This window comes from Paramormyrops kingsleyae, chromosome 8 (assembly GCF_048594095.1).
Source record: "Paramormyrops kingsleyae isolate MSU_618 chromosome 8, PKINGS_0.4, whole genome shotgun sequence".
NCBI lineage: Eukaryota > Metazoa > Chordata > Actinopteri > Osteoglossiformes > Mormyridae > Paramormyrops > Paramormyrops kingsleyae.
This window is the reverse complement of record NC_132804.1, coordinates 16,081,125-16,142,072: the sequence shown is the minus strand read 5'-3', so window position 1 is coordinate 16,142,072 and position 60,948 is coordinate 16,081,125. Positions and strand designations below refer to the sequence as shown.

General features: G+C 41.3%; 2 protein-coding genes across 5 annotated transcripts; both read left to right on the top strand.

Annotated features, from left to right (window-relative positions):
- The first annotated feature begins 2,507 nt into the window (after positions 1-2,507).
- On the top strand, positions 2,508-8,590 carry rpn1 (ribophorin I). Its single transcript, XM_023790668.2, has 10 exons — positions 2,508-3,149; positions 3,633-3,697; positions 4,179-4,485; positions 4,784-4,993; positions 5,099-5,291; positions 6,461-6,560; positions 6,645-6,783; positions 7,110-7,229; positions 7,312-7,557; positions 7,811-8,590. The coding sequence occupies exons 1-10, from the start codon at positions 2,907-2,909 to the stop codon at positions 7,991-7,993; spliced, it is 1,806 nt and encodes a 601-aa protein (XP_023646436.1). The 5' UTR covers positions 2,508-2,906; the 3' UTR covers positions 7,994-8,590.
- A 9,694-nt stretch (positions 8,591-18,284) lies between these two features.
- On the top strand, positions 18,285-34,793 carry LOC111832891 (GATA-binding factor 2-like). Of its 4 annotated transcripts, none has more exons than XM_072715307.1 (6): positions 18,285-18,546; positions 23,867-24,312; positions 25,371-25,946; positions 29,017-29,162; positions 32,436-32,561; positions 33,212-34,790. In XM_072715307.1, the coding sequence occupies exons 2-6, from the start codon at positions 24,087-24,089 to the stop codon at positions 33,464-33,466; spliced, it is 1,329 nt and encodes a 442-aa protein (XP_072571408.1). In that variant the 5' UTR covers positions 18,285-18,546; positions 23,867-24,086; the 3' UTR covers positions 33,467-34,790. The 4 variants fall into 4 exon arrangements, with proteins under 4 accessions (XP_072571408.1, XP_072571409.1, XP_023646413.1 ...); XM_072715308.1 differs by lacking the exon at positions 18,285-18,546 and adding an exon at positions 18,985-19,136; XM_023790645.2 differs by lacking the exon at positions 18,285-18,546 and adding an exon at positions 23,332-23,589.
- Positions 34,794-60,948: the final 26,155 nt, after the last annotated feature.

Genomic DNA, 60,948 nt, shown 5'->3' with positions numbered 1-60,948 from the left:
TCCAGCATGGATATATGTTACATGTGTCCGAAACGCACTAAACATGCTGAATAATTTGTAACATAGGACAGGGAGGCATTTTTATGCACGACTAACGAGTTGGTAAGCAGGGACGCGCTCGGACCGTTAGCTCTACTACAGGCCAGGCTGGGAAGGAGGGTGCGGGAGGACCAGCAGCGCCATCTGCTGTCCCTCACAGGGATTGGACAGGGCAGGCCGGAGCGGATCGTGAGGTTTGCATAAAAAATATCTGAATCACATGTGTTCCGATATGTTCAAAAATCAGCCTACTATTTAGGCTAAATAGTGCGAAGGAGTAAACTAAACACCACCAATGAGTCATGTGAGAAAAATATTTGTTATTGTTATTCAATTATAATTAAAGTCTCTCAACATTGTACCTTAGCTACTCATGTTTGTTAAAAACGCAACCCTAACATCATATAGTCAGCTAAGTAGTACAAACGCTAAAAAAAAACTTAGAAAAATCGTTTTAAATTGTGAAAATATTGCATCTCTAAAATCTAATTGCAGCTTACGGGAAGTCACTGCCCATTTAGGCTATATACTACACCAGTAGATGGTGTATTTCAGTCACAACTAAGGAACGGCTCTCTCATTTAGTAGTCTGCGTCACTCGTTCACCAACTCGTTCACTCCTTCGAGTCGGAGGTGAGAGACTCTCTCGTTCTTTCCCTTGTTCAGCAACCTACCAGTCTCGTTCAGAACTAAACTAGCGGCTCTCGGACGTTCGCTGTAGGCGCGTACGTTTTGTAGCTTGTTGATAGCTACAAAAAGTGTGTGGTCGAGGTGCAATTTGCTAAGGGACATTTAAATAAATATTAGAGAGGGTATATATACGGCAGTATATATATTGTTGCCATGATCATGAACTGTACCGGGCGTTCCTTTGTCTCTTGTTCTCCCCGTTTACCCTGCCTGCTGCGTCTTGTCCTGCCTGCCCTCCACTCCCATCGTCGTCTCGTCCCTCCGTGTAGGACCGACTACACCGGCTGCCGAAACCCCACTCACGTCTCGACCTCGCTTCTGGATCTTCCCCTTGGTTTTGTTTGCTCCCGGCCTTTTGAATAAACACCTGTTCTTCCGCATTACGGGGTCTGCCTCCTCTCTACTCGCAGTGCTGTAGCATGATGATCCTTTTTAGTATCAAATAATATATAATTTTGATGCCAGTGTATAATCACAATGGCCATTTCTATGTGAAATCAAAAATATCGCCAGAGAGCCAGTGGGGTCAGGCCTGTTGGGGATCGGAACTGGTGAGGTGCTGAGGTGTCGCTCGTTGAACAGCAGCAGTCAGGTCCTAATCTGAGGCAGCCCGTCTGGCCAGGCGCCTAAAACATGGTTGACTGTGTTTCTAGGAGGTGTTTCATCTTGTAGGGTACCCTGGATATTAGCTATTGAAATTAGTCGCAGCGGCTGGCCAAAATACCGCGGTGTAATGTATGGACAGTATGACGGGATAAAAATTTTAATAAGATTAACTTTACTGATCCCAGCAGGAAATCAATACCCAATCAGTCTAAATGGAAGGCAACATTTAATGTGTGTTTTAAGGTATTTCATGCACCTAAGCCTATGTCAGCTGTCAAATGTCAATAATTTGATCAATGATGGGCTGTGTTTGTAGTATAACTGTCACTAATAGCTGAATTTCTTCAAATAATGAATCTGTTATATTATAAATATTAGGATTAGGTTAGCTAGGGTGGCAGCTAGGGTGGTGCAGTGCTTAGCACTGCTGCCTCAGCAATAAGGTCCAGGTTTGTTTTTTTTTTTTTTAAAAAAAACCTAAATCCGCAACCTTAAAATAAGAACAAGTCCCAAAAACACAACCCGCACTTATAATAAAATTATAAGTGACTTCAGAAAGAAAAAACCGATTAGGCTATAATAAGCGGACTTTGCAACAACGGATGATACAACAGTGTTAAAGTATTCACGTAATAAATGGCTGTATACCATTTGCCAAACCTGGATCCTTACCAGTTATATAAAGTTAAGACTCATCATAAAATATAGCTGATTACCTTTCATTGTCTACATTGACATTGGCAAAGCCGCTTACAGGAACTGGACATATGTGCTTTTTTGTATTGTAGTGTTTGCACTCTGTGTTTGACTGTAGAACTCACTAGTTTTTAGATAGACATTATTACATGAATATACCATATCTTAAATATTAGTTTATATTTCCATCACGAAACTGCTGCTATGCAGCGACACGGTATTTTGGTGTACTTATAGATTTGATTCACTCTGAACTGAAATATGATCTGGCGTATTTTGCGTTTGTTGCAGCCATACTTATATCAGTCCAAATCAATGGGATCAGAAGAATGTGAAAAAAACATACATTTCTTAAAATTAACCTGATGTCATGAAAAGCAACGGTAACTGAATAATTTTCGTCAGGTACCGTCGTAAAACATGCCGGAAAGTGTTACGCTCTAAGCTCTTTTGACCAGCAGGTGACTCTAGTGAGTATCGGAAGGCTCGCGAAATGAACGGCTTCTTAAATCACCTCTAATGAGTTTCGGTTCCTAGGAAATGTACCGTTAATCACTACAAAGCGCCATATGGCGTCTTGTAAAATCGCTAAGGTGTGCTATATTTAAAAAAAAAAAAATCTGAAGCCTTGAGGCTTGCGAATTTGCAGTTGCGCGGTGCTTCTGGCGAATTTACGACACCTCTCGCTGGTTTGCGCTCCTCTGCGTCAGCAGGAATGAATGAAGCGTCATCGCTCCGGCTGCGTCCGGCACAATTCTACTCAATACGTGCAGTCTTCTCTCAAACTCATTTATAAATAATTAAATATTAACGGATTGCAATCGCTACTGCAGCTTATTCTTTTCAAAACGTCAAGCTTTGTTTGCAGCATCAGAATGTGGGGCTGGTTTAAGGCTTTGTTGCGTCTTCTGTGCTTTTTGTCGCTGTTCTGCTGCACAGTGAGAGCTGAAGTCTCTCTTGTAAACGACGAGGTGAAGCGTACAGTGGACCTGAGCACACACCTAGCTAAGATCAGCACCGAAGTGCTACTGTCCAACCAGGGAGGCTCCGCAGCGCACAGCTTTGTAGTGGCACTTGAGGCCGATCTGGCCCCTCATCTCGCCTACATCGGAGTGTCTGTGAGTACCCTAAAACCGCTGGGCCCGTCAGGCGGAGCCGGTCCATAAAGCGCGCGGCCGAAAGCTAACTGCAGCTGTTAATTAGCGGATAGCCACATCAACCACTGGGTTTTTAGTAAAAGTAATTTTTTTACTACTATTTGTGCAGGATTAGGCACCTCACGGAAGCGTAGCGGTGCAGCTCTTGCACTTCCGTGGAGGAGGTGTGACACGTAAGCGCTGAGGCCGCGCTGTAACGTCGCTCGGAGGCTCTGGTCCATAGGTTTTCACAAAGCCGTTTGATATCAAGCAAAGACCCAAAATGTGTGCCTGATATAAAATAAGCTCAAAAGGCCTTGTTTCGGCGTGTACTTTTTGTTTTATGTGCATTATCCTGCATGAGATGCAGTAGCGTTTTAAGCACGTGCTTCATTGAGGCTAATAGCAGCGTTGCGGATGGTCTTGTATTTGAAATGCATGTGTCATTTGTGATCTTTAACTCAGGTGAACGATGAAGAAGAAAAGGACAGACCTTTGGAGCTTAAGGAGGTCAGAGTCAAAGGCCAGAGGTAAGAGGTCAAATGTCAGTCACTATTCATGTGTAGTGGTTGGACGTATGATGACAGTGAAGTTACTTCACATTTACTTAGCTCGTGCTTTTGTCATAAGCTTCTTGATTCCTCTGGATATTTTACCTAGATTATTTGGCTTAACACCTTTCACCTGCCCCAATGAGACTATATCGCTTGAAGTCCAGATATGTTCCTGGAAAATGATTAGCCACCTGTTGAGTTTTTGTTGGCTTCTGTGCCCGTGATTTGTGTGCTGTGATCAGAAAGTCATTGGTTTATATCCCATAGTTCTTCAGGTAACGTCACTGTTGGGTCCCTGAGCAAGGCCCTTAACTCCAATTTCTTCAGGGATGGCCTGACCTGCTTTCCGTGTTGTACAACGCATTGGAAAAGACGATATGCTACACAGCTGTAAATAAATATAATTCTCTGTCATGCTATGTTGTTTGAATCTAATTTTGGTCTTATTTATTTTCAGTGGAGTGTTTTTTGAGGTGCAGTTGCCATCTCCACTGGCAGGGGGCAGTAAGCTGCAGCTGCAGGTAGAAACAGTGCTGAGCCATGTGCTTCGGCCATTTCCCTTGCACATCAACCAGGCTGAGCGGCAACTGGTGGTGTTCCAGGCCAACCATTACCTGTACTCCCCCTACCCCACCACCACCCAAACCACACGTGTTCGGCTCGCCTCCAAAAACGTGGAAAGCTACACAAAGCTGGGAAACCCCACCAAGAGTGATGAGAATATTGAGTACGGCCCCTTCTACGATGTTCCTCCTTACAGCCAGGTAACCTTCCAGTGACTTGTAATGTTTAAGAGGCGAGAATATATTACGAGGCATGGGCTGCTCTGCTAGATATGTTGTGTGAAAATAGCTGGTGTATGAAATTAAATGTGTCCTTTAGGAGCATAAAGATGGCTGCAGTAGAGCTGAAGGATCTTTTGGGGGCCTTTTATTTAAAGCAATGGGTTTCAAAAATGGTTACTGTTAATTTTTAAGCAAATGTTTTTCAATATATGAATGCAGTGTACTTATCTTTATTTTTTTGTTTTAATTCTCACCCCAAACGCCCACCACTGTTAAGGATGCCATGAAAATCCACTATGAGAACAACTCCCCTTTCCTTACCATCAGTAGCATCACCCGTACCATCGAGGTGTCTCATTGGGGTAATATTGCAGTGGAAGAGACCATTGACTTGCGGCATACAGGGGCTTTCCTAAAGGGACCTTTCTCACGCTATGACTACCAGCGGCAATCTGACAGTGGCATCTCTTCTGTTAAATCCTTCAAGGTATTTTTGCATTAAAGCGTAATGGTCTTGTGTGGAGTCCATTTGGTGTCTTGATCTGTTTCCGCTGTTCTTTCACTGATTCTGGCTGATTCTGTGTTTTCCCAGACCATCCTCCCTGCTTCTGCTCAGGACGTGTACTACCGGGATGAGATAGGCAACATCTCCACCTCCCACCTGTTGGTTCTGGAAGATTCTGTGGAGGTGGAGGTGCGGCCTCGCTTCCCACTTTTTGGTGGCTGGAAGACCCATTACATCATCGGCTACAACTTGCCCAGCTACGAGTATCTCTACACACTGGGTGAGAAGCTAAAATTTAGTTGGTCTTAAGTCACATTGCTTTTTAGCTGGTCATGCCACACTTCTGTCCATTATATATATATATATATATAATTACACACACACACACACACACACACAGTGGTACCTCAGTTCTCGAACCAACCAGTTCGAAAAAAAATTAGCTAGAACTCAATCTGAATCTCAGAAGTCAAACCGTCTCAGCGGAAACAAAGGATAACACTTCAGTCTCAGCCTCGCATTCGCTGTGATAGCATCGTGCATGTTTACACTAGCTGAATACATATATTTAGACAGTAAAAATACATTTAGACAATGATAGACAGTAACAGTAATTATATAATAATACATTTAAAAACATTTATTAATTAATTTAATATTATTAATAAACCATTAATACTTTTAATTATAATAATATTGTCGTGCCCAGCGGGGACGGAACGGAGACAAAGGTGCAGACGTCAGGGTATCGGGGAATACGGGGTTTAATTACAGGTAAGGCAGGCAAAACGCAGACGGACAATACAATGACCGGACTGGGGAAACAAACTGAAACGCAGACAAAATACAGAGGACTAATGACAACAACCAGAAACAGCTGATCACACGGGGTTAACGAGGGGGCGTGGCACACGGATGGAACGGATGATCGAGGCAGGACACATTGTTTTTTTTAACTTTACACATTGTTTGGATACATTTATTTTCTTACTTTACAAATGACTGTTTTGATAAATGTGCTTAGATGTGTTTAGTACAGTATATGCTTTTCTTGTATTATCTGGTTCGTTTTGTGTTTAAATGCTAAAATATTTACATATGTAGGTGTAATTTTTTTGGGCCGCGAACCAATTTATTGGTTTTCCATTATTTCTTATGGGGAAAATTCTATCACAACTCAGACCTTTTAGGATTCGATCCGGAGTTCTGAACGTATTAAATTTGAGTTCTGAGGTGTGTGTGTGTGTATGTGTGTATTTTTTTATATATATATATATATATATATATATATATATATATATATATATATTGTGTGTGTGTGTGTGTATTCATTTACTTGAGCTATAATTACCCTGCATATGTGAAGCTTCTTTTTTTGTGCTCTGTTGGCCACCACCGCATGACTTGATCCTTGCTGAATCCCAGCTTTCTGCTTGCTGCCAATCGTAGGTGATCAGTACGCTCTGAAGATGCGTCTGGTGGACCACGTTTATGATGACCAGGTTATCGACCACCTCACAGTTAAGATCATCCTTCCTGAGGGGGCGAGGTCAGTACGCGTCCCTCTTTCTCTCCAGGTGTCTGTCCCTCTCTTTGTCTCCCTGTGCTGATACACCCCCCCCCCTTCCCTCAGGAACATTCACTTAGACACCCCTTACCCCATTGACCGCATGCCCGACCAGCTGCATTATACTTACCTGGACACCTTTGGCCGTCCTGTGCTGGTGGCCTCCAAGAAAAACCTGGTTGAGCAGCACATCCAGGACGTGGTGGTAAGTAAAGGGAGGAGGTGAGGGCTTCTGTCTGATGGTTTTGCCAGAATCACTGTACCTAAATATGTCTTGTATCGCTGCAGTGCAGTGGCCACATCATATAAACAGTGTAGCTGGTTATATTTTGAACTTTTTATGCATTTACTCAGTATGTGTAGAGCAGCCTGTAGCCATTTTTATTTATATACATGTTTTTTTATTACAGGACTTTTACTTGTGGCAAAGATGCCTCAGGGTTACTGAACAAAACCGCTTTGATGTTTCATTTGTGAGCAGCTGTGGTTTATTTGGAAACTTGATGACCTCTGTCTGTCCTGCACCTTTAGATTCACTACACCTTCAATAAGATCCTGATGCTGCAGGAGCCTCTTCTGGTAGTTGGGGCTTTCTACATCATGTTCTTCACCGTCATCATTTATGTTCGACTAGACTTCTCCATCACCAAGGTAAAGCTTGTGAGCTGCTGCATCGCCCGTCTGGCTCTGCTGCTGTTGCCTCGCCTAATGAGCCCCTGTCATCTTCGCCCAGGATCCTGCTGCTGAGGTCCGCATGAAGGTGGCCTCCATCACGGAGCAGGTGCTCACGCTAGTCAACAAGCGGCTGGGCCTGTACCGTCACCTGGACGAGGCTGTGAACCGCTACAAACAGTCACGTGACACAGGTGCGCTGAATAGCGCCCGCAAGGCCATGGAAGCAGAGCATCGCTCCTTGACCACTGACGTCGGAGCCTTACAGGGACGCCTCAAGGCTGAGGGCTCTGATCTGGCAGAAAAGGTGGGCTTAGAATTAGGGCTGTTTACCTTTTTTGTGTGTGGATTAGTGGCTTCTATGCCGCATTTACTATAACCTTTTTATGCAGTTAGGGTACTGGTAATCTGGGGGACATTACTAGAAGTACAGGCCATAAATCTCAGCACGACCCCAACATGAACAACCATTCACGCCTGTCGTCATTTGAGGATCTGCTACTTGCATAAAACTGGGAACATGCATGAGGTGCAGTCACACTGTAATTCCGTCCCCTCAGGTGGGTGAGGTGCAGAAGCTGGATGGCCAGGTGAAGGAGCTGGTCTGCCGCTCCTGTCAGGAGGCAGAACGTCTGGTGGCCGGTAAAGTGAAGAAGGAGGCCTACATTGAGAGTGAGAAGACCCTGGCCGGCAAGAGGCTGGAGCTGGTCACCCGCATTGACAGCCTGCTGGACGCCCTGTGAACAGGCAGACATGCATACATCTCTACCCCTCTCGCGCACACTTACCAACCTTGATGGTTAATATCCCATGGGCATACATATGTAGTGATCTCGCACAGGCACTTAGCAGGAAGCCTCTCTGTTCACCTGGATCTTCAAGTGTCAGGAAATATTAAATCAATTTGGAGATTTTTTTTTTTCATCACTTTTAGCATCTTTATCTCAGTTCCTGGGTTTACAATGCAGTTGCATCTTTTATGGCCCCTCCCCAGTAAGGGGGAAGATTAACAGGACAAGTGCCGTGTGGGTGAGCTCACTCTCTCCAGATCCCACCGCTTCATGTTAGCCTGCCATCTTTGCTTTAAGCATTTCAGATCTAAGCCTGGACTGCAGTCCATTCCTTCCCAGTATCTGCAGTTTTTTTTTTTTATACACTTTTAATTTCCCTTTGTTTAAATGACATGATTTCTATAGTGTGGGAGTTGTACATGCATGTGGCTAATAACTGATGTTGATGTTTGGGGGTGTTTATAATGGTTAGAAGGAATTGGATTTAATTTCAACCTACAAGTGAAATGGAAAGTGTGAAATTTGAAATAAAAAAAAAATGAAAGATCAGAGTTGTGAAGTCATTTAAAAACTAAGGGCTTTGACCTCTTGTATGTAGGTTTTTTTTTGTTTGGTTTCCTATTAATATTTAAGCTTTCTACTTCAGTCCAAATATAAGCAGTTTTTAGGTGGACTAATGTTTCTGAATTGCCTGTAGTGTGAATGTAGCCTGCCTCATTCACTGTGCATCCCTTGATTGGCATAAGGCCCACTGTGCCTTGTTTGGAGAAGAGGGAGAAAGGGATAGATTCATGCAGAATGTACACTGAAAATGTTTGAGGCATTTTAAATTGAGGTATGAATTTGATTATAAATCTAAAATGTAAATATTTCTTGGGGTATCTTTTTTTCTAGGATGCCATTTGCCATTCTGTAATGCCGTTCATTTCTATCACTGTTCATTTTAATATGTAAGTATCTCGTTCCCTGTGGTGCTGTGTGATTCTATGCCTTCATTTGAATATCCGTTGGTGTGGTAGTGCTGAAAGGTGCAGATCATCTGTTTGAAGTCAAATGTGAAGACTACTGTGTCCTCTAGTGGCTGGAGGAGGAGGACACAGTGAAATTCCACTGCACTTCTTGACTGAGAAAAAGCAGGGTTTGATTTTTGGGTAGAGATTTTAATTAAAAAGTCACTTTTCCAGGAGCTTTGTGTTCCTGCCAAAAGTATTTCTAGGGCTAGATGGGTCCCTGTTAGCCCTCAAAGAGCAAGAGGCAACTGGTGAAATTTTGTGTTTTGCAAACTTTACTTTGTGTAAATACATAGGTCCCTTCGCTAAAATAGACATAGAGCAGGCCAAGGACATAAAATGTATTAGAATTGTCTTTTTACATATAATTATGTATCTGACTGACTTTTAGTCGTCATCCAGACATCTGTGCCTTGGAATGTGGGGGAACAGTTGTGTCTTGACTTGACTTTCAGAATATAAGGTTCCCTATGTTAAATGTTCAACAAAATAAGCACCAACGAGACATGAAATTTTTTTATTTTCTTATCACCAAGACCCCACCACAGTTGTCCACAGCCAATGCTTGATGATGAAAATTCCATTACTTTCACCCATGAGCAACCAAAAGCACACATGGAAAAGTTAAATATTAGATATCAATTCAGCTTTTAGGAAACGCACCCTTGGTCTGGTGGAAAGTCACTGCTGTATGCATGCACCATCCATGACCATCCAGAGTCAAACATAATATGAACACGTGGAAAAGTGAAGTTTGAATTGGACTTAAGTTTGAGAGTGTGCTACCATGGCCACTTAAAGCAGCAGCTCACAGGTCACCGATGAGGGCACTGATTTAGATTATGGAGGCACCAACTTAAATTATGGGGGTGCAATTTATCAAAGGGTTTAGCAGCGAGGTTGCCGACTTGGGGGGCAAGAGGGGTGCAGACTTAGCTACAGGTGTACCAGCCTGGCAATGAGGGCACCAATGCAGCAATGGCGGTGGTGACTTAGATTATGGAAGTCATCAAATTAGCAATGGGGGGACACTTACCATTAAGTGGATATATTTGTACAACAGCAAAAACAGGGACACTGACGTTCAGTTTATATACCAGATGGATATACGAAAGTATTTTGAAGAATTTAGGGAGAAGCAGGAGAGCGGCAGGGGAGCTGAGGCTGCGGGAGCTGAGGCTGAGGGAGCTGCGGCTGAGGGAGCTGAGGCTGCGGGAGCTGAGGCTGAGGGAGCTGATGCTGCGGGAGCTGAGGCTGAAGCAGCTGCGGCTGAGGGAGCTGAGGCTGAGGGAGCTGATGTGTGATTAAGGCTGGTGGAGGTTTACAGGTAAAGAGATTATTTGTTTTGTTGTTGTCGTTTCTTTTTCTTCCTAACAAATGGTCAAATTAATTTTCTGCATTTACTGGCTGTTGACTAATAAAGAAACAAGATAAGCATATAAGGATGTTGCCTAAATGTAAGGCTGAGTACATAAGCATATAGACAAAAATATATTTTAACAACCTAAAGACTAAGGAAACCAAAGGCAGGGAAACTTCCAGAGAAGCCAGTGAAATAAAGTGAGCCAGATAACAGCATAATTGTCGTACATGTGATAATAAAATTAAAGAAGCCTGTTTAGGTTTGGTGAAAAATTTTCAGCCCTCTCTATGCACTAATTCCGTCCTACAACCCTGGGGGCTAAACCCCCCTTGTCTTTCAACCCTAGTGACATCCCTGACCAGGACTCTAAAGACTTGGACATTCGTCCTCTTGCAAAGATATCAGGAGCACCACACACCCTTTTCCTTCGACCTCATGACCCCCCATGCTCTTCCAATCTGTCTGCTGACTTCATAGGAAGAGTCACCAGAGACATGAATGTCGCTGCCGAGGAAAGTGAATCTCTCTACAAGGTTGACATTCTCCCCGCAGACAGACACACTACTGATGGCCGTGCCTAAGAAGTCATTAAATGTGTGGATCTTGGTCTTTAACCTGGACACCCGCAATCCCAGACACTCAGACTCCTCACTCAGTCTCGCAGGAGCCCCAATCAGAGCCTCCACTGACTCCATCGCTAAGATCACGGCATAGTTGGCAAAGTCAAGATCAGTAAATCTTTCTTCACTAACGGACTCTCCACAGCTGCTGGACCCCACGACCCTGCCCAACACCCAGTCCATATAAGCACTGAACAGAGTAGAAGCACGAACACACCTCTGGGGAACCCCAGAATCAACTGGGAAGAACACAGAGGTTCTCCCTCCACTCTGCACAGCACTCACAGTACCAGTGTACAGGTCGGCCATGACGTCCAGCAACTTCGGGGGGATCCCAAGAAGTCTCAGGATGTCTCACAGGGCAACTGGGTCGAAAACTTTTACGAAAATTGAAAAGACTGCAAAGAACCTCTGCTGATATTTGTTCTTGCGCTCGATGAGAACCAGACTGCTCCGGTTGCTGACAGGCAAGCAAGTGATCACGGATCCTGTTAAGGACCTTACCCGGCACTGAGAGCAGTGTTATCCCCCTGTAGATGCCGCAATCCAGGCGATCACCCGTCCCTTTCCAGATAGGGACTACAAGTCCCGTTTTCCAGTCGGTTGGGTTGACACCTGACTTCCAAATGGAAGCGAAGATTGCCTGCAATGCCAGGAGGACAGCCTTACCACCAGCCTGGAGAAGTTCACCTTGGATACCACAGATCCCTGCGGCCTTCCCTGCCCCCAGCTGCTTCTCCACCCGTGCAATCTCAGTGAGATTGGGTGGTTCACAGCTAATCGGAGGGTCAGCGTCGAGAACCGTGGACCCAGAGATGTCGAACATACTAGCTGGAGGGTCAGCTTTAAACTGCTCAAAGTAGCCGGCCCAGCGGGTCACAACTGCAGTGTCATCCGTAAGGACCGTTCCATCACTCACCCTGACTGCAAGTCTCAGAGGAACAAATTCAAATGTGCATAATGCTTTGATTCCTCTGTAAGCAGGACGTGGGTCACTAGACCACAAATGGTGTGTCACCTGCTCACAGATTTGTCTAACAAAACGCCTCTTTATCTGCCCTCAGAGCCCTCACAGCCATCCTTCTCAGTGATCGAGGACGTGATCGATCTCCTTCGCCGCAAGAATATGATTGTAATGTATATTTTAATATTTGCTGTAATATTCATAGTTATGACTAATGTATGATCAGGTCAGAATTTATACCGGGAGTCGGGGGTTCAGTCAAAAGTTTGCATCACGAAAATTTGTCAGCAGCTACCACTGTTTACATCCAACCACATAGTCCTTGTGTGTGTATACAAGTTATACAGCAAGGGAACACTGGGAGAGCTTTTTTTAAAGCATCTATGTGATCACTAGTGCTGAAGATGCTGATGAGATTACCTTCCATATATTGAAGCCCTGTATTTTCCTCACCACTGCTTACAGGAAACCACTGACTGTAATGGGGAGAGCAGTCCCCCCTCCTTACATCTCACTTTGCTTCCTATTCACTATTTCCTCTGTGTCAGCTCACAGGTGCAGTCAGATCCACAGCTGTGTTCACAGGTTCCTGACAACACAAACAGCACCAGTTCCGGGTGCTCAGGAATTGTCTGACAGGCAGGAAGAATCCCTCCATCACATCTGCTTCCTGTATCATACAGTATGTGCCGCCCGATAACCTTTACCAGCCGACACACACGGTGACATCACTTACCAGAAGCGTCACTGACAGAGCTTCCCAAGAACATATGACTGGAAAAACACCACGGGTTGGAAAAATTGGAAGGACACCAACATCTGCTTTATTGATCAAAAACAAATGTGTTTAGTTATATACTATTATCCAGGGCTGTGCAGAGACTTTTCAAGGGGCAAGAAGGTGCTTGGGTAATTTGATTATTTTAATATGAAGAACAAAAGTTGACCAAAAACTTAGAGTCTGGACAGAATATGGTCAGACTGCATGGTTACAGATTGGTCAATGTTTCAGACACCATGTCTATTCAGCTGGTAAACAGAACATATGACAGAAGCTGAACAGGAAAAAGTCAGTTGTGGACTTGAGATTTGAGGAAGAAACATCAATAGTATCCAATATGATGATGACACCACATTTGTAGCAGAGTAATAAGATCCGAAAACACTTTTAAGGAAAGTTAAAGAAACAATGAAAAGTTAAGAATGAAGAGAGAATAAAGTTAAATAATGAAGACATGTAGAAAAGGTAGATATGGATGTTGGGTTACAAAGATGGACAGAAATAGGATGTAAATGTCAGAGACGTGGTCATGAATTGGAGATTTTTGAGGCTGCAGTGTACCGTTTGATTACAGAAAAATCAGAAAAAATAAAGACAAAATACACCAGATTTCTAAGAGGAATCCACTAATACAAAGTGATACTGTCTTTGGCAACTAATAAGACCCTCAAAAATGAGGAAACAATCGTAACAAAGAATAGCTGTGGAACATGGCAGGAGAATTGTCATGAAAGTCACGGTGATGGTCAGATATTCGCAATGCCAACAAAACACGTTACGCTTTCCACTTGGACTGTACGCTTAGTTTCCGCTAGATGTCACTCTCCCCTCGCAGTGTACGACGTTTCACTGTTTTCGCTGATAGGAATATATTTTTTCGTTGATGAGCAAAGAGAGATTATTAATAAAAGTCAGATGCACGACATTAAATGGAGAGGCAAAACTGCAGGGCACGAGAATGGTAAAACACCAGGTTTCGTGACTTTGTGTTTGACCTTTCCGAAGAATGGATAATCCCAGAATATGACGGACTGTGGTAAAGATATGGAAGCTAATGCTCGTTATCTTTGTTGCCTTGGCGATCATCAGCCGCTAGGTCGGTGAACATACTTTGTTATTAATGGAGAGTTTGTGAATATTGAAAAATGCATCTTTTTTTTGTCAAAAGTGTCACTCACAACTTCCTCTGATGTTCCTTTATGAAAAATAGAAGTCTGTTATTGCTGTGTACGACGCACATATAGGCCTATGCACACATCCCGCATACAGCACGAACATCGCGGTTTTGATAGCCACCTTTCTCACAACAAAATCGGGCTAAGTGTTAATGCTTTCCACCACGTTTGTTTACATTCGAAGAATTCATCAAAACTGCGACAGATCCCTACACCATAACAGTCACATAAATCGTTATTTATGTTGATCTGAATGACATGTCCTGTTTTTAAAAACAATAAACAATGAATTGTTATTTACTAAACTAATATACCTGTTTATACCCAACTTTTCGCAAACTGATGAAAGCGCTAACTATTTTTGTCTAGTTTGATTCGAAAGTACGTATGATTTCATACAAGTTCACACATGCACACACCACCTAATTGCTTCCACTAATTTGCTTCCTAATGCATCGTATGCTTTGACGATTTTCTGTTAATTTCTAGAGATTTGTGATACTTAAACGTATCTGAATTTCCCCCAACGACTAATACAACAAAAATGTATATCTAATAAGTGCACTTAACGCATTTACATTTTTATGAGTACCCAGGATTTGAGTAGAATTGTTAGTGAATGTTTTTAACAAAAGAAACATTAAGTAGTACTATTACATCACAGAACAATTTTGAATACACTGTTCTGGTGCACACATGTAGGCCTACAAATTAACACTCCAAGAAATTGACTTATAAATATACACATATTCACAATTTTTATATAGCCTACATCTATATGTTTTATTAATATTTTTTTTCTAATAAAAAGCAAGAGACAACAAATCAGTATACCTAAAGTGAAAGGAAAACTTGTCAATATATTGGCTTTAAACATCTATACATAATATTGTCCCCCCAATATTATTTACACATAAATGTAGAAACATCTGTAATCTACGGAGCCCCGAAAGGGATATGGTTTAGTATGGTTATCTTGCGAAATCTCGCGATATTTTGCGTTACTATTAATTACTGCACTCTACCCATTCAGTAATAGACTAAAAATTATAAAACTAAATAGCTGTGGCTAACTTACATGCAGTTACTGGTAGTGAATGGACAGTGCAATGTTAATATATATGTATAAAAATATATAATCTGAAAGTTAAATGGTATGCATTGTCCCCCATAGTTTGATGCTTAAAGTACACTTTACTGGGCTTGTCTGTGCCATATAGTTTTATAGGCCTACTTATTAGTCCATTAGTTTTATCCTTTGAACGGACACAATGCAATCATTAATAGTAACGCAAAAGGATTGCGAGATCTCGCAAAGGTTTTGCGAAGTAATGCAAAAATTGCTAAGAAATTCACCTCCCATATCCCCTTAGGGGCTTTGTGATAATCCTTGTGTAGAAATGCGTACCCAAGCAAAATGTGTGTGCTCAAACATTCAGTCTTAATGTTGCTTATATATTATACATGAAAGGGCGTAGAACCTGTAAAAATGTATCTGTCTCTTCGCCTATCTGTCTCTATCAACCTGTGAGATCTTCTCCGCTAAATGATGCATTAGATGCATTTAATGTTTGTTGTGCGGGTTTGAAAAGGCTGCGATAATCTGGGAGTGAGAGATAAGCGCCGTTTATTCCGCGGCTCTTGGGCGCCCATTTTCTGTCCCGACGGGCCCAATTCTCCCGACACCTCCAGCCGCACACTGATAACGATTAGCCTATATATTATCTCCACAAAGAACAAAGATCAGCTAGCAAGGATGAAAAATTACCCCTGGACGGTAATAATCAAACGAAAGAGGATCCTGAGATCCGGAGTGTATTTTATGAGTATCCCACCCCGTCCCGTAATAAGCATTGTAAATGCACTTGCGCTTTTTAAAAACTAACCACGAAGGTTACTGCTGTTGAAACATGACTATAGGAGTGGATCCCATGTACTTTTTGAGGTAGAACTATATTAGCCTACTACTACTACCACCACCACTATTAATAAATGTTAGGTCAGCTAAACCTACTTATTTTTTCTTCATGTCCTTTGTTCTTCATTATTAGTCTAAATTATTACTATTACTTTATTATTATTACAAATACTTCAATGTTATTGTTGTTGGAATTATTATTTAATAGAAGTCGTAATAGTAGCCTATTAAAGGAGAACCGTAATCGATAATACTAACAACATAGTGATGTCACAGTAGGTGAAAGGATGATTAATTTGTTGCACAAAATATCTATTTTTTATTCCCTCTTATGCACAACATGCAGTTCCCAGTCTTACGAAAAAAGACAGAATCTTTATTTGACCGAGGTGGGTGTAGACAGGGACATTCATTAAAAAGGTTTTGTAATAAAGGCTTGGTCGAAGTGGATGCTAGACGCTGATAAGGAGTTATCGCGCACACATCAGCTCGCGCTCCTTCCAACAGCCAGGCGAGTTACAGAAGCACCCAAGAGACGCTTATTATAACATCGATTTTTTTGCACAGTATCATGCAAATTTGACTTATTTTAACACACACAGAGACACACAGAGATTAGCTTTCCGTATATTTGTGGGGACTCTCCATTAATTTCTATGGGCATAACACTAATCCTAACTATGACGACCTCACCCCCTACCCAGCCCTAACATTAATCATAAGTAACCAAATGAAATAGAAGACTTTGAATATTTATATATTCATATTTATATATTTATATAGTTTTTTTTATTGCATTCACGGATTTTTTTTTATATAAAATTGAGTTTCCCCTTGTAGGAACCGAAAAAATGTCCCTACATGGTAAAATAACAGGCTTTTATCGCATCGTGATTTGGTCCCCACCTTGAAACACACACACGCGCGCGCGCGCACACACACACACACACACACACACACACACACACACACACATATTTTGGTCTTTTACTTACGAAAAAAAATGTCCATATGCAGCAGCTTAAAATGTTACCGTAATATTTTAACACAACAGTCGGCCCCGTATAATTTAATTACTGGCAGGTAAAGCTCTAGAATAATGAGATCAGCTTCTTAAAAGCTCAACATTTATTTGCAATGTTTGTACTTGTTTCTTCTGTGGACCAAATCTTAATGTTATTTTTTAATTAAAAAACCGCAACATGTTGTACGCCTATTGCTCTAAAGCTGTTTTTAAATATATCGCGGCCGACGGAGAATTGTTTTGAAATATTGATTTTGGCGGCATTGTCTGAAGTCTATTTAATTCTTTCTATTCGTTCCCATTTCAGTCGTAAACGTTTAAAACATGCAAAGCCTCAGAAAAGCTCCCACACGAGACTTGGGTTAGCACGCACCCGCTGCAGGTGCAGCAGCTTTTGGGTTATCGCAACTTACACCCATGTTCCAGGCGTAGAAAAAAATAAGTATGTAGGTGAGGTAGAAAAACGGATGTAGCGCTAATTCTGAGTATTACTGTGACAAAAGTCGGACGTATTTTGTGGTAAAGATGACCATTAGAAAATCCCCACAAACTGTAAAGTCCAGTGTTGAAGGATGCCGCTTTATAAATACGACACATATACAGGGAGTAGATGAAACATTTGACATTACAAGCATCAGAATGAAATGTGTAGGAAAATTGGTGACATATACCTAAAGATTGCAAAAAGTCAACTGAATGCTTTGAAATAATAAATCGCTACAATCAACGTCGAAGAAAAAAAATCCAAAATCAAAATATTATTTAGGGGACGCTCTCGTAAAACGTGCAGATGACAAAATGACGGGGCGGTTGGTTCACAATAAGCTGACACATTTACCTTATCACTGAATCTCACTTACGTCTTTAACATATGAGTATTTTACGCTTGGTGTACTTTAGCGGTTCTGAAAAAAAGCTGAAGCAGTATTACACAAAAGCCTAGTGTAAATATTCTAAATTAAATCCTGCAGCTATAATAAGCCTGTAATTCAGTCCCTTATTGCAGCCCGAATTCTAACTTGGAACCATCGATTATCTGAATGTGGAACCCACTGGATTACGTATACGGGGGGCATTGTGAGCATATCTGAATATATAACTACGGCCTTGCATCTACGCCCTGTCTTAGACCCCCCCCCCCCCCCCCCAAGCTTGTGAAGTGGGCTCCATGTCAGCTACAGCAGTCGTGCCAATCCAAAGGATGATCAGTAGTTAGGGCAGGGATGTCAAACTCCAGTCCTGGAAAGCCGGAGCCCTGTGTAGCTTAGTTCTTTCCCTGTTCCACCACAAATGATTCAGCTCAAGAGCTGTGTCGTAATTAGCACAAGGAGTTGACTCCAGGACTGGAGTTTGACACCCGTGAGTTAGGTTAACCCGAAAAGAGTAACCCAGACTTTTCTTCAGTCATATTCAGTCCAATGTTAGCATCAAATTCATTAAGAAGACACGAGCTCATGTGAACTCAAAATACGACCGAGTCACGTTGATTTACTTTCCTATTCCTAAGCGAGCGGGAGTGACAGAGAGAGAGAGAGAGAGAGAGAGAGAGCGATATGGGCTGGAGTGGCACGTGAAGAGAAAAACTGGCCAGCATATACGTGACATATGGATAAAGAGACTAATGATACCAGAGAAACGTCCAGCACGTATGTGAGTGTTTCTTGTCCGATTTATACCTCGTACTCTTATCGCAGACTCGCCAGTAGTACTTTACGACAATAATACGTTTCCATGATGTAATAAAGTAATCACTTTTATACTTTATTATAAACTGTGCTTTGTTTACTTTCAGACGATTAGAAAAAATAATTTGATTTTACTTTAGATAGCCCAGCTTGTGTTGACGTTGTGCTATTTTTGTTTCTGTATTTAAAAATCTATTGCCTATTTTTACAGATTGACCTGTTAAAATTGTGAAAATGCAAAGGTTGCTAGCTATTACAATGTGAAAAGAAAATCTAATTTCACAAATAGCCAGAATGTGTCTGTGCTCTGATTAAATAGCAGAGGAGTAATTATAATTTGATTAGTAAGAAAACCAATCCTCCGAGAGACCTGCGGGCGGCGCGAGATAATTTCCCAGAGCCAGACTGTGCGTAGGGAGAAAACAGACCTCCCTGACACTTCACTAACGATTTCTGAAGTACTGTAACTAAATCTTCTGCCAGTAATACGAATACCAATAACAATGCCATCCGTCCATTTCGGATAACCATAACATGGAATACAGCAAATAAAAGGTAATGTCAAGATAATCTTTGTTTTTTATGTTTTTGTCTGGTTCTCTCCTTTTTAATTCTTAGAACAGTTATTAATAATATTATTATTGACGATTTTATTAAAGAACTGTGAATAAATAATATATCAAATATATAACTTTTTGCCAAAACAGCGCATGATAGACACTAAAACGGCGGCAGTGAACCATCTACCGCGCCGTTCTGCAAGGTACTTAGACTGCTGAATCCTGCACCGAATTCTTGTTTCATTTTTTTGTACATAACATTCTGCTATAATAACATTCTACTATAATACCATTCTGCTTCTCGTTCATAATGAAAATAAAAATATAAAAAAGATCAAAGACCCAGGTAGTCGTTTTATTGCAGCTGTTATCCCTTCTGTTTTCGGTAATGCTTATTATCCATTTTATAGCCAATTTACTGAAGAAATTGTCTGTAATTGAGAAATTGGCTAATTTTTGGAGTTGGTTGGCATTCAAGTTTCGAATGTAGACATTATCCCTGAATAAAATTATATGATATGACATTGTCTACATACTGGTGAATGGAAATTATAAATACTTTTAAAATATAAATGTTTGCCACAAGCCCTACTTGAACGTTGTTTACATTTCTAATAGGCCTTTGCTTCCAACACAGAACACAAATCATAACTATACTATATATAATATATAATACTATATATAATAATTGTCTTTTCGCATATAGCCGCGTGACTTGGGAACAGTCAGTGTAAAATATACTGTATCAAGCACGTTGCGTTAAATGTTGAGGTGGATTCTGAGGCTTCTCGCAGGTTTCTAAAGTAGGCTGCTCAAGAACGTACACTCGCCATAAACAACAACATTTTGTAAGCTGATTTCCTGCCTGTCTGTGACTGGTGAAAACCATAAAACAATCAAACGGGCAGAAGTGTTATCGTTCAGTTTCAGGACAGAGTGAGACGATGGCTGCTCCTTCACGGTTTTGCACCGTGATTAACTGTCAGTCAGGCTGGCCCAAGCCTCTTTGGTTCATGTGAGCAAAAGCTGCCTGTCTATTTGTGCACGCTCTCACACAGGCCAACATACTTCCTACAGATAATAACCGACAATCACAGGCGACAAGAAAATAAAGTGTAGCAGTTCTTTACTTACAGTAAACAAGTGTATGGGGCAGTCATGAAAGACTTAACGCTGTTATTTTTCTAATGTCCTCAATCCGAATTCCGAAACGATAAATCAAAGAACTCATTTCTTTTAAATGGATATATTTTTTGTTGCGCGCATAGCTGAGATACTCTACACATAAGCAACAAACCGTTATGATATGGCATAAAGGGCCAGTCTTAACAACACTCTAGACCAACAAGTGGGCAAGTTTGATGACAGCAGGCAGGAAATTCGTGGACCTGCAATAAAACACTGCATGATTCCCATAATTATATGCGATGCATTTCTTCCATGCACCTATTTCTAATATACAATCAGGCAACGTCCATTTAGCCAGATTTCTTAGCACATCCAGGTCTCTGGATATACCATCAATGGCCCAAATAAAGATAAAGAGTATAAAGGTCGGCCAGCTCATAAGAAATTCAAGAAACAGGACTACAGCATTTTCCGATGCGTTTTTAAAAGCAATCAACAGAATTATTACTGATAGTCGGGGGTTCTGCATGGTGGAGAGCGTTATAAAAACAGCTCTGTTTCTTATGGCAAACAATGAGTGACATTTTTGAAAAATTGTGTAACATTTTATATTCCCTAATGTAAATTAGGAATTATGCTGAAGTTATGCTTATTATCCAGATCCTCTATAGGTCTATCTTCACGTAAAACCCCTCATTTTCATACATACGGCTTGCCGGTCCATACAAATGCCACCTTAGTTAATATATTTAATTTTGCACCCTCCTCGTACCAGATCGATAGAGACATTTTATTATAAACATGGGATCAGAATGCGATATGGGTGAATTTAAAATGGAAGAAAGAAAAATTGTTGAATCCCTGGAAACTGTATTCTTTAATTCCCTCCGTTGAGACACAAACACCCTTCAGCATTTTTTTCGTTATTTGTCGTTTTGTTTTATTAAAAGTTTATGTTTTGTATCAGTTTAATGAGGTGACGTCAGTTCTTGGCGTCGAAGAGGCGGCCAGTCTGGGCTCTGCTGTCTCCAGATTATAATGCGTCAATCATTTCCGTATCATGCCACATCAACTCGGGATGGATGCTCTAACTGTGAATGTATAATTTACGTTTGTTTGTCATTTGTTCATTATTTTTAATTAGCAATTAGCTTAGTCAAATATTAATAACTGGAGCAATAATGCATTTCTCCATCAGTAATGGAGAAGCAACCATAATTTAAAAATTCATACATATTCTAAAAAACAAAGTAGCAAAATTGTATCTTCATTTAAATCGCTTTATTAAAGTATTTTTATTAAAACTTGCGAATGAATAAACTAAGCCGTGTATTCGAATTTGTTCATTTTTACAATTACTCTTTATAAATATTTATCTTTTCGAAAGGATCTGCTTTAGGTGCAATTTGCACCTCAAGGCCTATAAGAGAAAGTAAGTCGGGGGCGGGGTGTACGCAGTTTCGCTAACATGGGCGGAACAGTCTGAAAGTCTCGGCGAGCGCGGCGCAATCAGCCGCTTGCAACAAGATCAAACCGTGTGTCAGGCCTGACAAGCAGGTTCACTGAATAATATATCAAGTGTTTGCTATTGTAGCGAGTTCTTGTTCTGTTAGAAAGTCAGCCAATGGCCTCCAGAATTACAAAAATAAAATATTTCAAGATTCGTTTTAACAACGAAGTCGACTGCATGTATACGAACCGTTATAGAAATACCAGCATGCAGTTCACGTTCACAGAAAAAAAACAAGACGCATTTATCTGAAACACGGGGAGTTTTCTTTAACGTTATATTATGGGCAAAAGTAGTGGAGAGTGTGCTATTTTACAGTGGAAAGAATATGGACAGAAAGATGAGGATCAGCTGAGTCGTCAGGATACACGCTACCTCGCGACATGTAATCAGGTTAACAGGCGACACTGTCTTTGTGCCTGGTGGGCTTTTGCCATCAGATAATTGTGAACATGAATTAACAAACTCTGGTCAATGGCTACCAGTCGGCTTTTTCACACAAGCCTTCACGCCCTATTTGCCGCCAAGTGAGAGATAGGGTCTATTAAGATGTAAAGTGGTGTTTGATCGCTCAGAATGGTAGACGACAATGTTTTTATAAGAGGAATGTGGTAAGCGCCAATTACAAACAATTAGACGCTCAAGGCAATGGGCTTCCCCTTCGTCTATAGAGAAAATCTCCTCCCAAACTGAAACGAAAGGTATTAACATCTTTATTTGTTCTTCTTGATGTGTAAAAACTAACACTTAAAATTAAGATTCATTTACCACCAAAAACACACTTTACATTGTAATTATTATATTATACAAAGATCGATAACAACTCCAATCTATAATAATCACACTACAACCTTTACTGACAGATCAGATGAGAAAGATTACAAACATCAAATTAATATCAATATTAATTATATACTCCTGAGACCCCACCCATTCATTTATGTCCATTGTAGTGGACATTTTGTTTTTGCATCTATCTTTTCACTGATTTAAGGAAACGTATTTATTCCTGTTGTACACTAAAGAGGACATGCTCTGAAATTAAAAATAAAAATAAATTTTTAAAAATCTAAATTGTAAGATGTCTTATTTCCTCCAAAGACGAATAACCTAAAATTGAAGGACACTTTTTTCCTTGGGTCTCAGGAGGATATTAATAATTATTCAATGCATTTGTATGGAGGATGGCCTACAGCTTTCCAAAATATTCTCTAAAAGCAGTAGGCCTAATTACTTTACAGAGCCACGGGATATTACTTTAAAGTGCTCCGGTAATAACTCGGCTAACCTGTCTTGCTATTTAAAGAGAATTAAGGTATTTCAAATTATTGATTTTGACTCCTGCAGTTGTAAAGCCCATCACACAACACATTTTTCTCGTGTTGCTGTTTTGGGCGAGGACTGAAGCGCGTGGATGTTCAGCGAATGTAGCGGCCAATCGCCAAAAGGAGAAGTTACTATTGGTCAGAGAGAGGTCACTGTCGAACATGGGACCCGCCCCTTCGCGTATGATATGGAATTTACTGGCGCCAGTCCTGACAGTGTCGGCAGCTGCATGACTCTAATAGAGCCAGTCAACGTAAAAGAGAACAGCGACTTAACCTGCTCTACGGGAGACAAAATGAAATAGCTAATCGAATATGACATGGCATTAAGTTTAGAGTCAACATCTAAAGTGTTTTAACATCTAAGTCTTTAAGTGTTATACTCGCTATATTTAATGGGGACTTTCGTGTAAATTTCCAGTGTCAGAAAAATAAGGAAAATTATTTAAACAATTTTTCCACGTCATCCTGGTTTAACATTTTCAGTAAGTATTTTTCTAAGAAAACACGTATTGTTCTGTTTATTTTTGCAGTAAGAATTTGCTCGCTGAGTTCACTGGGTGTCTTATATAAGTGTGCCCTGTTCCTAAAATGACTGATTCTTTCCTTCAAGTTGCATTGAGACGTTGAGAACTGCTTGCATCTTTAAGACAGAATTTAACACAGAATTTAATATAAGGCGAATAAAACGTTTCATCCTTAGAGCAACATCGATTTTTACGCTGAGATTTCCTTAACTCTTTTTATTTGGTCTTGTTACAGGTGTTAACCAAGACTCGGAAAAACAAGACTACGGGCTTTGCCTTGAAACAGAAGGAAACAGCATTACGTTAATTATCACTGTTACTTGAGGGCAAGAAAATTGTACACGAAAATCCCTTCCTAAAGGACACAAAGATCTTTTGCAAAAGTGATCGAACACGTATTTTTGAGGGGAGGGATTTTTGTATATCGTAGTTTTTAATAGTAAACAATTTTGGAGATGGAAGTAGCGGCCGACCAGTCTAGGTGGATGTCACATCATCACTCTATACTGAACAGCCAACACACGGACTCGCACCACCCCGGATTGACACACAACTATATGGACCCCATGGCCCAGTTACTGCCACCAGACGAGGTCGACGTTTTTCTGAACCATCTGGATTCACAAGGAAATCCATATTATTCCAGCTCCCGAACCAGGGTGTCTTACAGTCAAGCTCACGGTAAGTTACCATGTCCCGAAAATGCTAGCGTGAGTTACGCAGGATATTTTGCTGGTATTTTCTTAATAGAAAACCTAAAAGTTAATCATTTTGAAAATTATGTCTGATTCCACGAGGTCTCCTTTAAACTCAAGTTAAAATACTTCGCATTTTGATTTCGGGGATTGCAATAAGATGGTGGTAAGGAAACAGCCTTTTGTATTGGTTTACCGTTTCATTCAGGCTAAAGTTTCTTCATTATTATTTAAGAAACTGGCCACCGTATCAATACATAACACACGACGCACTAAATCCAGAATATAAATGTTTTTCTAACTATCAGAGAGAGAAAAAAAACTCGTTACAGAAAGTGAAAAATAACACAATGGGTTAAACAGCTAGGCTAATTAGTGACGAGGGACAGGTTTCATCATGTCAATGATAGCGAATGAATTTTAATGAAAATGTTATTTTATTTTGAATTTATGTTTTGTATCTATATTATATTATTAATAGGCCTACTCCTCAGCTGCCCATCGGAAACGTTTAAAGGCAGAGAAACGACAAATAAAATGCAAGCAATTGGTTAAGGAAGTGCGTGTTATTAATCTATGTCTGTTTGACTTAACAGAAAAAATAAAACGAGAGAGGCACTTCCCGGATATGAAATCAAAACTAAAAACGCTGAAGTTCTCAGTATTCGTCCTGCAGCAATGCGACGAAGTAGCACGTTGGTCCCAGAAAAAAATGCTGTAATTAAATATATATTGCAGGCCTATTAAAATACGTTTTTTGAAGACGTGTTAAATCTATTCGTAGGCCTAGCCTATATTTCACTCTGTTCTATAAACGGTTATGTGGTTTCTGCTTAGTCTATAGGCTGTTGTCTTTTGGAGGATATTAAACTGGATGTCGGAGTTGTGTTTAATTAAGTCTTTATCAACAGGTGAGAAATGTGCTCTTTGATTTATCGTTTTAGCATTCGGATTTCTGACAGAAAAATGATAGCCTCCATTCGTATTTACTTCTACAGTTTGAAAAATATTACTTTGTGAAAATAATGCGATACTGTTTTACAGCTCGCCTCGCAGGGAGTCAAGTCTGCCGACCGCACCTCCTTCACAGTCCAGGCATCCCGTGGCTGGACAGTAGCAAGGCGGCCTTTTCCGCGACGCATCATCCCAACCCATGGGCGGTCAGCCACTTTAGCAAGCCCGGACTGCATCCGGCAGGGTCTGGGTTTCCCTGCAGCAGTGGTTCCTCTACTGCTCCTGTGCCATCTCTGACTTCGGCATCTCACTCCAGCCCACACCACCTCTATAGTTTCCCCCCAACTCCACCTAAGGACGTGTCTCCAGATCCGGGAGCTGCTTCGCCATCATCGTCTTCCACTAGAATAGACGAGAAAGAGTCCATCAAGTACCAGCTATCAATATCAGATGGATTGAAAATGGAAGGATGCAGTCCGATACGTAACAGCCTGACTTCAATAAATGCCCAGACTACCTCCACACACCATCCCATCCCGACGTATCCAGCCTACCCTCTCCCAACTCCACACGATTACAGCAGCGGCCTTTTCCACCACGGCAGCCTGCTCGGCGGAGCCCCCGGTTTCACACCGAAGTGTAAATCCAAGGCAAGGTCGAGTTCAGGTGAGCCTCATTATGTTCCTCGCAAGATAAAACGGTCGAAACCACAGCCACAAACTATTTTTACTACCAGCTGCCACTGTCAGCATTTCGTGTGGTATTTTGCGTTACCGTACTTCGGTATATGAATCCACCCATTTTCCAAACCACTTATCCTTCTGGGTCGCGGGGGGTCTGGAGCCTATCTCGGAAGCTACGGGCACGAGGCGGGGAACAACCCAGGACGGGGGGCAGCCCATCCCAGGTTATATGAACCAATTCACGAAATGTTTGTCATTCCAAAACAAAACATTTTTCAAAGTGTTCACATTGACTTTACAGTCCGTATTACAGTTCAGTTTGTAACTGCAAAATGAAACTGGTAGAACTCATGAATGTGGAAGACATGAAAACACTCGTGACAGATTTAATTAAAGTCAGAAATGAGTCATTATGTAAATATTTTGTTATGCCTTGCTCTAAAATAACAAGATATATGAATTTAATAATAATTGAAATAATAATCAACTAAGCATATTTTATTGATAGCTATAGGCATACAGAGTTTAATTTAAACATCCACATAATTTTAAACCGAAAGACACTAATACTGTTCAACGTGATATTTATGTTTTTCATTGCTTGGTCAATTCAGTGTCACGGTACGGATTCAGAATGCTGCACAGCCGATAAATAAATATGCCGTGTGAAATTGAAGATATATACCTCTGACATATTTTAACAAATAAAAATACTACTTAATGACTAAAGTTAAGCAAGCACGCATTAAATTAAGTATCCAATATCTGCACAAAGCGGCGTTCAATTTTAATTAAATACTTGCGTGTGTTAATTTAGGTTTTATTTAAATTTATTTTGTGTAAATATTGACATGCTTACCTACTGTCATATTTGAAAGGTTCTATTTACGCTATAATTATGAATGGTGATTAACACTTGAAATACCAGAGGCAATCCGTTGATTGAGCAAGTTCTATTAAATTATATAATCTGAATGGTTTTTATAAAATGATGTCCAAATTGTATAATATTATTTTGTTCATGATTTCTGTGCTGGTATGCGTTTGCTTTCCCTTTTCTTACTTTTATGGCGAGTATGCTAAATAGTTCAAAAAGCTCCAGTCACGACGCTCCGTCGCCTGCCGTATCCTGTGTAGTCCCGGACGCTCCGGCCGCCACATGTTTTCTTGAACTCCCTTTCTTCGTAACGCAAACAAAATAATACATTGGGCCATTACGTTAAGGCGTCGTGCTTTCTTATAAATCACGACCCTAGTTTTTTTCGACGAGAATTTGCTGATCAAATGATCTAATAATAATAATAATATTAATAATAATAATAATAATAATAGGGACTGAAAGCCCTATTTGCCATGTTTCAGTATTCACACTGATGCCGTTATTATACGTTTGCATTGTCACTTCACTTTTCAAACTTCCTGAAAACGCAGGATTGCATTCATCCGTTTTAAGGTGCATAATAAATAAACTAAAATAAGCAAAAATGTGTTTTAGGCAAAGAAAAATCTCTCACCACAATACACATAAAAATACCATTGAAAGAAAAACTTAATAGAAAATAAGATTACTCTTGGGACATCGTCTGTGTCGTGGCAAATGGACTAGCATAAGTAGTGGCTAGAGCAGTAGCATCTGGCTAAAGTAGGTAATAGATTTGAAAAAGGTGCTTTTTCTCTGGATCTTCAGACTATAATTATGCAAAGCAGACAGTACATGGTGCACTCAATGCTGTCTTGATTATGGGGGTTGTTCATGAAGACAATGCCAATGTGATGGAAATGTTCAAATGAGTCAAGTTCAAGTGCCCTGAATGATAGGAATTTAGAGTTGCTAAACGGTAATGAAATGTTCTAAATATTGAAGAAGTTGGCCATTGTCTTTAGAACAAGACAATGACTCTGCTTGCACATGCACATGCAAGATTGCATGCATTACTCAGCACTATGAACAAAACCGTTTGTGGCGTCACATCCAAAGTACGGATATAAAATGTAAAATATTCACCTTTTGAGGTAGAGACAGAATAAAGGAACATGGAACAGTCAGCCAAAGTTTTTTTATGCAGTTAATTTTTATGCATAAATGCATGTCTGGCTTACTGGTACAATATGACCTATTGTAGAAGCTCAAATGTGAATCTAATGTAGACAGGATGCAGCCATCCAGCAGCAGGTACTATTAAGTAGCAGGTGGGGACACAGAAGATGAGGCTTCGAAGGTTATACTGTTCTTCAACATGCTTTGGACATTTGGTGTACATTGCCGTTTAATTACTTGGTACTCGGACAGGTTATAGTAGCTATAAATTACGGCAGAAGTTAAGTCAAACAGTGGACAAAGTGCGTAAATGGACATTCACAGCCAATCTGTTAGGCTATTCTGGGATCAGAATAATGTTGACTTATGTTCATTACAATGATCATTAAAACCACACAGTTAATTATGTACTTACCGTATGGTCTCTTTAAATTAACAGGTGTCCCATTTTGACTTAGAGTTGAATTAGAAGGGAGTTGAAATGTAGATACGCTTTCTCCGGGTTACAAGACTATGCTTCCTAAGATTTCAACCTCAAACATTTTACAAGTCTGTAGTAAAGTGTGCAGTGAAGTTGATTTCATTAACAACCACACAACCCTTTCTAACTGGAAAACATGCACAGGAATAATAAGAAAGTTCTAAACTACAGAGCACTGGTATGTATTCAACAGCAACATAACAGCTGAAGCTCCTTAACATCTCTGTTGCTCTCGGCTTTTCTTCATACTGCTCAGTGCAATCGAACTATGCTGATGGAAAAAAGTGTTATTTGTGCAGCTGCGTCTATATGCATTTAATATATTGTCATTTTCAGAAACTGACTGTTTAAAAAATTCACTGAATGATTGCATTAAGTAACTAAAGATATACACTGTTCTGTTTGTTTATTTTAACCAGGCAGTTTCTGACCTGATGTTCTGTGTCTTCATAAACTGAAACTGCTGTTACTGTTTCATTTGCATGTTAATTTTATAAATGTTTCCTTTGTCCCCTGAACCTGTATACTGCTCAGAGGGCCGTGAGTGTGTCAACTGTGGGGCCACCTCCACACCCCTGTGGCGGAGGGACGGCACTGGACACTACCTCTGCAATGCCTGTGGCCTCTACCACAAGATGAATGGCCAGAACCGACCCCTCATCAAACCCAAACGCAGATTGGTGAGCACAAACTTTCAAACAGTGCCGAGAAGGGGGCAAATTAGAACAGAAGTAGAGACTGTTAGTACAATTCCAGGAAAGTTATATTTTCCTATCGGCTTCCTGGAATTGTACTTCACACTCACCCTTGGTGATCTTCTACACCACCTGATACAATACTGCTGCTATTGGGATTGTTACTCCTATCATTATTGCTGATACTTCTGATACTGCCACTGATACCAACACTGCTGCTATTTGGATTGTTACTCCTATCATTATTGCTGCTACTTCTGATACTGCCACTGATACCAATTCTGCTACTATTGGGATTGCTATTCCTATCATAATTACTGCTACGTCTGATACTGCCACTGATACCAATACTGCTGCTTATTTCATTATCATTTTTATACAAGAAAAAAATGTTTTTATAAGGAGAAAAAATCTATCAGAATTTAAGCTTATGTAGGGCTCTATGCTACTTTGAGTCACAATGTTATGTCAATTACTGTGCTGCGGTGATAATTGTTGATCTCAAAGGGTACATCAATTAAACACTTTCGGTTAGTTTTTTTTATCTAGTGGAGGCAGTTTTGAAATGTTTAGTATGTTCAGATATTAGCAAAAATAATAATTGAAATGACCCTAAGATGTACCCTCATATCTAAATGAAAATATTTATTTTAAACTGTTCAGTTTTTTGTTTTCATTATTTAAATTTTAAAAGACATATACAACAAAATAACATAAAACAATATAATATAATATAATATAATATAATATAATATAATATAATATAATATTGGAGTTTGCGTGTTCTACCCGTGTCGTCATGGGGTTTCCTCCAGGTACTCTGGTTTTCCCCCATAGTCCAAAGACATGCTGAGGCTAATTGGAGTTACTAAATCGCCCATAGGTGTGAGTGTGCCCTGTGAGAGCCCCCCCCCCATCCTGGGTTGGTACCTGCCTCATACCTGTAGCTTCCAGGATAGGCTCCGGACCCCCCGTGACCCAGAAGGAGAAGCAGTTTGGACAATAGATGGATAGTTTGGTGTGGAAGAACTTGACTGGCCCACACAGAGCCCTAACCTCAACCCCATCAGACAACTTTAGGATGAACTAGAACAGAGATTGCAAGCCAGGGCTTCACATCTAACATAAGACAGACTCAAAATCTTGTGGAAAACCACTCCTATAAGAGTGGCAGCTGTTATAGCTGCAAAGTGGGGACCAACCCCATATTGATGGATTTACATCTGTAGGTGTAATGGCCAAGTGTCCCAATACTTTTATTCATATAGTGTGTGCGTATATATCAATTCAGATGTATAAAATCTGTGATACTGCCACAGACAATACATACATGGGAAATACAAGTAGGTTAAATAAACAGTTCTCTACCTAAATTCTTACAATGTGAAACAGCCAAGCCTGGTATGCAGTGTTACTAGGCTATGCTTACATTCAACATGTGAAACTTCTGTTTTTAATCCGTGTCCAATAACTAACTATGAAATAAAGCTACTTTATGTATATCTGTATTGTAATAATATTTTAGTTTTAACATATTTTCCAAATATGTTGTTTTAAGGACAAGGTTAGATTTTGTTTTGCATTTTTTGCCTGACTTAACTGCACAAACACAAATGACGTCTTGTCACTGTGCTGTTTCTGAAAACATTCGAAACCAAGACTTATGATCCCCCATTAAGCCAAATAAGGTAATAAATATTACGATAAAAATCCAGATAGCCTATACCACTAACACACATGATTAATTTGCATAGTTTTGTTATTAACGTATATATACAGACACACTGATACAATACATAAAAATACATAAATAAATAGCATACCATTAAGAAAGACGGTATATCAGACGGTCAAGCAAGGGCGTATCTTTGGTTATGAACGGTAGGGATCGACGTGTCCCTACCAGTATTGTAGAAGTAACGTGTGTGTTTAGTGGACGGGTGTTTCGGCTCTGATTTGGTCTCTACTAGGGGCGATTCTAGGATTAGATTATTAGGGGGGGCTGAAGAAATACGGGACACCACCTACCATTATTAAATATGGAGAGACGAAGGGGGTTTCCCACCGAATTTGCAGAACGCTAATTGGTTTTAGAAAAACTATTTTTCAGAGGGACTGAGACAAAAATAGGGGGGCTGAATACATATATATATATATATATATATATATATATATATATATATATATATAGAGAGAGAGAGAGAGAGAGAGAGAGAGAGAGAGATTTAGAATGAAGCCATAAGTCACGAGTGATTCAGAATTTACAAACTGGCTTATACAGTTGTACTTCGTTTTCCTTTTTTCGATTCTGACTCATTCCTGCTTTCTGAAAAGTCCATTATGTTTTCCATGGAGTCAGTCGTCGCTGCTCTTTGTAGTTTTCAGCTAGGGTGTTTTTAGAGCTCGTTCAAAGGCCATCCAGTTGTTTCCTATCCGGATATCTGACTGGGACCGATAACGAAGCCGGACTCACTGGTGTTTCCGTCTTCAACAAACGGAGTTGAAATTTCTATAGCCAGACACTGACATATAGTCATAGCGATTATAAAAACACCGAAACACCCAATTATGTGTCTAGAAAGAAGCTGGGGGGATTCAGGGAATGGGAAAATTAATGGATTTGTGTTTGTGTTGTGCGTTGTTATCCAAGGATATTGTGTTGTCTACTTAAGGTTTTTGTTGCGTACTTTTATTTACACCGGTTCGGTTTTGTTTAAAGATAATTTAATTTACTATTAGCGGAAAGATGTTATATCAGCTGCAAAGTTGCAGGCATGAAATATGTTGTATGGAAGTTACTATCGCTTTAGGCGTATTGCATTGTATCGCTGTATGCTTCTTATTAAGTGTGAATAATCGATCTGCGAAGGGTATAAGATACAATGCAGGATACAAGCCGCCCTGAATCACCCCAAGTCAAAACCCACAATGGGAGACCGATCCCCAGAAAACGAGCAAAACTCCAAACGGCCTGAGCAACGCTATAATTCACCAATGAATAATAAAAATATACATTTTAAAATAAGGTGGAATTTAGAGTATTTGGATTTACTGTAGTAATTAAGACAGACCGCACGACTAAAGTGTTCTTTCTGAATATATTACACTCCAGCACTGCGCGTGAAAGGTACCGTTTCCCGAAACAAAAATTCATCAAAACGCAAAACTCATTCTACTGCATCCTTCTATAAATGTTGCCCCTCCCCCATCAACTACGCGGCGAAACGTTATAAAAGAATCTATTTATGTTGCTTCCAGTCCGCTGCGAGACGAGCTGGCACCTGCTGCGCTAACTGTCAGACAACCACGACAACTCTGTGGCGACGCAACGGGAACGGAGACCCGGTGTGCAACGCCTGCGGCCTCTACTACAAACTGCACAACGTAAGTTCCGTGCGGCTGTCACAAAAACAGCGGGCGAAACGCTGAAGTGGGCGGACAGCTTGTACTGATTATGGCAGGGGGGACTTGTAGCCTGTCAGGCACAAGCCAGTGGCCGTTTTTGTTTCCTTACATCATTTTGTTAAGTGAAGCGTCTCTAGGGGGGCTGCGAGGGTGGGGCAGCCATTCAGACAACGGGGTCAGTTAGGCTGATGGGATCTTTTTTTTAAAGTAGTCCTCTTATATTTAGCGTTGCTCCCGTCACTGTGCATTCTGAGTAGGTATTCTTTGGCGGAAACCGGAGAGTCTACGTAAGTCTCACACCAGTTCGTTATGGTATTTAAGGTACTTCCAACCAACTGGAAAAACTCACGATACCAAAAGCAGTGAAAGGAGAGTTTTTAAATGTTCCTTGGCATTTTCGTTGTTTTGCGGTTTTTTTCTTAAGCGTGGCATTACTGCTGGTTTGCACAAAAACATACTATGAGAATTAAAAAAAAATCTTTTGGAGCAGTAATATATTTTATTTTAATAGACGTTTATGGGAAACATACGTAGTTAAAAGAAGTTTCGACAAAGATATTCATCATGCTTATTACAGAATATGCAGCATGCAGAATCCAAGTTGTCTCTAATCTTGTTTTCTTATGCAGGTGAACCGACCACTAACCATGAAGAAGGAAGGTATCCAGACACGAAACCGCAAAATGTCCAACAAGTCAAAGAAGAACAAGCGTGGTGAAAGCTTTGAGGAGCTTCCCAAGTGCATGCAGGACAAGCCATCACCTTTCAGCAGTGCTGCACTTGCAGGGCACATGTCTCACCTGGGGCACTTGGCTTCCTTCAGCCACTCCGCACACATGTTGCCGACCCCCACAGCGATTCACCCCTCCTTCACCCACCACTGAGACCCTCTGCTCTCTACTTTAGGCTCCCCCTCCCCCACACACACTGTGGTACTCTCTCCTCAGAAGAGGAATGAGAATGGGTCGGGAGATGGAGGCCTGATTTTATTCCATGGATTTAATGGAGACAGTCCCTGTTTGAGAGAGCCTGATCTAATCTGGATTTACTGAAAGGAAGATGATCTTAAATCAGCATCTTGGCTGTTTTTTTTTTCTTGAAAGACTGCAGATATGCTGGTCAAGAGGAACATTGTGTCCCCTCCAATTTCCTTCTCTCTAGGAATAATGTTGAGAATTTACAGTGCATATTTGTTTACTTGGTACCAGAGAAAGTTTTCAGATACCACAGCAATCCACCATTCTCCACCATTTTTAATAAGACCTACTGCGATGCTGGGGAACACCCCCTGCTCAGCGAGATGAACTGCAAATATTGTAAATGTAGCAACGAAGACAAATACACAGAGAAAAATGAAGAAAATGCTCCATGAGGTTACGTATGTCATGCTGGACTTTATTTTCAAAGGACTTTAAAAATGTGGAAACAAAATTATAAATTTAATTTCAAAAATTTAGTATTATTTTGATAATTTATTTTCAGTTTTTGTTCTTTTTCCTTTCTTGAGAACACATGGATATTTTATTTTAATGTTGTCATTAAAACTGGCGTATATCAGACAAGATGAGCCGTAAAACATGAAATCTATCTGTCCCTCCCGCATCAAACAATAAATTGAAGTTACAGTACAGATAATCATGCCCAGTTGTTAACATTTTGAGGAATGCAGTATGCTGAAAACAACTTGACATTAAGAAGCCTATATTTAAATAATTGAATTTGGATGCCATAACAATGACCTAGCACAGTATACAATGTGTTGTAGCACTGATAAAACAACCATGATATTTACCTTTATGCAACAAATTTATGCCTGATAAACAGATGTAAAAAAGCAAAATCACACAAACACCAAATTTCCTTTATCATTTTGCTACATAAAGTGGAACCCATATTAGAGTCTCACCCATGTGGTGACAAAACACAGCCTACCATCAAATAAGAGGAATGAAACTCCCATCTGATCAATCAGCGACCAGCCTTGTGGGCAGAGTGCCATCATTAAACAGCAAGTTGGAATTTCTTTGAAGCTGAAGGACGTGATTGTTTGCTAGTCATTTCAAATGAGTGGCCTTTTATATTACACAGACTGGTGCATTCGTAACCGGAATCCATAAAGGATAATAAGAAATCAAACATTGCTATGGTGGCATGGTGGTTCACACCTCTCTCTGATTTGTGTGTGGTGTTTGGATGTTCTCCCAATGTCAGATGGGTTTCATCAAGATGCTCTGCTTTCCTCCTGTTGTGCAAAGACTTGCAATTAAGCTAGTTTGTCTTTGAACTGGCCTAAGTGTGTGGTGATCTGTGTGTGCATGTTGAAATACTGGCATCACGGTAGAGCACAGGGTGTTGCCCAGCCTAACACGCTTACACTCTGGGATAGGTTCTTCCAGGATCCAGGTTCTCCTGTGACCCGGTCCGGGATTAGTGGTTGGAAGATGGATGGAAAAAGTAATTACAATGAAGCATTATTAGGTTGTATGATTTCTGTTTTGACACCTGTATTCTACAATACCAAATTACAATATTGGATTTTGTTTTTGCTAACACAAGGCTAAAATAGAGCAGTAGAATGGCTGAGAGACTAGCACTGTCATCTCACACCTCCAGACTGGGAGACTGAATCCCTCCATTTATCTGTCTGTGGGGTTTACATGTTCTTCTCATGTTGCATGAGTTTCCTCTCTGTACTCATGCTTCCTTTTGCATCCCGAAACATGCAGTTTGACAAACTAGCGTCTATAAATTGTTCGTAGTGTATGTATGAATGACTGCCCTGTGTCTCCCTGCATAATGCCCCATGTTGTCTTTGAGTGTCTTCAGGCCAACTTTGTGAGATAAGATGGATCAAACCCCCAGTTTAGCAGAAGAATCACACTAAATCTCATCCAAGCAACATCCCACATGCCTGTTATGTACAGAGAAGGAAGAGGGTGACCATGGATACCCACTAGCAACATATTAACAGAAAATGCATTCTTTCTGCATCTCTCCTGGCACTTCTACACCTGCACTGAACTAAAGTGTCTGTATATTCAGTAGGGGGATTACTGCTGGGACACAGATTCTTCTTAAACCCTGCTTGTCCAATTCCACCAGTCCAAAGGCCTATGGATGCATCAACACCTTCTTGCGGTGCTCCCAAACACAGCAATATCAGATGTCACCCAGACGAGCTTTGGGGGCTCCAGGCAGCTCTTCCCCTGAGCCGTGCAGGGCTGGGAATAATGAGCCTTTGTAGGACCGAGACCCTGGGCTGTGTGGTGCTGACCCAGAGAGCAGGCTCCAAACACGGGGTAAGCAGAGTACACACATGTGCACACAAGCACGTGTGCTCTTGTCCACATGTATAGGCAGTCACAAACATGCACACACACAAGTGTTTTGGTAAGACACAAAAACACGAATAGAAACAGTCTCACACCCATGTACCAACACAGGAAACACACACACTGTCATGTTTGTACCGGTATCTTTATAGGGATTTGATTGACTTTTGCCTTTATGCAATGAATGGTTTGTTCCTAACCAAGAACAAAAAAAAGAAAACAGATAAACCGAAACTCTAGTGTCTGTTTTAAAAAGTGATTGAGTTGACTTGAGATTCCACCAATAGCAATTTTTTAGATGTTGTGATCTATGTAGTCCAATTTCCGATTCCAAAAATAATAAGAGAAAAGCTAAGCATACATAGAATATACTTATATACAACTGCACATGCATAAGATTACAGTCAGCTCAGAGTCCTCTAATTTCAGTCCTGCTGCTCTCTTAGACTGTGAGTAGAGTGAGAGGAAGGACAGCAGGTCTTTAGAGGGAAAGGAAGAGGAAGGAAGGCAATCAGGCGACCCCTGTGGGGGCATGGAGGGGGGGGGGGGGTGGACCTTCACACAGATGCACAGCTAAAGGGAAACAGCTTTTATATCGTTCATATTATACATTTTGTAAACTGAAGAACCTAAAAAACAAACAAATAAACAAAACAAACCGATAAAATCAAAATTAATTTTCCACTGTCGGTCAGCCATGACATCAGTTCACCCTGAAACTGCTGCTCTGGGTCCAAGCCGCTCTTTTAAGAAGCAACATATAGTCAATGTTGTAGAGAAGGGCTTTGATGCCTTAGTTGTTAACAACCTCTCAATAGAGTCAGGGCATGGAGCTTTTTGTTTTTCTGAGCCTTTTGTGAAAGTGTGTAATGGCCACAGAACCTAGATTAAGCAACCTGAGGGAACAAACAGCTATCCCAAAATAATACGCAGCCGGCCAACATCAGAGTCGAGGAGAGGGTGAAAAGACGGCTTTCTTCTGCAGAACAAATGGGCTGAATTCAGGCACCAAACTCATTTCTACAAGCTGTGCAGCTTGCAGGTTTCTCTTTCTGCGTATTTGCCACAATGTGGACCTTGCATTGTTTAGGTTTAAGGGTTTAACCAATCTTCATCTTCAGGTAACTTTATCCTCTGGATAAATGAAATCATTTACAGATACAGCAAATGTATAATTGTTTCATTAACAGCTTCAGAAGGCAGTAAATCATATGACAGGGAAATCTACATGTTTTAGGAGAGATCTAAAGGAGAGCTAATCTTACTGTATGGCTGTATTGACAGGAATCGTAAAGCAGATGAAGAGAGTACAAAAGTGCTACTGTGATTTGTAATAGAGAAAAATTAAGATAGACAAATAAATCCAAACAAATATAATGAAAAGACTGCAAAGAAATGTTTCACAATGAAGATCAAATGAAGATCAAAGTCAACAAGTAACATAAGTGCTTTTGGGAATGATAGCAGTACAGCTAAGTCAGTACATGAAGATGAACTTGTTTCCTGTGGTTGGATTCACCTGGGGAGACAGCTGACTGGAGATGTATTAGATTTGTATACACTATCAGAGGAAACAAGACAAAAAAGCTTTAGAGGATACGACATCTCTAAGAAGGGCTTCCTCCCAGAATCATAGAAGTTCAAATAATTCTATTTGCGATTTTCCATTGGGTAACTTGGCAGAAACTTTAGAGTCTTAACAGCAAACAAAATGTGCCGTTTCCAGATTTTTTAAAATGCCATTCTGTCTTTCACAGATTTGAATACACAGATTCATACATTATGTACACCATAAATAAAACATGTAAAAAATATATTGAGGAGTAGAGCTAACTGATCGCTAAATCTTTATAACACATTGTTGGGGTCCCCTATATCTGCAAGGACCAGGTACCTGCACTACCAAATGCAAATAAATCAAATTACATAATTACATAAAACAAAATACAACCTCAAAAGGTTCAGGATCATCTCTTACGGCTGGAAGGGGTGGTGAAATCTGGAGACAAAGAAGCAAAGTGGCTAGTTAGACAGTACATCTTCAATAGGCTGTTGGGGATTTTTTATACTAGAGCTTTCGAGAAAAAAACCACATTAGATTTGACTCATAAGTTATTAGTCATTTGATTAGACAACAAAGCACAATAATGACTATAAACTTAACAACTCAGTCAAAATGGAATCAGGACAAGTAACACACTTGTCCCCAAAGACCGATGGTACCACATTTGTTGCACTTCATAGAGCAAAGAATATTTTTACAATTGGATAATGCAAGATAAACTGGAAGAGGATCAAGATTTCACAGTAGCAGACAACAAATTTGCTGGAATTCCATGAATGATGCATTGTGCTATGCATTGACTAAGCTATAGGTAGAGGACAATTATGCAAAAGTGAACCTATCGACATACCAGAATACAATGAGTACCTCATCACTGATTTTTAACAGGAACATTTAGCTGGAAAAACTAATCCAGGGTCAAGCAATTTTGAGCAGAAACTGAACTGAACTAGACTGTCACTATAACAGTATGTGCATTATAGAACTGAAGGTATCCTGTTAACAACTAACCACCCACCCAACTCTATTAAAAGCTCTGCCTAATTTCCCCTTTCTACTGGGGCTCAATACAATTCATAGAAATTGAATCCCTTGACAATATGGTGTCAGCAAGAGGCAGACGTTCTCTTACTCTTCCTTTCAAGCAGACAGTTCATGTGGACATACCTGTGCATCTTTACCCCCATTGCAGTGCAAGACAGTAATTGTAACAATTACAATAATTACAAATAGCTGCATCACATGTATCTTCCAATTTCTAAATGAAGTGTAAAATAATGACAAAGTTCATCTTTTTAAAAAAAAAATCTGAAAAAAATCTCTTAAATGTAGGAATACTATGGAACTGGATGAAATGAGAAAATGTCCAGTCAGGCCAAGGAGCACAGGAAGACTGAACTCTGGGGAAAAAAATAATCCATTTAACATTAGTCATTAATGAAAGGGACCAGACCACCCATACTGAATCAAGACCTTGAAAGATAAAGACCGAGTGAAGACCAAGACTTTGGGAGGGTCGAGACTCAGTTGAGACTGAGCCTGTAAAAAATTAAGTCAATTTTTCGAGGCCATGGTTTTAATCATACTTATTTACTATCATTATCACCACCCTTACTAATATTTAAAAGTAAAATTGTATTACTTAAGCATGACAATCCTTTGATGTCAAACAATATTTAGTCACAAATACCCAACACTATGCATCTGCTGATCAAACTTTTGTGTGAACCACTTATCAGGGTGAGTTCTAGTACCAATAAGTCAAAGTGAGTTTTCATTGGTTATATTGGCTGTTTGTTTGAAATGCAGAACAACACTACCAGCACACACTGTAGGGTTCCATGGTGCTATAGCCTGTCTTCAACACAGATTTCCCATACATAACCAGTCATACCAGCTCAAAAACAGACAAAACATTTTTATATTCAATATGGGATGATCCCATGGTAACTCTATTCAAAACAGAAGTCTTATCAGTTTTATAAACTCTTTCTTATACCAGTCAGTATGACAGACAAATGTTTGAGTTTGCTATGTTTGAGTATGCCTGCTGTTTTTTCTACTAGCAGAACCTAAATCATATAAAGCTGATGATGTAATGATAAGGCGAACCAATCAAAGAACTAACTGTGCAAAACATAAATGGGATCATGCTCATTCTGGTTCTAACAACATCAATTGGATTGAGAAGTTTAGAGCTTGCTGTACACCAAAGTGTGTCTGCATGTGAGAAAACCACTTTTATGATTAACGTAGCCATCTCACATAAAGACTGAAACTGGCATTTTATGTTAGGACAAGATTTCCAAGCAAGTGTTGAACTCTGGGACATTCTTTTAAAAAGTGAAATAAAATAAAATAAAATAACTGAAACATACAGTCAATACAACAAATGTGAAGAATAGATTATTTATATTTTATTAATTGTATTTTATTTTATTAACGTATTGCTATTTCGAGAGGAGTAGGAGAATCGAGAAAGTTTACCATTGGTGAAAAAAAATTGGTCTTGCGTCTCAGACCAAGATGCTTTAGTCTGAGACCAATTCAAGATCAAGCTGAAATGCTTTAAACTCTGAGACAAGGCAGAGTAAATGAAAAAGTGGTCAACCGTCCTCCAGACCAAGACCAGACTCGAATACAACACTGTTAGTCATACAAAGGCTACAGACACTAAGAAGTTTCTGGTTAGTTGCATGAATGGGAGAACCCCTGCCTTCATTCCAGGACAGTATTTCGATGAAAAACACAATGAAAGTGAGAAGACATGACACATTTCATCAGTAATTTGACTTTGTTGCTTCCTGTGCCTGAAAAAGGGTATAAAAAAATCCTGAACAGCAGTTTCTATATCAATTTTCATGTACATATTTGTGTAATATATGTGACACTACTGAAGTTGGAAAGCAGATGGATGGATATTTGTATAATATTTCTTGTTTTTGGGAGTGGCATATATCCAACAGTAAGCTCTGTATGACCTGTCTTGAGTACCACCTCTACAGCTAAACAACCAAATCTGCAGATATGCCCACACTACCTGAAGGATAAAATGACGATGGCTTAAAGCCTACTATGTCCTTCCAATTTTTGGATGGCTTCTGCAAGAGTTTCCCCATAGTGAAGAGACCAACCCCCACCAACCGTGAAGCCCAACCCCCCACCAGACTCACCTTCACACAGCTGCATTTTAGCTTCACTGAGCCCAGATTTTTTCCAAGTTCTCAAAAAACAGGAAGTGAAAAAGTTCAACAGGAAATACTTAAGTAGTATTGTCAAGACCTAAAGAAATGAGACAAACACAGAAGAAGAAAATGATTGGGAACCAAAAAGGGGGAAATAAGGAGAATGATCATTTGTGGTGGTTAAAAAGGAGGATATACGGAAAAAGATTAGTCGTGGTTAAACATATAAATATTACTTTTTGTGGTTAGATTCTGGAGAGTAAGGAATTACAAACACAAAACTGAGTTTCCCATGTGAGAATGGATGATCCTACATAGTACTGCAATCATATGTAAGCCAGTGTGCCGGTTATTTTCCCAGTACCTGTATTTGATGTGAACAGGTTTTGGAGAGATTTGGGGGCTTAATGAATACAGCAATAAGGGGTGAAAACAACATAATGTTTAAAATGTTAGGACATTATTATCGGAAAGGGGAACCAAATGCTAGTAAAATGGTCAAACAGTATCCAGCAGTATGTACACCTCCATCCATCTATGCATATATATTGAAAAGATAGCATGCTATACAATAGCATTCTCACAAAGAGAATATGTTGTGTGCTCACTGAACTCCTTCCAAAAGTGGGGCAGGTAGCGTTCAGACCTCTCATCCGTTGTCTGGGGCAGACAAATTTATCCCTCTGTCTCTACACAATTGAGCCATTTTTCGATCAGACAGCAGAAAGAAAGACTCCATTCTAAAATAGGGGCAAGCCCTAATGCAGAGGCCGGTGGCTCCTGAGCTCCTGGGAATGGGCGTCCGGGCCTGCTATCCTGTTCCAGGCCTCACAATGGCCCACCGCTCTTCGAGGCCGGTAATCCAAGAGGGGGAATCTAGGCCAGGGATGGTGCCAGGAGGTGGGGGCCTGCAGGTATAGGTGTCTGTTGTGGGATTGGCCTACATACCCTGATGGGACAAATGATCGGTTGGCAGTATCTGAGGTTCTGAACTTGGCCAAGACCTAGTGTGGTACAATACCACCTCCAACAACCTCCAATCCTTCATTGATCCCAACTCCCTTAGTGGGATCAGGGAAATTCTGTCAACAGGGACCCAAGCGTTTCACTAACACAATACATTGTCCTATGTGTCCAGATTGTGAGCTTCTGTAGAAAATTTTCTGAATCATGAATGGATTCCAAGCTGCTAGGAATAAAAATTTCCTATGAATGCCATGTCTAAAAGAGCCTATGAACACATTATAATACATTTATAAAGCATTATAAACATAGCTATAAATATTCATAAAAGGCATAACATTATAGTGATTATAGTTTATTATGCATTATGAATACTTTATGAAGCTCTCATCTATAATGCACTATAGATACCTTTACAGTGCAGTACAAAGGATCCCTCATTCTAAATTCTCATCCTTAAACTGAGTGGAAACATGGTTGTCTTTCATTAGGGGGCAGCATGTGGCTCACCAGGTCAAGCCTGGCCTTGTCAGAATGGTCTCATCTGTGGGCCCTTGAGCAAGGCCGTTAACGCCCAGCTCCATGGGCACCACTGCATGTGACTGCCCTTCACTGCCAGGCTTGCTCTCACCTCCATGTATCACAGAGAACAAGATGGAGTGGGGAAAAAGAGAATCCCCCCGCCACAAGGATCAATAAAGTGTCATTATTATTAAATTCTTATATTGATCATTATAACGCATTAGGGAAGGTATGATTAGTGCATTACAGTTGAGATCTTCATTGGAGCTTATTAAGTATTATAATCAACACTATAATGCCTTATGACTGTCAAAATATGCTGTAATGCTGTATTGATTCTTATACTGGTCATTATATTGCATTATATACCAGTTGGTATCTGGTGCGCACCATTTAGTATCTTGTTAATTATTGGCAGATACTAACTGGTGCGCACCAGATACGGTAAAAAAAATATAAATCACCTATGTCACTTTAGGGGCTCCGTAGAAAGTTACTACCCCTGAGAAATAAAGAGGACTGAGCAAATGTATTACATGCCTACACTGAGTGAAGCCACTCTGTTACTTCTCATTGGTAGTTTAGGACAGCATTCAGAAGCATGTCTGAGCTCTAGAGACGCACAGAATGTCCTACTTAAGATACATGCGATCAGGCCACATTAGACACACCCTATCGATGGGGGGGATCAGTATGAAAACCAGCCAACCCTGTTTGGTAAGATGTTGCAACTCCAGAATCTTGAAACTCTTATCTCTACCAGCAAGACAGTATGACCTTGATATGAATCTGATGATGGTGGAAGTGCAAAGTTTTCAATCGCTCTCAGTACAATACTGAAGGAACAAGCTTTAAGGTAATACCCCAGAATGCAGAAGTCTAATGCAAGGAACATTATCAGTTTACAAACTACTACTGCAAAGTCATTCCTGCTTTTTAAAACCTGTCATTTCCTCTGATATTTTTCAGCCTAGTTTAAAAAAATTTAATGATCTCAGTGTCCATCATGCTGTACTGCTTTTGCTGTCTTCACAGGGATAAAACAAGATGTATACTGCCATACCGTTTGTCTTTGACAAGTCTAATCCTTGTAGAATTCTATATTTCCATACAGAGGAGGTAGCCATGGTAAAGTACTGTGCTCAACTCATTTGACCTTTGGATGCACACTTCACAAGTTTAGGTCACATGCAGACTCTGACATGCCATAAACTAATAATTAAGGCACCATTACTTACACATCATGTAATTACAGCCCAAGTTACAATAGCATAGGGCCCTTATTAACCATAACATGGACTGCTGTAGTAGTCCAGCCAAAGGGATTGTGTAGTCAAGAGATTTCATTTAGCGGTGAGATTGGCATCGCCTGTATGAACGTACTACCTTGAGGCATGCAATCTGTCTTGTTCCTCTTTCAATACTTACGCCACCACTGCCACTCAGCCATGAAAACCCTGTCAGCAGGTCAACGTATTTGAAGTGTAGACTGATGCCTTAACATAGGGGTTGGTGGTCAGGGTGCCAGGCTTTTTACACTAGTAGTACTGGTGCTCCTTGCTGAAAATTTTTGGAGCACTAGAACAAAATTTAGGCGCACCACTTAAACCAACATGAAACACAACATAATCATATTTCTCCATTTTAACTGTATTACTGGTAACTGCTTTGGTAATAAATATATAATGGATGATGAGTAAGTCGTTTGTTAGTTATTTGTTAGTTCCTATGTGGACTGATCACAATCATAATGGGACACAGATATTTACATGTCCGGCTGCATGTTTATAATTCATTATAAAATCTGGCCAGCAGATTGATCTTTCACTTTCCACAAGATGAAAAACGATATAAAGTTATTCCAGCAATAAATGCTGGCAAGTTTCACTGCTGACACTGACGATATTAGACAAAAGTAATAATTCATTAAAAAAGTAAAAACAATTCCATCTGCTCAGTTTTTGCTCCACTGGTTCTCTTTCTTTTCCTTGCACTTCTATCAGGCGATGGTGGTGCAGGAGGTAGTGCTACCGGAGGGTTGCAGGTTCATGCCCCGGGTCCTCCTGACTCCATCGAAGTGTCCTTGAGCAAGACACTGAACCCCAAATTGCTCCCGGTGAGCTGGTTGGCACCTTGCATGGCAGCCTCCGCCACCGGTGTGTGAATGTGAGGCATAACTGTAAAGCGCTTTGGTACTCGTAAGAGTAGTAAAAAGCGCTATATAAATGCAGTCCATTTACCATTTACCATGTAACTTACAAGTTTGCATTGGTGCTCAATAATATATGGCTGCAGACTCTCAACGGCACTCTCAGGTCCCGCCGCTCACAGGTCCCACCGCTCTCAGGCCCCACCACTCTCAGGTCCCACCGCTCACAGGCCCCGCCGCTCTCAGGCAGGGCCCCATACTCCCGAAGCACCCCCCACAGAGCACCTCGGGGAACCCGGTCGTAAGCCTTTTCCAAATCCACAAAACACATGTAGACTGTATAGGTAAACTCCCAGGCCCCCTCCAGTACCCTTGAAAGGGTATAACTCTGGTCCAGTGTTCCACGGTCAGGACGAAAACCGCATTGTTCCTTCTGAATCCGAGATTCGACTATCGATCTCACCCTCCTCTCCAGTACCCCAGAAAAAACTTTGCCAGGAAGGCTGAGAAGTGTGATCTCCCTGTAGTTGGAACACACCCTCCAGTCCCCCTTCTTAAATAAGGGGACCACCACCCCGGTCTGCCAATCCTGCGGCACTGTCCCTGACCTCCACGCACTGTTGAGAAGGCGTGTCAGCCACGACAGCCCCACATCGTCCAGAGCCCTCAGGTACTCCGGGCGGATCTCGTTCACCCCCGGGGCCCAGCCACTACGTAGCTCTTTAACCACCCTGGCCACCTCAGCCCCAGTGATGGGCTTGCCCATCAGATGTCTCAAAGGCAGTGTGCGTAGATGTATCTGAGGCAAGGTTGAGGAGGTCCTCAAAGTATTCCTTCCACCTCCGGTTGATGTCCCCAGGTGAGGTCAACAGCACCCCCTCCCCACTATAAATAGTAGGAACCAGGAGCTGCTTCCCCCTCCTGATATTCTGGATGGTTTGCCAGAACCTTTTTGAGGCCAACCGAAAGTCACTTTCCATGGCCTAGAACTCGATCTGAATCTCAGAAGTCAAACCGTGCACGTCGACCTAGGATAACTTGTACGCACGGGGAAATGAGTCACGTGGCACGTCTCTCAGTGGAAACAAAGGGTAATGCTTCAGTCTCAGCCTCGCGTTCACTGTGATAGCATCGTGCATGTTTACATTAGCTGAATACAAATATTTAAGACAGTAAAAATACATTTAGACAATGATAGACAGTAACAGTAATTATTATATAATAAAATACATTTTAAAATAAAGATTTCTTATTAATTTAATATTAATAATAAACCATTAATACATTTGATTATAATAATTTTATCGTGCCGAGCAGGACGGAACGGAGACAAAGGTGCAGACGTCAGGGTATCGGGGAATACGGGGTTTAATTACAGGTAAGGCAGGCAAAATGCAGGCAGACAATACAATGACCGGACTGGGGAAACGAACTGAAACGCGGACTAAATACACATGACTAACAACAAGCAGAAATAGCTGATGACACAGGGATTCCACATGAGGTTAACGAGGGGGCATGGCACACGGAAGGAGCGGACGATCGGGGCAGGACACATTGTTTTTTTTTACTTTACACATTGTTTGGATAAATTTATTTTCTTACTCTACAAATTACTGTTTTGATAAATGTGCTTAGATATGTTTAGTACAGTATATGCTCTTCTTGTTTTATCCGGTTCATTTTGTGTTTAAATGCTAAAAAAAAAAAACATATTTAGGTGTAATTTTTTGGGGCTGGGAACCAATTAATTGGTTTCCCTTTTATTTCTTATGGGGAAAACTCGATCACAACTCGAACTTTTTAGGATTCGATCCAGAGTTCTGAACGGATTAAATTCGAGTTCTGAGGTACCACTGTACTTTATCGGTTTTCAAAGTTTATATGTATGGGGGGCATATTTGCACATCACACTGTGCACCTAGTTAGACAATTTAGTTACACTTTATCCAAAAATCCATAATACTTTTATCCATAAAATGCAGTTGTAGTCTGAAGCCATGGTGCTGGTTAGTTGGTGGCACTTGGCTAGAGCAGACTCCATAGATGATACACCTCAGAATGAGGACACAATCAAGCCAGAAGGGTTATGGTTAGGTTTAGGGTCAGGTTCAGGGTTAGGAGTTAGGGCAGGGGTGTCCAATCTTATCCACAAAGGGCCGGTGTGTATGCGGGTTTTCGCTGCAACTGCCTAATTAGATTACTAATTAGAGGACTGATTGGCTGAAGAGTCCACACACCTGGGTTTGAACAGCTGACCTACAGGTTATCCCAAAAACCTGCATACACACCGGCCCTTTGCGTATAAGATTGGACACCCCTGGGTTAGGGTTATATACACACACCAGAGCATGTGAGTGGAGCGGAGCGTGAGCGAGGAGCAGAGTGGGTGGAATTTGGTCAGAGTGAAGAGCAGTTTTTTAATTAAGGCTGGAGCGGTCTCGCTCCAATTTTGCTCCGATACCGCTCACACTACAACTCTGAGGCGTGCCCAAATCTACCCAGAATTCATCTGTACAATTATCAAGACTGTTACACAAATTGGCCGAGATGGAATTCTTAAAGTATTTCTCAAAGGAAACTGATAGGTCATACAAGTGTACTATTCTTATGAAACGTATAAATGACAATAATGTAGAGCAAGAACAACAATGTGGTGAAACTGTTTCAGTGAGTAAAGATTCACTTTGGAATCTAAAAAGACCTTTCTCGGAAACATGAGAGTGTGCTACGCAAACATGCGGAGGCCAGAGCAAAACGTGAGCAAGTTTTATATGGTTGTAGCTGTACTGAAGTGTTGTTACGTGTTCTCCATACGTGTTCTCCCTGATTCCCGACTCCCTGCTCGCTCGTCCTACGCACAAACCAATGCACGATCATCACAGAATGACCGGACTTCAGAAGTAGACGCCTTCGCTTACCAACGCTGAATGCATCAATCTGGTCGAAGAGGCGGTTTATCTGCTGCAGCAGCTGAAAGTCGAAAATGACTCTACTGCTCACACCCTGGGCGCACATACGGGAGAGATCCTTGTGTGGATCTCCCTCACAAAGGACTCATTCCTCGCGGAGAAGGTCCGGCTGAACCTGCAGCAGCTGAGGAGTAGATTGGCGGAAACGATGATGAGGCAAGTGGCCCTGGACAGCGGAGTACCCCCAGGTCCGTTACTGGACTCCTTGAGCTGCCCTCGACTCCGCCATCGAAGGGGAAAAATAAGCAGAGAAATGTAAAACGTAAGGAGAAACTGGAAGAAGAACCGGCGATCTTCTTAGGGGCTGTCTCTCTCTCCGCCGCTTCCTCCCCAGCTGGATATCAGGAGGAACCCCTCCCGATCCTGAACCCAGCGGTGTTCAACCTCTATACCTTCACCGCCGCCTGCCACAATGCGACTGGGATCAGAAGCACACCCCTTTTCTGGGGCCAGGTCAGTATGGGATGCTATCCCGAAGGCTCTTAAAACACATTTATTTGCACAGGCTTGGTCCCCTGCTCTCTCAAAACTGCAGCTATCACTCCAGTTCTGAAAAATGCTGGAGCAGCCACTCCATCCCATTTCCAACATGCCTTTTATTTCCAAACTTCTCAAGCGCACTGTAGCCATGCAGCTTCAAGATCACCTGACCTCTTGCAGCCTATGGGAGGAGTTTCAATCTGGGTTCAGGACAAAGCACAGCACCGAGTTAAGGTCGTAAATGACCTGCTCATTGCTGCTGACTCGAGCCATGTCAGTATTCTCATGCTTTTAGACCTCATAGCTGCTTTTGACACTGTCTGCCACAACACACTGCTCACCCGGATGGAAACACTGTTGGGCATTACAGGCACTGCACTTGCCTGGGTTACATCATATCTCACGGGTAAGAAACAGTTTGTATCTATTGTATCTATTGGTGATTTCCGGTCCCCTAGTGCCCCCCTTTCACATGGTGTCCCACAAGGTTCTGTCCTTGGCCCCCTGCTCTTCATCGTCTACCTCCTGCTTGGTCACATTCTCCTTCATTATGGCTTAAATTTCCATTGCTATGCTGATGATACACAAATTTACATTCACACCAAGCCTTCCCACCCACTTCCTCCCTCGAATCTGGTCACTTGCCTCAACGACATTAGTAACTGGATGACACACAATTTTCTCAAACTCAACCATGACAAGACTGAAGCCATTCTTATTGCTACACCAACACTGCTGAAGAAGATAAATCAGTCATAGTTTTCCATACCTGGCTATTTCACCACTACTACCTCTGAAGTTAATAACCTAGGTGTCATCTTTGATTTTTCACTGTCTTTTGATTTCCATATAAAACATATCTCCAGAACAGCTTATTTCCATCTAAAAAATCTCCAAACTCCGCCCCTCACTCAACTTTGCTACTGCTGAGACCCTCATTCATGCCTCATAACCTCCAGACTCGATTACTGTAATGCCCTGCTTATTGGTCTCCCAGCAAAATCATTAGACTACAACATATCCAAAATTCTGCAGCAAGACTTCTCACCCGTACAAGACCATGGCAACATATCACTCCCATCCTCCATCAGTAACACTGGCTTCCAGTACAATCTTGGATTCAATTCAAAATCCTTCTGCTCATCTACCAAGCCCAGAACAACCTAGCACCCAGCTACCTCGTCGATCTTCTCACCTTATACAAACCCCCCTGCACCTTACGCTCTACTGATGCACACCTTCTATCCACTCCCTCTGCTCATCTCCGTTCCGTGAGTGACAGGGCATTTAGTGTGGATGGCCCTAAACTCTGGAACAACCTCCCATGGATTTGAAGATGGAAAGTGAAGTGTATGTAGTGCAAACTTCACTTTCCATCTTCAAATCCATGCTCAAAACTCACCTCTTCACTCTGGCCTACTCAGACTACTCTTGACTTTTTGCGATTTTCTTTTATATCTATTTTATGTTGTTTTGGTTGGTCAATCTGGGCTCACCTGCGCTGTGGTCCCCTCTGACTTCCTCCTCGCCTCTCCTAGTGCCCCCTCAGACTTCCTCCTCACCTACTTCGCCTGTCCCTCCACCTGCCTCCTCGCCCCCTGCGAGGTCCCCTCCGGCTGCCACTTCTCGCCCGCTGCGGTTCCCTTGGGCTCCCCTTGGTCCCCCGTCCTTTCCCTTTCTGGCCCCTGGTTTCATCCCTCCTATCTCTGCTCCTCGGCCCTCTGTGTCTCCCTTGTTCACTCCTGGCCTGAGAGTGCACGCCTTTGGGGGGGGGGTTCTGTCATGACCTGTTCGTACGATCCTCGTGTGTGCCACACCCCCTCATTAACCACGTGTGCTACCCCGATTGTAACCAGGTGTTTCCTGTCATTTCAATTTGTCCTGTGTATTTAAGTCGGCGTTCAAGTCTGTTTACCCAAGTCTGGTCATTGAAGTGTACTGAAGTGTTGTTACGTATTCTCCGTATTGCTGTGCTCTGCCTGCAATAAATCCCAGTTTCTGGATCTCTGTCTACCTTACCCTTATTCCCGACTCCCTGCTCGCACGTCCTATGCACGGATCGACATACGATCGTCACATTCACGTAACGCTGTCAGTGAAATTTTATTTTATAGAGAGAGAGATGCAGCAGCATAAACAGAGAAAAATTGAGGAATTTAAAACGTGGATGCTTAGCCTGTATATTCTTTGGGCTATTAAGCCTATTTTTGTGTGGAATGCCATTGCCAAACCTGTCCGTTGTTGCCTATATGTTGTTTAAAAATATTTTATGTTCTGAGTGACAATGTTGCTGTTGCTCATATTTCTTTATGATATAAGGCTTCGGTTTAAGGTGACAGTTGTTAGGCATGCAGATTATTTGTCCCTCTTTTAAATTGGAGTGATCATGGAGCGATTTGACTGGAGTGGGAAGAAATTTTAGTGGAGCGAGGAGCGATGTTGAGTGGAGCAGCTCAGTATGAATTGGAGCAGAGGAGCGGGTGGAACCAACAGCCTCGTGAGCGAGTAGCATAAATCCTCACCGCTCCACTCCATTCACATGCTCTGACACACACATACACACACACACACACACTCACACACACTCTATAATAATAATATTATTATTAATAATAATAATAATATTAAATATACATTAAAAACATCTTACTTAAAAGCACACACACAAAGGTTTCACATACTTACTAATTAAAGATTTTCAAACACTACCATTAAAATTCTGACTGAACTCTTGCTCAAATACTAACACATGATCTCACAAAGCTGGTATTTCTTCATTCTGCAGAGAATTTCACCCTCTACCCACAGCTGTATACTTTTACTGAACCAATCCAAATGAAGTACCATTCTGAAGGGCACAATTGTAGGACCCCACCAAAGACTTCACATGGTGACCCCTTTGGTCAAAGATCATTAAATACTATGCTACCTATTCCCCTATAGTCCCCTTGGCATCTAGAACTTTGTCTAGGGCTCATGTGAGGATAATTTGGATAACGACACTCAAGGGATTCAATGTATTTGCCCTCCAAATACATGCAGAAAATGGGACAATTTGATCATGCTGCCATATTCTGTCCAGAATGTTGCTGGATCCATGGGTCTTTCCACAATGGATCAGGTTCCAGGAGTTCCATTCATGCTAGCAGTGCACTACAGCAAAGATTCAATATCCCTTCCATTCCTTCCATCTCCTTGTTTTTCTCGCAGCCTCTTTGAAGGTTTGTAAAACATGTGGCCCTCATTGTGTCCCACGCACCATCTCCCAGCTTTCCAATCCATCCCAGAGAAATGTGCTGTCAAAGAAACAGCATGGCAGCCACAACACAAACATACTCAAAAGTTTCACCCCTCAGGCACTGCGTTTCCAGAAGCTCCCCCGCTGAGGGGTACCAGTGTCTGGCCAGTAGGCAGCAATGTCTGCCCCAAAGATTTCCAACTCGCCCAAAAAAACATACCTCCCATACTGTCCTACTTTTCTCCTTCTCTCTCACCCTCTCCCTCTTCCTCTCCCTGGCCTATCCCCTCACCCCCGTTCACTCTTCTGTCTTCTGTAATGAACATAAAAGGAGGACAATGTAACCCACAACTTAAAGAAGGAACAGAAAGAGAGAGAGAGATTAAGACTGAATCTACAGCTCAAGTGCTGCATGACTCACTGCAAAGTGCAGCTTAGACACCTTCCTAATTGTTATCCTGCCTGTTAGCATTTTCAGGTTCACAACCATTGCTCACTGTCGTATTACACTTAAAAATTTAGCAAAGCAAAAGTGTTATATCAGTGAATCCAAGCCATTTTATGAGAAAAAAAAGCACAAATAGGCCTATAGATGCCACATTGCTCTGGTGCCTGTTATTAGAACAAACACAATACGGTAGTAATTACAGTATGTACAGCTAGCACGTCCGCTGTTACATTAACACAATATTCTCTGCCAAGTTTTTCTCTAGGAAGCCCAAATTTTGATTAAGTTTTCATAACATGTCTTCAAGAAGAAACATTTAACCAGGGCATAACCATAAAAATGCAGCCAATTTTAAACATCTCAGCCACACATCCAATAGAAGTCAGCACGTGCCTTCGCACACCTGGGTCTGCATCCCAGCAGCCTTTGCCACAGCAAGGGCAGCCAGGCCACACGAATGAAAGTGCAACATGCAAGGGCTGCGAGGGAAGCTGACACCGCCATGGTTTCGCGGCTGAATGGGCAAAGCAAGGAGAACATCACAAAAAGTGGGAGGCCTATTCCACTGGCTTCCTTGGCAGGATGACAAAGCGGAGACCCTGGAGACCCTGAAGGAATGGATAGAGGCAGGCAAGCAGGTATAGAGGAATGACGCAGCACAGTAAAAAGGGGTCACCAAAGGCCCCCTTTCCTCCTCCCCCCCGCATTGAAAAATCTACAGGTCTGCCCATTTGCCTGTGGGTTCCATTCTACAAATGACCAGGCATTCTTCCCCGATGGCCCACTGGACCATAACTTACACCCAACACCTCGGAAGAACTGGGCCGGTATGCATAAAACTTCTCAGAGTAAAATTTCCCTCTTAAATGCGTCACAATTCTAAGAGTGACGTGATTTTGCTCTTACTCTCAGACTTAAGACTAAGTGGCATGTACAAAAGTTCATAAGGTCTCAGCTCCTAAATTATTTAAGAGAGCTGGAGAGGAATCCTAAGCCAGTTAGGAGTCGAATGATGGCAGCTGCACTATGCACTATGCACTATACCCAGACGGAGACCGCGCACTTTCCGTCAAAGAAAGGACGTCCTGCAGATGTACGACAATAATAAATTGATAAAAAGGTACAGGCTCGATCATGAGGGCATTCTTTTTGTTACCAACCTAATTAGGAACCGGATACAATCTCCTAGGTCACCTAACAATGCACTTACAGTTGAACTGAAGGTGATAATGATGCTACTTTTTTGGCAACTGGAAAAATATAATAATAATAATCATCATCATCATCTATTATAGCAAGGGTCATGAGAGCAATATAAGTAATGACACAAACCTGTAGCTTGCATGCTTGCTTTATAAATTGTGATTTCCTTTCGCGAGGTCAATAAAACATCATACCACCTTTTTTCACATTCCTCTGTTGAACGCCTTGTTGTGGTTTAGTACAACCAATTAAAGGTATGATCACAGAAAGGTATGTTGTATAAATCTCTACATTAACGGTTTAATGTCACTAATATATTCACCGTGCAGCTCCTCTTTTGGTTGAACTCAGTATTTAGGGCGGGATTTTATTTGTAGTCCTCATTTCACGACACTTAAATGCTGGCTCTGTCAACACTTAGGAATTGGGCTTAGACTTTGCTCAAAGTTACTTTTAGCAGCTTTATACAATGCTCTTAGGGCCTACTTTTTGCTAAGATTTTTTTAACTCTTAAGTCAAAGTGTACGACCATTCTTAAGACCATTCTTAGTAAGTTTTATGCATACCGGCCCTGATCTCTACCTGACAAGCAGCAGCCATTGTGGAATTCAGCAGCAAGTATCTATTCCCCACAAGCCATTCCACTGAAGAGCCTCCAGCTCCTCTCTATACTAAACCTTGCCTGCCTCCTCTCATGCGCAGCTCACTGAGGCTGCACCACTAACTCTCTACCCATTCTGTACAACTTCACACATGGTGCTTATAATGGTATGTGCACGTCATACTGCTGGATTCCTTCTCAGGTTGCAGGACGTTCAGCTTTCCCCTTCAGAGAGAACGCCCCAGACATCAAAAAGCCCCCAGGGGCATTTGGCTTCTGTATACACATTCGTGTCCCCCTGAGTCACGTGTCACCGAGGGTACGGGAGCAGAAAGGAACTACAACAGTGGCGCCAGGAATGTCAGTCTGGACTCAAAGACACTGCTTGTATTGTCCACCCCTGAGTCTCTCCCTTAGCAAACATTGCCTGCCATGGATGTCGACTCCCCCTTCCCCAAACCCTGTCCTTCCCACAACACTTGTCTCCCTAATAACATTGTCAGGCCCATTTTCACAGTGCTGCCTCACCATTCCATACCCCCTCCATCCCAAGCCTGAGGCCCCCCATTACTTGGGCGTTGTGTAAATAAGATGACATGAGCTGGCAGTCTGGAAGTGGCCATGATTAAAGGAGTGAAACCACTGTAGACAAGAGCATGACCAGGCTGGATGTTCAATAAGTGTCCCCTTGACATGGGTCTCAGGACACAAACGTCTGTTTACTCATAAAATCACATTGAATTATTTTAATCCTACATACAGTTACTATCTCCACTTCAATATTCATCCATCTTCCAACCACTTGTTCATTGCAGGGTCACAATAAGACTGGAGACTATCCCAAGAAACACAAGACGTAATGCAGCTGACGCCATAGCTGGGAAATTTATTCAGTCTCACTGCATGTTTTTGGACTGCAGGAGGAAAATGGCGTGTCCAGAAAAAAAACACATGTGGCAAGGGGAAACATGCAAATTAATGTTGGTATTCTCACGGAAAGTCAGCTTTTCCTTTATCCACAAAATAAATTTCTTAGTTGAATGCTGGGACACAGGTCGGTGCCCATCTAACCCTGCCCTTTGTGTCTCCTCCCCGTTTGCTGGCCATGCTGTCGTCCTCCCTGTCATTCGCCCTCCATCGCCTATGTGCTTTCACCGCTCCCCAGATTGCCACATAGCTCAGCGGGCTGAGTGTGTGGCTCAGAGATTGAGAACTGGCTGGTGATTGGTTCAAAGCTAGCTAAGAAAAAGCCTCAACTGTTTTATTTATTTTTGGTTTTCCCTACTGTTATTGGTTATCAGTGCTTTCCTGTTTTCTGTGTTTTTGTATTTCAGTTGTTTCCTTGTATTTTGCTCATGTTGCTCAATTTTCCTTGTTTTAGTTAACCATTAGTGTTTGTTAATTTTTCCTAGTCTCCAGTACTGTTTAATTGTAATATGCCACACCTGTTCCTTGTTTGCCTTGAGACCTTGTGATTGGTTAACTCGTTATGATTCTCACCTGTCCTGCATTGTCTTGTTAGCTGTGTATTTAAGTGCCTGTTCTTGTTCTGTTCTTTGATGGTTCATTGTAGTTGTATATGGTTGTGGTTAGTTCTTGTGTGTTTGTTGTGCTGTTCTGGTGATCAGTTCCCCAGAGTATTTGCTTTATGATTTCTTTCTAACGTTCTTATTTCTCCCGTTTTGTTTTGACCCCTTGCGGTCCTTTTATTTTGTGCCTTCTCCTTTGTGTCCTGTGTTGTTAATAAACCCCTTCTAACTCAGAACTACAAGTGGCATGTCACCCTTTTATCCTGCCTGCGCCATGCCACGCTACGACAGTCATCATACAGAGAGCCGAGTCATAGAACCTAAACATTTCATCCTAGAGAATGTTCTTGTATGAAGACATCTCATTTATTGAATATAACATGATATTTAATTTAACTTGGAGGGTAATACAATGGGTTTCATTCATTTCATTCATTTCATTTGAGATTATGATAGTAGTTCTTATTTAGAACAATTGTTTACTGGAAGGTGGTTTACTGTCATGCCCCGGTCGTCCGATCCTCCCGTGTGCCACGCCCCCCTCATTAACCTCGTGTGGATTCCCAGTGTTATCAGCTGTTCCTAGTTTTGTCGAATTAATCTCGTGTATTTATTTAAGTCCGCGTTACAGTATGTTTCCCCAGTCCGGTCATTAGCGTTTTGACGTCGTTATGTTCTTAGTGTTCCTACTCGTGTTTATCCCTAACAAATCCCTCGTTCCCCGATTCCTCGACTCCCTTCGCCTGCTTGCCTGCCCCGCGTCACGACATTTACATTCATTATACAATAATGACCATTGCTGGTGCAGTGTTTATTTGGGCAATGTTTCCTGCTCTTGTTTTAACTGGGAAGAAAAAGGTGAAAAAGCGTACTTCAGTTGTGTATTGAGTAGTTTTTTCATTTGTGTTATAAGTTGTAAACGCACAATAAAAAAAGGGCTTTCACGTGATACACTTGAATTAGGTTGGAAAGCTTTCTACCGTGCAACATAGAAACTCACGTTTAACAAATATGTCTGAACCAAGTATTGGATATTATAGGCTGTTTAGCACTTTTAAGGGCATTTTTAACTAACATTACCTATACGTATTGCTTGTAAACAGGAATAGAAAACAGGCCATATAAACATTAATTCATTCATTGATTCATTCATGATTATTTATGTAGATGTTATTGATAATCAAGATGTGTTTTGCAGCGATAATCGATTATGCGCAGTGATATGGTTGTTGTGTGGAGTTCGGTAGAAAGAAAATAGTTCCTACATGAAACTGCTCACTATAAGGTCTGTGGATTATCTTAAGTAACCGGATCATGATTTCTGGTAAAATGAATTATTGAATTTTTGCAAATGTTTTTTTTTTTTTGCGCTTTAACCACCACAGGAAGAATGCCATTCAGTCCCATTACATTTACGAGAAGACTGACATTTCTATGGCCGATATCTCCAAAACTTTGGCAATTCTTACCATAACAGTGTAGGTGAATAAAAAACTACAGCATATCTGAAAAATATATTTTTGACTTTGCAGTGAACCGTGCCTTTAAAGTGTGGGAACAAAGTGAGAATCCCATATGAATGCAGCTTATCCATCTACATTTGCTTTTACAGCTACCTCCTAGATCCCTATTATTCAAATAACGGTCCTTGAGGTCCAAGCACTGCTGGTTTTCCTTCCTTTACTTGTGAGCCAGGAGTGAAGCCTCTGACCAATCAGAATCAGTAATTATTAAACTAACTACCTGGGAGAACTGAAAACAAGGAATCGAGGTCCAGATTTGAAGAACCCTGTTCTAGATTAACCTGATCTGGGCCTTGGAATAATGTATTTCATGAAATAGAAAATAAACATTTTGTTTTTTGTTTTTTTAGTTTTATTGATGATTGTAACCTCATACTCTAAGGTTGTGAGCGTGAATTCAGTCTCCACCCTTGTATACATCTCTGAGGTGGTAGAAATGGACCTTTGAGCATTGATCCTGTGGTACATGCACATGGAGCTGACAGATGGCACCTCTAGGCTTGGGGTGGCATCTGATTTTTCACATCATCTGAACAGCAATTTTTTTGTGGGGACCTCTGCCCTCTGCTTGACTGATTTTGTTGCCAGGATTTCAAAATACTCTGGTATACCCGAAAAACTGACATTGTAATACCACCCAAGCCTAGTCTGTACAAACAGGAAAACAACAAAATTCAGAAGATAAGACCTGCAAGATTGTTCCTTAATGGTCAGGCAAAGGCATAACCAGGTGCACTATTAGGAAAGGAATGGGGAAAAAAAGCAGATCATCTTGCCAATTTGCTTACTAATGGATAATGAACAACTAGAAGATCAATCAAGTTTTACATTTTATTGTCACACGTTCCAAGGAATACAATGAAATACTTATGCTACAGTTGCAGGGTAAGACATCAGGGGTAGAACAAACAGCAGTACAATACAACACAAGTTAATTATGTGCATTATGGAAATTAGTAACAAAAATGTAATAAATATGTGCAATGTGGCAAATGGAAATCACTCACCACAAGACAAAAAGATCACATTTTGTCTACATTTGTAATCAGCTCTGGGTGTTCTTCATAAGTATTTCTTGCTGAATTCATCATTAGTTTTCCCTTCACACATTTTTTGTCAGTTAATTTTAAATGTCCATACTTAACAAACCTGAGTGTGGGCATTTTTTTTGGGGGGGCATGTCCCTCTACTCATCTGTGCCTGATCGTGTAAGAGTATAAAGCAGGTTTGCTGCATATGTGTTAGAATCTAGAGACTAGGACCAACGGTCCGGCTGTTCCTGCAAGTTCATGGTTTGGCTTGTTTTACTTGGAGTAAAATAACAGTGATAAAGAAACTGAAGGAATAAAAATTTATGGGTATGTGGCAGCAACACTCCTGTCTCAGTGCCTCTCTGTAAAATCCAGTCACCAAAACCTCCACCCAAGCAAGGATCCCCTGAGGTGCATCAGGGCCCTGCATTCTTCAATGGGTCATGTGCAATCATTAATGCAGCAATCTATGAGCGTCAGAGCTCAAATGCAGCAGTGACCAGTTATGTGACCACAGTCAGCATTGACCCCCTCCCCTCATTGGCGCCTACACGGTCTGTTAGACGTTTCCAGGGGGCATCATGTGACCAAGGAGACCACTGCCAAGCACATACGCAAAACCCTCTAACTGCATCATTAAGTTTATTCATTCGATGGCCTGGTGCTTTCATTCAGGGCAAACTGGAAGGTTGAAAGGGATTGCAACAATAACATACATTATATTAGTGACATTGAAGAATGGCAAGTAACTGTTCTGAGTTCAAGCAAAAGGATTGACCCCTTGTGGCTACAAACCCAAAGAACTTTAGAAAAGGACCCCATTTTGTTTCAGCTTGATGCAACTGGTTTATGAAGTACAATTATTAGTGCTACCAAATGTAAAAATAATTCCAGGACTCATTAGATGGTTTTTAGCATTTGTGAACATGTGGTGTCAGCTTCATCCAATTCCTGCGATCTCAAAGCCATGAAAAATAACCAACCAAACAAACAAGGATGGGAACTGAAATTATTCTTCCATGTTATCATTTAATACCATCTATGAGGTTACTTTTCATATTCACTGAATTCAAGCTGGCCATTTACTTTGGGTGAAAAATCGCATCACAGAGCAGCAGAATTTGAGAATAATAGTTGCCTCACTTATGCATTGGAAACACACATATGCATCTTCTACAGTATAAGCACTTATAGTACTGGGTCATGGTGAAGCCCATGCCAAGAAACAAAGAAGTCAGGAAGCAAGTTATTTTGAGTTGCCAGTCCACCTGTGTGTTTTTGGACTACAGGAGGAAATCAGAGTACCCAGAATACACCTGTGTATGTCCAGGGAGAAATCTCCACACACAGAGTTGGGGGAAGGATTTGACATACTATACTGCTAGTATACTTTAAACATGTCACTCACGCCTAAAGCATGTCAACAACATAGAGACAACACAAGACAAATGCATACAAAGACCAAAACTATTACAGAATCTTTCCAAGGTCAGACACTGGAACTGAGAAAGACCAGTACAGAATGAAAATTATTTAACTTATTCTAGCTGTCAATCGTTGATGCTGCAGCGATTTTCTTCCTTCAGTCAGTTTTATCTGTCTCTCCAAAACCCAGTCCCTCTTCCCGCTATGCTCCATCCTTCTTATCTATTGGTCTTCTCCCCACCATGATGCTCACCCAGACATCACTGTTTTTCAGGCCCCCGGCAAGATGAAGGCAAAGAGAGGCTGCAGAAAGGGGAGATTCTATTCTTCTCCCATTCTACTCTTCCTCCTGCCTCTCTGTGCCTTCCTCCCCCCCCCCATCCCTGCTCTACATAGACACTGGCTTGCTCCCCGTTTATGTAACCTGACACATTGCTGGTTTTGCCCTTTTTGCAAAATTTAGGAAGCCATTAAAGAAATCATTACCGTAGGACAGCAAAATAGAGAAGGTGGATCAGGTTTCCCAGTATTTTCATGTGCCCATTCCATTGCTACAGTATGTTGAGTCCATTTTACTAATGCAAAAAAGCACCCTCATACCCATAATAAACAGCATTACACAGTGTATTAAGTCCTGTGATAGCACGCTGCAAATAAACACCCACACCCAAACACACACACATGTCTGCTCCTGTTAGTTCCAACATTCTTCAGTAAGATGGGGTGGAATTTAAACCCAATTACCACATTGGCAGTGAATTAAAAGCTTTTCAGTTTTAGACCTCATCCTCAGTTGTTCCTGAGTCCCCCCCCCCCAAATCAAATCATCAGTTCATTCAGTTTCATTCACCATTTGGTTTCTACTTCTTTCCCTAAGCAGGAGTGCAATGTTGTGCAGCCTCAGTGTCAGGATGACTAATTCAGAAGCTTCACACTGGTTTGGGTCGAGTCATACTGACAGCTGCCACTTCTCATCCGAAGAGAGGACTTGTAGGTAACAAATCTCTCCACTGGCACCTAGGAGGTTTAGACATAAGTCAATAGAATAAAACACACACACACACACACACACACACACACACACACACATTTACACTCACCTAAAGGATTATTAGGAACACCTGTTCAATTTCTCATTAATGCAATTATCTAATCAACCAATCACATGGCAGTTGCTTCAATGCATTTAGGGGTATGGTCCTGGTCAAGACAATCTCCTGAACTCCAAACTGAATGTCAGAATGGGAAAGAAAGGTGATTTAAACAATTTTGAGCATGGCATGGTTGTTGGTGCCAGAGGGGCCGGTCTGAGTATTTCACAATCTGCTCAGTTACTGGGATTTTCACGCACAACCATTTCTAGGGTTTACAAAGAATGGTGTGCAAAGGGAAAAACATCCAGTATGCGGCAGTCCTGTGGGCGAAAATGCCTTGTTGATGCTAGAGGTCAGAGGAGAATGGGCCGACTGATTCAAGCTGATAGAAGAGCAACTTTGACTAAAATAACCACTCGTTACAACCGAGGTATGCAGCAAAGCATTTGTGAAGCCACAACACGCACAACCTTGAGGCGGATGGGCTACAACAGCAGAAGACCCCACCGGGTACCACTCATCTCCACTACAAATAGGAAAAAGAGGCTACAATTTGCACGAGCTCACCAAAATTGGACAGTTGAAGACTGGAAAAATGTTGCCTGGTCTGATGAGTCTCGATTTCTGTTGAGACATTCAAATGGTAGAGTCAGAATTTGGCGTAAACAGAATGAGAACATGGATCCATCATGCCTTGTTACCACTGTGCAGGCTGGTGGTGGTGGTGTAATGGTGTGGGGGATGTTTTCTTGGCACACTTTAGGCCCCTTAGTGCCAATTGGGCATCGTTTAAATGCCACGGCCTACCTGAGCATTGTTTCTGACCATGTCCATCCCTTTATGACCACCATGTACCCATCCTCTGATGGCTACTTCCAGCAGGATAATGCACCATGTCACAAAGCTCGAATCATTTCAAATTGGTTCCTTGAACATGACAATGAGTTCACTGTACTAAAATGGCCCCCACAGTCACCAGATCTCAACCCAATAGAGCATCTTTGGGATGTGGTGGAACGGGAGCTTCGTGCCCTGGATGTGCATCCCACAAATCTCCATCAACTGCAAGATGCTATCCTATCAATATGGGCCAACATTTCTAAAGAA

What these genes read in the sequence shown, in the direction of transcription:
- rpn1 (XM_023790668.2), top strand. Translation starts at nt 2,907, where the DNA reads ATGTGGGGCTGGTTTAAGGCTTTGTTGCGTCTTCTGTGCTTTTTGTCG. An exon ending in ATCCTTCCTGAGGGGGCGAG is followed by an intron (nt 6,561 to 6,644) that starts GTCAGTACGCGT and finishes CCCTTCCCTCAG; the next exon opens with GAACATTCACTTAGACACCC. An exon ending in AGCACATCCAGGACGTGGTG is followed by an intron (nt 6,784 to 7,109) that starts GTAAGTAAAGGG and finishes CTGCACCTTTAG; the next exon opens with ATTCACTACACCTTCAATAA.
- LOC111832891 (XM_072715307.1), top strand. Translation starts at nt 24,087, where the DNA reads ATGGAAGTAGCGGCCGACCAGTCTAGGTGGATGTCACATCATCACTCT. An exon ending in TCAAACCCAAACGCAGATTG is followed by an intron (nt 29,163 to 32,435) that starts GTGAGCACAAAC and finishes TGTTGCTTCCAG; the next exon opens with TCCGCTGCGAGACGAGCTGG. An exon ending in TCTACTACAAACTGCACAAC is followed by an intron (nt 32,562 to 33,211) that starts GTAAGTTCCGTG and finishes TTTCTTATGCAG; the next exon opens with GTGAACCGACCACTAACCAT.